This window comes from Phyllobates terribilis, unplaced genomic scaffold (genome assembly GCF_046119375.1).
Source record: "Phyllobates terribilis strain yellow unplaced genomic scaffold, ASM4611937v1 Scaffold_2__4_contigs__length_985480577, whole genome shotgun sequence".
In the NCBI taxonomy this organism is placed as follows: domain Eukaryota; kingdom Metazoa; phylum Chordata; class Amphibia; order Anura; family Dendrobatidae; genus Phyllobates; species Phyllobates terribilis.
Window position 1 is genome coordinate 617742131 of NW_027362762.1, and position 72089 is coordinate 617814219.

Sequence of the window (72089 nt, forward strand, 5' to 3'; positions counted from 1 at the left end):
GTTGGAAGACGCTGAAAAGTTTAGGAAAGTTGCACATGAGATTTGTTGAAATAGAGGAGGAGATGAAGCCTGGTTATTTCAATTATCTTTATGTCAAGAAGGGAAAATTATCCCTGTAACAAAGACTGGCTGTTTTGTGCTACAAAATGAAGCTGATGGGTAAAAGGAAGAGGAGGAAGTAGATTCCTCTTCCCAACTTATGTGTCCACAAATAGAATCTGAAGCCCCTAAAGAAGCATCCCCTACCCCCACAAATGTAGCCGTACCCCAGCCCCTGAATCCAGAAACTGAGCAATTTATATCTAAGGAGATTAAATACCCTGCACTTCCCACTGGTGGCCAGCCACCACCATATAACCCAAATGGCTGGCTCTGTAATGTGTGTTGGGCCACTAATCCGGGATGGTGCGAAACGTGCTATAATTGTGGAGCACGCAGACCCAGTGCTGCAGCACCAGCCTTCCCATTACTTAATGCTGACAGCGGGTATTGTAAACCATTGCTCCCACCTGCTCCCGCCATGGCCACACTCCATTCGGGGAGACCCAGGGTCCTCCGAACTCTACCCTCCCCCGAACTAGGGAAATAGAACATGGACACGAGTACCAGGAGGTGGCGTCTGTTTTACTGAATGGTCCTTCGGAATTTTCCACTATACTGAGAATAGGCATGGGGAGTATACAGCAACAGCAAGTTGAGATCATTGTAAACGCAGCAAATGCAAAACTGCAGCATGGGTGGGGGGGCTAGCTGCAGAAATATGTCGTCTTGGGGGACCTACAATACAAACTGCATCCAACGATCACATCCGTGACCACGGTCCGTTAAGAGAAGGGAGAGTCGGCTGAGAAGTTTTATGGGCGCCTTATGCAGGTCTATAAAGACCTTGGGTTCTCCTTGCATACTAAAACTCATTGCCAGCTGTAGTGTCCGCCTTTATCCAGGGTCTCCCAGTCCAATTTTCTAACGACCATCTACCGCAGCCTGGTTTACAGTAATTGATCTAGCAAATGCCTTTTTCAGCATTCCACTACACAAAGACTGTCAGTTTCTGTTTGCATTTACATATCAGGGCAGGCAATTGACTTGGACGGTGATGCCGCAGTGAGCGCAGAATAGCCCTAATCAGTTTGCAAAGAACATGTCTAGCTGTCTGCTGCCATGGCAGCTGGACAACTCTGAGGTAGTACTATTACTATACGTGGATGATCTTCACTTGTGTGCCCCCACGAAGCAAATGTCCATCAGGGCCAGTGTTAGCCTCCTCAAGCATCTAGCAAAACTGAATTGTCGAGTCTCAGCCTCGAAACTTCAGTTTTGCCTCGGTCAAGTGGTTTTCTTAGGCCACTGCCAGACATCTCACAGAAGAAAGAAAGACGGCCATCTACCTACTACCATTCTCAAAAGATCCCATAGAGCTGCAACGGTTCCTCAGACTATGTACATATTGCAGACAATGTATCCCAGACGCCTCATGTCTGATGCAACCCTTATATGATGCGCTAAAAGAAGACATTCTGGCTGATGTAAACATCAAGGACCACCAAGAACAGCTGGAACAAGCCTTTGAGCAACTAAAATCAAGGATAATGACAGCCCCGGCCTTTGGAAACCCGGATTATGCTCAACCTTTCCATTTGTATGTCTCCGAGACAGGAGGGCATGCAGCCGGGGTACTCACACAGAGACACTGTACAAAGCAGCGCCCAGTCGGTTATTACTCAGCGCATCTGGACCCGGTAGCTAGGGCCTCCCCCAGCTGTCTACGAGCGGTTCACGCCACACAGCAGTTACTTGAGATGATGGTGGACATCATCCTTGGACATGAGACTCACATTTATGCTCCACACGATATTGCGGCTGTTTTGGCTTTACAGCAACCTAAACATCTGTCCACACAGAGACACCTGCGGCTGCAGTGTTCGTTGATTTTGACAGAAAATGTGAAATTACATCAGTGCACCAGCATCAACCCGGCCACCCTGCTACCGGCACCTGTAGGAGAGGGGAAAGAGGCTCCACCACATGACTGTCTGGAACAGATTACTACGGAGTCAACTCCACTTGTTTTAGGGGTTCTTGGATGATCCAGAACTTACGTTATAAATGGATGGATCAAGATATGCTGACACCTCTGGCATGTTTCATACCGGATATGCTGTCACAACTGAAGATACATTGGTAGAGGCTGTAGCCTTACCTCCCAGTATGTCAGCACAGGAAGCAGAGCTCAAAGCTCTGATTGCTGCTTGTCAACAGGCAAAAGGAAAACATGTGAATATATTTACTGACTCAAGATACGCCTTCGGGACTGCACATGACTTTGGGGAGATCTGGGCAAGGAGAGGCTTTGTCACGACTGCAGGTTCTCCTGTGAAAAATGCTGAAAGCGTCAGACAATTGATGGAAGCGGTACAACTACCAAGACAGTTGGCTGTTGTAAAGGTAAAAGCTCATACCCGACAAGATGCCCCTGAGGCAAGAGGTAATGCACTTGCTGATCTCCATGCTAAGCAAGCAGCTCTTCTTCCATCCATGTCCATGGCTGTTACGCGGCAGCAGACCAAACAGCTAAATTCTGTGCCAACCCAGGATCAACCTGCAGAAATTCATCAACCGGTCCCCCCAATCACAAAACTACGCTCCACACAGCAGAAAGTCTCTAAAGAGGAATGCCAGTCATGGAAGGAAGCAGGTGCTAAATTGATAGGTGGCCTATGGAAAAACTAACAACTATATTGTTTGCGTCGAATCCTATATCCTGCCGTCGCAGCCTGGGCCCATGTACCGGTGCAACGAGGGAAGAATCAAGCTTTGCTACTGGTACAGAAACTCTATTGGGCCCCAGGAATTTCCACCGTGTTGAGCGCACAGAACAAAGGTTGCACAATATGCCAAACCTGCAACCCAGGCAGATTACAAAATGTACCGACAAAAACACCTTGCTAAACCAGATTATCCGTTCCAACGATTGCAATTTCTTATCACTCTCCCTAAAGTAGGACAATATGAATACTGCTTAGTGGTAGTGGATATGTTTTCCAGCTGACCAGAAGCATTCGCCGTTCCAAACATGACTGCCAAGACTACTGCCAAGAAACTGGTCTCTGAAGTTGTTTGCTGGTATGGAGTCCCAGAAGTTATCGAAAGTGATCAAGGACCAGCCTTTTCCTCATACGTATATCAAGAAATACTTACCATGATCGGAACAACAGTGGCCTTACATACTCCTTACCATCCACAGTCAAGTGGCAAGGTGGAGACATTGAATGACACACTGAAAAGGCAATTGACCAAAATGATGCAGGAGACTACGGCCCAGTGGCCTGAGTGCCTTCCCATTGCACTATATCACATACGCACCACCCCCATAGGGAAACATAAACAGTCACCCTATGAGATACTATTTGGGTCGCAACCAGCTATAGCTCGATTTACCCCACAGCAATTATCAGAAGAAACAGATTATGTTGTGCAGTATGTGATTCAGCTTGCCAAAGCCTTAACTAACACCCATGCGTTAGTGTAGTGCCGGCGTCCCTGCCCTCTGCTAGGCAGGGACGCTGCTCCTCTCACCGCTCTGCTCCGTGCCCGGCGTCCTCCCCCCGCTCTGCTCTCGGCGCGCGCTCCTTCCCGGCCCCTGTGCTTAGGGCGCGCGCGCGCTCCCCTCCTCTTAAAGGGGCCGCGCGCGCCGCCCTAAAGAGTCCCCGGCCAATGGCCGGAGGACTTCATCATATATAAGGCACCTCCTCCAAAATGGAGGTGCCCGAGCATTGTTGTTTGCACCTGTGTCTCACCTGTGCTTCAGCCCTCAGGTCCCGTTGCCAGTTACCTGCCAGTTACCTGCCAGTTACCTGCCTGATTCCTGCCAGTTACCTGCCTGATTCCTGCCTGAATACTTGTTACCTGTCTGCCAGTCTGAGGTCCGACGGTCTGCCTTACTACTCCTGTCAGTCTGTCTAAGGACCAGCCTGCCCGCTCACCTGGGAGCGCATATCAGCTACCTGCCTGCTTGCCTGAGGTCCGACGGTCTGCCTTACTACTCCGGTCAGTCTGTCTATGGACCAGCTTGCCCGCTCACCTGGGAGCGCTTCTCCGTTACCTGCCTGCTTGCCAGCCCGGTGGCTCCGTTGTCACGTGCTGTGACCACCAGCTATCTCAGAGACTCTTGCCCGCTCACCTGGGAGCGCATCTCCGTTACCTGCCTGCTTGCCAGCCCGGAGGTCCCGTTGTCACGTGCGGTGACCACCAGCTATTCCAGAGACTCTCGCTGGCTCACCTGGGAGCACCCATCTACCATCTGCCTGCTAGCCTACCCGGAGGCTCTGCCATCACAGGTCGTACCTACCCCTTACCCAGAGACTGCCCTGATCACTTGCCGTATCTCCCTGTCCGTTCACCCAGAGACTGCCCTGATCACTTGCCGTATCTCCCTGTCCGTTCACCCAGAGACTGCCCTGATCACTTGCCGTATCTCCCTGTCCGTTCACCCAGAGACTGCCCTGATCACTTGCCGTATCTCCCTGTCCGTTCATCCAGAGACTGCCACCCGCTCCCTTACAAGGGCCGCCCCCTTGTATAGTAGCTCAGAGGTTCCGCCTCCCGGACCCGTTACAGTTAGTATCATCTTCTATTCCAGATCCAGCTGATGCAGAAGGTTGTCATACCCTCAAGCCCGGAGATTGTGTGCATGTGAAGAGGCATGTTCGAAAACACGGACTAGAACCATTGTATGACGGACCATACCAAGTGCTCCTTACAAACCCAACTGTTAGAACCCTCCTGTTTGTTTTTTCTATCTTGTGTTTTGCGGTCACGTGACCATCTGCCTTTATATTCCAGCTCCGCCCTTCTGGCTGTGCTGGACTTCAGTGTTTGACTGTTTCTCTAGCCTGGTGCTTCGGTGCTTTTCTCTGTCAAGTTTGCTTGGTCCTCTTGGACCTTTAGTACATTTTTTTCAGTTTGTCTTTTTGTGTTCTGCAACAACTTCTCTGTTTAGGAGGTGTCCCATTTTTGTACCAGTCCTTAGTTCTTTTAGGGACCCCTCCCTTAATTCTATAGGTCTTCGTTCAGACTAGCCGAGGACTAAGGCGGGTCTGTTCACTAGGAACAGGCAGCCCGCTACATTGTAGGTATTCAGCTTAGTCTTACTGTAGGGACATCTTTCCCCTATCTTTCCTTAGTACATGTTGCAGATCATAACAGTAAGTCCAGCCCAAAAAAAACTAAGGGGAGAGAAATTCGGGGATCAGTATGGTTTCCGTCCAGGATTTGGCTCAACGCCTGCAGGCATTGTTTCTGGAGGTGGCTGAGCTTCAGCAACACGTGAGTAGCTGTTCTGGAGCGTATTTTATGGAATCCAAAGTAGGACTGCCTGATGTTTTTTATGGTAAACAGCAAGATTTTTTTTCCTTTAAAAATGCTTGTTTGTTATATTTTCGTTTGAGACCAAGATCCTCTGGGAATGAATCACAGCGCATTGGTTTTATTATGTCACTTTTGCGCAATGAACCACAGGGGTGGGCCTTTTCTCTCCAGCCTAATGATCCATGTTTAAGGTCTGTTGAAGAATTTTTTTTTGCTATGGGGCTATTATATAACGATCCTGATCGAATCTCATCTGCTAAATCAGAAATTAGACGTTTGAATCAGGGGTCAGATGATGTTGAAAATTATTGCACACACTTCAGGAGATGGGCTTCAGAAGTTAAGTGGAATTATCCTGCTCTGAAATGTTTATTTCTTGCTGGTCTGAGTGAAAGGGTTAAGGATTTGCTAATTGCATTCCCTGCACCTGAGACTCTGCAGGATGCTATGCAGTTAGCTGTTCGTATAGACTGGAGACTGAGGTGCAGGCTCAATGAGGTAAAGACTCCTGTAATGTCAGTTCCTAGTCCCCAGAAAATCTGCTCTGACGGCGGAGAACTGATGGAGGTTGGGGCGATGTCGCTCCGCTCTCAGGAAAGAGACCGGAGGTTCGCCGAGGGATTGTGTCTTTATTGTGGTAAAGCTGACCATTTGATTAAGTATTGTGAGCGTCGTTTAAGTAAAGAAAAAAAAAGGGTCAGTTATAGCTTGTTTACGCTCTGCAGGAGTATTTCTTTCTGGGAGTACTACTCTGCAGGGAGATTTGATTGAATTTCAGGTATTTGTGGATTGTGGTTCAACACTTAATGTGATTGATAAAGGGTTTTTGGAAAACCTTAAATTGAAATCCAAACCTTTGTCATCACCTATTTCTGTGGTTGCAATTGATAACACTCCTTTGAAATGTATTACTCACAAGACTGCTGCATTTCCTCTCACTATCAATGGAGTTCACCAAGAAATTTTGGACTTGGTTGTTTTGGATAATTTGCCCTCTCCAGTTGTTCTAGGATTGCCTTGGTTAAAACTGCACAATCCTTTACTGGACTGGTCTACTAATGTGATCAAGTCTTGGAGTCCGAAGTTCTATGATAAATGTTGTAATGGTTGCATTGCGGCTGTGGAAAAAGGGGAATTACCTGTACCTATTCAAGATTTTTGGAGGGTTTTTTCAGAGGAGGAGTCGCAATTTTTACCTCCTCATAGGGATTATGATTGCGCCATTGAGTTTGTTCCGGGTGCTACTCTTCCCAAAAGTCGCTTCTTTAATCTGACTATCCCTGAAAGAAAGGCCTTGGAGGAGTACATAGAGATTAGCCTGGCTGCTGGTCACATTAGACCTTCTAAGTCGCCTGTGGCAGTTGGATTCTTCTTTGTTAAAAAAAAGGACGGGGGTTTACGTCCATGTCTGGATTTTCGTGAAATTAATAAGATTACCGTACGCAATTCCTACCCATTGCTGTTAATTCCTGACTTGTTTAACCAGTTAGTGGAAGCCAAGTGGTTCTCCAAAATTGATCTCCGGGGGGCATACAATTTGTTACGAGTGAAGGAGGATGATGAATGGAAAACTGCTTTTAACACTCCGGTAGGTCATTTTGAGAATCTGGTGATGCCTTTTGGTCTTACTAATGCACCTGCATTTTTTCAGAACCTTATTAATGACATCCTGAGACCTTTGATTGGTAAGAATGTGGTTGTATATTTGGATGACATTTTGATTTATTCACCAGATCTAGAGTCCCATTGGCAGAGTGTACGTGAAGTTTTGCAGTTATTGAGTGATAATTCACTCTTTGCTAAGCTGGAGAAATGTGAGTTCGCTGTGCAGAAAATTAGTTTTTTGGGCTACATTGTCTCCAGCGAGGGCTTTGAGATGGACCCTGTGAAGGTTCAGGCTGTGCAGGAATGGCCTAGGCCTATTGGTTTGAAATCTATACAGAGATTTTGGGTTTTGCCAATTATTACAGGAAATTCATTAAGAATTTTTCTGTAATTATTAAACCTCTAACCGATCTCACCAGGAAAGGTGCGAATACGGCCCAGTGGACTACTGAGGCCATTGAAGCGTTTGAGTATCTCAAAGAGAGGTTCAGTTCTGCCCCTATCCTTATGCAGCCTGATGAGACCAAGCCTTTTTTGGTTGAGGTCGATGCTTCATCGGTGGGGGTCGGAGCAGTTTTGTCTCAGGAGAACAAGGGTCGAGTACATCCTTGTGCCTTCTTTTCGAAAAAAATTTCGGAAACCGAACTGAATTATGATGTTGGAAATCGGGAGTTGCTGGCTATTAAACTTGCGTTTAGACATTGGCGTCATTTTTTGGAAGGTGCTAGATTTCCTATTCAGGTTTTCACAGATCATAAGAATTTGATCTATCTGGATGCTGCCAAGCGCTTGAATGCCCATCAAGCTAGGTGGTCACTTTTTTTTTCTCGGTTTCATTTTTCTGTTACCTATATCCCTGGTACTAAGAATGTTAAAGCCGATGCTTTATCTCGCAGCTTCTCTCCTTCGGTCGGAGCCGAGGAGGAGGAGAGCATTTTACAGAAAGGAGTTGTGGTGGCAGCTTTGGACTCCGTTTTGGAGAATGGGATTCTAAAAGCTCAAGATGATGCTCCATCTAACACTCCCCATGGGAGGTTGTTCGTGCCTAGAGCCTTTAGGAGAGATTTGTTTGTGGAGTGTCATGAGTCTCGGTTGGCAGGTCATCAAGGAATTTCGGAGACTAAGAGACTTATCAGTCGCAGTTTTTGGTGGCCTGGATGGCAGAAGAAAGTCATCAAGTGGGTGCGTCAGTGTACTGTGTGTGCTAGGTCAAAGGCTTCACATACTCCTGCTGCGGGGTTGATTTGCCCTCTGGAGGTTCCTAGTGCACCTTGGACGCATCTCACAATGGATTTTATTACTGATCTTCCTGTGTCCGAGGGTTTTACTGTCATCTGGGTGGTCGTGGACCGTTTTAGTAAGATGTGTCATTTGGTTCCATTCATTAAGTTGCCCTGCGCCAAGACACTCGCTAAGGCATTTGTTAAGGAGATTGTCAAGCTCCATGGCGTCCCCACGGATATTGTTTCTGATAGAGGACCTCAGTTTGTGGCTCGCTTTAGGCGTGCTTTTTGTGACAGGTTGGGAGTCCATTTGTCATTTTCGTCTGGTTATCATCCTGAGTCTAATGGACAGACTGAAAGAAAGAACCAGGATGTTGAACAGTTTTTGCGTTGTTTTGTGGCGGACAATCAAGAGGTGTGGTCTGAGTTTCTGCCTCTCGCAGAATTTGCTCTTAACAATCATACATCCTCCTCTGCTGGGTGTTCTTTTTGTTGTTGTACTGGGAGACATCCGTCTTTTGGTTCGTTCTCCAAATTGGGGTCGGCAGTGCCGGAGGAGGAGAATTTTTCCGGTGATTTGGAGAGAGTTTGGACTAATGTACGTTGCAACTTTCAAGAGGCTAACAAGAAGTCCAAGAAGCATTTTGACAGTAAACTTAAAGAGGTTTTGTTTACTGTGGGTGACATGGTTTGGTTGTCCTCGAAGAACCTGCGGTTGAGAATTCCCTCTAAAAAACTGGGTCCTAAGTTTGTGGGTCCATTTAAAGTGCTTCAGGTTGTTAACCCGTCTGCTGTTAGGTTGGATATCCCTACTTCCTGGAAGATTAATCCTGTGTTTCATGTTTCCTTGTTGAAAAAGGCTGACGTTGATAGGGACGCCACTGTCACAGTTCCTCCTGTGGTGGAAGATGGCGAATATGAAATTTCTGGTATTTTGAATTCTAGATGGCATAGAGGGAGATTACAATATCTTGTCTCCTGGAAGGGTTTCGGTCCCAAAGACAACTTCTGGGTAAGGATGGATGATGTCTCTGCTCCTAGGCTTGTTAAAGCTTTCCACAGGAGGCTTCCGGATAGGCCTGGAGGATCCTCATAAAAGAGGGGGTACTGTTAGAACCCTCCTGTTTGTTTTTTCTATCTTGTGTTTTGCGGTCACGTGACCATCTGCCTTTATATTCCAGCTCCACCCTTCTGGCTGTGCTGGACTTCAGTGTTTGACTGTTTCTCTAGCCTGGTGCTTCGGTGCCTTTCTCTGTCAAGTTCGCTTGGTCCTCTGGGACCTTTAGTACATTTTTTTCAGTTTGTCTTTTTGTGTTCTGAAACAACTTCTCTGTTTAGGAGGTGTCCCATTTTTGTCCCAGTCCTAAGTTCTTTTAGGGACCTCTCCCTTAATTCTATAGGTCATCGTTCAGACTAGCCGAGGACTAAGGCGGGTCTGTTCAATAGGAACAGGCAGCCCGCTACATCGTAGGGATTCAGCTTAGTCTTACTGTAGGGACAGCTTTCCCCTATCTTTCCTTAGTACATGTTGCAGATCATAACACCACCAGCAGTAAAACTTGAAGGGAAGTCAACATGGATCCATGCTTCACACTGCAAACGTCAACCATCCTGAGATGTTTTATGATAATATGTATGGTTAGACTAGTCAATACCTGGAATAGCCTACAGCAGAGTACTGACCCTTTTAATAACAAGTTCATTACTCATCACCAGATTTTGGTACAAGAATTGAGTCAGTTAGAGAACAACCAGATCAGTGACTGTTGGATATGTACTCACTCACCAGTTTCAGCCACTAGTATGCCTTTTCTGGCGGTCCCAATCACTCTGGAAGAATTACTAAACTGGCCCAATTGTAGTGACGCCCTTGCTAATAACGCTACTAAGTTTAGTAGATTATGGAACACCACTATAGGTATACCAGTAGTTGGGTGGGTGGATCTCCCCTGGTGGCAAGGAAATCTTACTGCCACTAGTAAACACCTAAAATTTCTTGCCCTTAACGGAAACAAGTGGGTGCCCAGAAACAAGTCTTCCTTGACTAATTTAGGCTTCATACCAACTGAAGGTCTACAAATCCATTTTAATGCTACCTCTAGTATGGCAGATGCTTTTAAACCGTCATTGTTGGAAATATACATTCATAATCATGCATGGGTACATGCAAATCTGTTTATAAAAGGCACCAATGACACATGTTATAAAATATCTGGTAACATCCCTTGCAATGAATTTTCTGAATATGAGCCTAGTGATCCAACATGTTGCAATCCGGATGTTGAATATTGTAGCCCCCTGGGACAAATGCCTTCATGATGTATCAAATAACACCATTTTTATTGATTTGGTACATAAATTAGTATTACAGCACTCTGCTTTATGGGATCTGCCATCAGCCACATATTGGGTCTGTGGGAATAATGTGTACAAATGGCTCCCAGTCGGAGTAGGGGGGACTTGTACGTTGGCTCGGCTAACTCCAGCCACAAGATAGCCAGTACCGTCTTCCTCTACCCTATGGTAACACAAATGTGGGACAAATTAGTGGAAGTCACTGACTACTTAGATGACCAGATTTGGAGTGTATTGGAAGTAATTAATACTACTGTTGCAGTGCAGAATCAACTTATTATAGTGGCCAATCAACATACTTTAGTGCTGGACTATTTGACAGCAGCTCAAGGAGGGATGTGTCAGGTTATAGGCCCAGCCTGTTGTCACTATATTGACCCTGACTCTACCATACGTTTAAAGACTAAAATGGAAGACATTAGGAAACTCAGGGAAGAATATAACAAACATAACGAAATGACCAAAGACAATTGGTGGTCTGATACGTTTTCCTTTTTAAATCCTGCTAATTGGTTTAAAGGGATTGGTGGATGGATTGCTGGAATATTACAAGGAGTGTTGCATATTGCTGTTTGCATTTTGCTAATATATGTCTTACTAAAACTAGTCTTTTATTGTATCCCAATTTGCATGAGGAAAACCTGCCAATCATCAGAGAGCAAGGAGAACGCTGTCAACCAACATCCAGTGCTACTATACACAGACCTCCCAGATGTAACCAGCATTGAGGACCTGGACGACAAGGGAATGATGACCTTTACCCGCTTGCCTCGACCAACCTCACGTCTGAATATCAGAGCTTTATGATTATATCAACGGACAAGGGGGGATGGACATGCCGCGACGGCCTCAATTGGTAACAAGGGCACTAATTGAGTGAAGACCAATGTCCCTCAGGCTCAAAGCATGACCCTGGCAAAGTACCTCTATTGTTGATACTAACATCATTTTTAGGGGGGAAATGTAAAGGACATATTGATATTCATGCTATAGCTACTCCATTTTTGCAGCTTGCTCCTAAAATCATGTTATTATTACTATATACATTCTTTCATTCTTTTATCTTGCTTCACACGCAATTTTCTCACAAGAACTTTTTCTCTCAAGAACATTCTATGAGACACCCTGCTCCTGTTATCTAACTAGTCTGAGCCGGGATGTGTAACCTTGTAACTTTCCATCATGCACCGAACTAACGATAATATGACCATATGTGTGTTTCCATAATAATTGTACTAACATTGGTTCAAGCCTGTAGTTTGGCTGTAGGTGATTGGCTATTGATATACTCAAAACAATATATAATGCTAAGTAGAAATAAACGGTGTTAGAGATTCTCAAATCCTCCCATACAGAGCTTTGCCTCCGTCTGGTTTCTTGATTGCAATCAACCTTGTAACATAATAATTTGACGCTCACTTGGTCAACCGTGAAGGGTCATTGCTGCCCTCCCTCAACAATAATTGCCAATAATTTCCATCTATTGTCTATTCCATTTGCACAACAGCATGTGAAATTGATTGTCAATCAGTGTTGCTTCCTAAGTGGACAGTTTGATTTCACAGAAGTTTGATTTACTTGGAGTTATATTCTGTTGTTAAAGTGTTCCCTTTATTTTTTTGAGTAGTTTATATCAGAGCTAGGCAGGCAGGCAGTGTATGTGGCAGACTGCAGTGTATAATACAGCACAAGAGGCTCCATTCCAGTTCTGTCTGCTGCTGCTGTTACAGATATTTCTACAAATACCAGGTATCAGGGGCCAGGGATAATTATTGTTCTTATCTTAATCCTGATTATTTGGTTAAAAAGCAATTCAAAGAACACTGTTTTTCTGCTCCATTTACTTGCTGCCACAGCAGAATACAGCCAGATTCTTTCCTTATTAGAGCAATAAAAGTCCAGAAATTTGTAGTGAACGTGGAAAATATTGGCCTCCATTTAAATTTTTTTGCAGTGTGCCAGTGCAGTTATTGACACCAGGTCGCTGTGAAAAATAGTAACCTACAGGCCAGCTATTTAAAACTGTTAAAACTGTGGTTTTCCGTCACTCGTATCACATATAAGTTCATTCCATATTCAGCCATTTCTGGCCTCCATGTAAATTTTGTTGCAGTGTGCTAGTAAAGTTATTGACACCAGGTCGCTCTGAAAAATAGAAACCTACAGGCCAGTTATTTAAAACTATGTTATTCCGTCACACGTATCACATATAAGTTCACTCCATATTCAGCCATTTCTGGCCTCCAAGTAAAAACGTAGTGAACGTGGAAAATATTGTCCTCCATTTAAAATGGGAAGGCACATGGCAAAGGACGGGGTATTGGACATGATGGTGATGATGGTGCATGCAGAGGATGAGGCCGAGGCCGTGGGCAAGCTGAAATTGTGCCACAACAAACACCCACATCTTCTCGCTCGACCTTCCTGTCCCAATTAATTGGGGACCGCAGAACACCACTATTGAACACAGAGCAGTGTGAAAAGGTTATTGGATGGATAGCAGATAATGCTTCCAGTCACTTAGCCACCACCACCACCCTGTCTTCCACACGGTCAAGTCTCAGTAGCCGTGGGTCTGGACTGCATATTCCTCACCCTAATCCTCCTTCCTCCCACCATGCCGAGTGCCCGGAGACAACTGATCCCACACTTGGACACTCCAAAGAGCTGTTCACTTTTCCATTTATAGATTCGGGCCTCTCGCCTGGTCCACTTGAAGCGGGGCAAGAGGAGATCGCATGCAGCGATGCCCAAATATTTGAGCAGCCACGGTCACACGAAGGCGACGGTGGGAAACTATCACAAGAGGTGGATGATGATGAGACACAATTGCCAGAAAATCAGGGGGAGGAACAGGGTGCGGAAGTGGAAGATGAAGTGGTGGACGATGAAGTCACTGACCCAACCTGGCAGGTGACATGCAGAGCTAAGACAGCAGCACACAGGGGGAGGGAGGCATAGCATCACAACAGGCAAGAACAAGCAGTGTGGTGGCAGCAGACAGAAGGCGGGAAACCGTACCCCATAACATCAATACGACGGAAGGTGCCAGTACAACTGTTAGTTCTTCCCGAGTCTGTTTTTTTTTTTTTAAAGACTCTGCCAATAACCCCAAAAAGGCCATTTGCACCACCTGCCAGGTCAACATCAGCAGGGGTAGCAAAACTAGCGGCCTGGCCATCACCAGCATGATCAGGCACATGGCAGCAAAGCACCCGACTAAGTGGGCCGAACCCCAGGGTTCAGCAACAGTGTCTACGGGTGACACCACTGCTTGTTCCGCTGTTGTGCGTGCACAACAATCCCCTGTCCATGGCACATGCCAAGATGTCTCCCTCCCTGCACATGTCATTGAACACTCTCAACTAGCACCATCAGCAAGCACGTCCACGTCCTTGTCCCAACGCAGCATTCAGTTGTCCCTACCCCAGTCCTTGGAACGCAAGTGCAAATATGCAGCTAACGCCCCACAGGCCACACTACTAAATTCACACATTTCGCGAATGCTTGCGCTCGAAATGTTGCCTTTTAGGCTTGTGAAGATGGAAGCTTTCCACAACCTGATGGCGGCGGCCATCCCTCGGTACTTGGGCCCCACTATTTCTCCCCGTGTGCCATCCCCGCATTACACAAGCACATGTCCCACAACATTAGCTGTGCCCTCAACAGCGCTGTTGTGATTACCGGGAACTAAACCAAAAGTCAGTACCTGATCTACACCCAATACCAAAGAGCCAAGATACGCTGGATAGCCTATCAGGAAGCACCTGGTTCTCTGTCCTCGATCAGGGAAAGGCATACCACCAAGGGTAGACCCTTGACAGCATTCATCACACCGTGGGGATTATATGAGTGGATCCACATACCGTTTGGGCTCAGTTCAGCTCCAGCAGAATTCCAGAGGAGCATGGAGACATGTTTAGAAGGATTGAGGGGCGATATCTGACAGCCGTACTTGGATGACAATGTGGTACACAGCAAAACCTTCCGAGAGCAGGTTGAACACGTGAGGACAGTATTACAACGGTATCAACAACACGGAGTTAAGTTAACCCCAAAGAAGTGTGAACTGTTCATAAGGCTAGTCCGATTTCTAGGGAAAATTGTGTCCAGAGAAGGATATACCATGGACCTAGCAGAAATCGCTCTTGTACTGGCCTTAAAAGACAAGTGGCCCTCTACCATCGAGGAGTTGAGGCCGATATTAGGATTCCTCTCCTATCGTACTTACGTTCGGAACTTCTCCAGGATTGCCACCCCACTATACCTCCTCTTGGGGGGGACGACAGAGACAACAACCCCCATGGAGAAAAAGAAGAACGCGGGTAGGACCGGGCTTAAAAGAAACAATGATGTTTCGTCCCAACAGCCCATTCTCTGGACAGCAAACCACCATGAGGTATTGGAAGAACTAGTAGACTACCTGGTAAAACCACCCATCTTGGGATATCCTGATTTCAATTTACCATTTGTTCTTCATTGTGACGCTTCTCAAGTTGGACTGGGAGCTTCCTTGTATCAGCATCAAGATGGAAAAATGAGAGTCATTGGTTACGGTTCTAGAACGTTGACAGACACTGAGAAGAATTACCATCTACATTCTGGAAAATTGGAGTTCCTGGCATTGAAATGGGGTATCTGTGAACGATTTAGAGATTATCTTAACTCAGTAGCGTAGCTAACGGAGGGGCAGAGGGGGCGGTCGCCCCAGGCCCTGCGCTCTGAGGGGGCCCACTCGGAGCTACACTATTGTAACTGTAGTGGCGTGAGCAGCACGCTGCTACAGTTACACTCCGGGCAGAGCAGGGAGACTCGATGTCCCTGCACTGCCTGGTGGCCCCTCCCTCTCCCATCAGTCCCCATAGCGTCCTTTGTGTCTGTCAACCGGCCCGCTGTGCTGAAGATGTGGGCGGGTCGGGCGCTCAGGGCAGAGGGGGAACCAGGAGGAGAGAGATGAGTATTGTGTTTATTTATTTATTTTTTCTTATGGGTGGGGGATTATTCTACAGACTGTCTATGGGGGTGGGGGATTATGCTACAGACTGCCCTTTTTATGCTACAGATTGCCTATGGGGGTGGGGGGATTATGCTACAGATTGCCTATAGGGCGGTGGGTGGATTATTCTACAGACAGCCTATGGGGGGTGAGGGGGATTATGCTACAGACTGCCTATGGGGGGTTGTGGGAGATTATGCTACACACTGCCTATGGGGGGGTGGGGGGATTATGCTACAGACTGCCTGTGGGGGGATTTATGCTACAGACTGCCTATGGGGGTATTATGCTACAGACTGCCTATGGGGGGTGGGGGGATTATGCTACAGACTGCCTATGGGGGGTGGGGGGGATTATGCTACAGACTGCCTATGGGGGGTGGGGGGATTATGCTACAGACTGCCCTTTTTATGCTACAGATTGCCTATGGGGGGTGGGGGGATTATGCTACATATTGCCTATAGGGCGGTGGGGGGATTATTCTACAGACTGCCTATGGGGGGTGGGGGGATTATGCTACAGACTGCCTATGGGGGGATTATGCTACAGACTGCCTATGGGGGGTGGGGGGAATTTGCTACAGACTGCCTATGGGGGGGTGGGGGGTATTATGCTACAGACTGCCTATGGGGAGTGCATTATACTATATTGAGGACTATCTGGAGCATTATACTATATGGAGGTTATTTATACAGTGTGGGGATTACAGTTAGGGTCATATAGTGTGGGAGATTATGTGGGGTCTTTGTATATTGTGGAGGCCATCATACAGTGTGGAAGATAATGTGGGGTCTTTGTATAGTGTGGGGGCCATCATACAATGTGGGAGATAGTGTGGGGTCTTTTTGCAGTGTGGGGGCCATCATATAGTGTGGGAGATAATGTAGGGTCTTTGCACAGTGTGGGGATCATCATACAGTGTGGGAGATAATGTTGGGTCTTTGCACAGTGTGGGGGCCATCATACAGTGTGGGAGATAATGTGGGGTCTTTGCAAAGTGTGGGGTCCATTATTCAGTGTTGGAGACATTAGTTTGGAGGCTACTAAGGGGTCACAATACTGTGTGTTGAGTACTATACAGTGTGGGGGCATTATACTGTGTATAGGAGAGCATCATACTGTATATAGGGGAGCTGTACATGGGGGGAGACTCAGGACATTATTAAATGTTAAGTGGGCACTTATCGTTATGGGGGAACTCAGGTTATTGTGACTGTCAAAGAGGCAAACAGAGGGCATTATTATTTTCTAGGGAGCAAAATGTGGTCACTGTTTTCTGGGCACTTGCACACAGCATTACTATATTCTAGAGGGTTGTTTTACCATCTTGAGAGCACACAGCAGGTGCAGTAATATGGACACGTACAGCAACAGAGGCTCAGTATTGGGTTATCAGCAGGAAGAGGTGTTTGTGCAGGTTGGAAATATATGGGGACGGGGTCTGAAATGTAAGGAGTCAAATGTGTCTTTGTTGTGATCTCTGCAGACCTGGGACTCTGAGTCCTGGATGGAGAAGTCGTTGTGTCGGTCTGGGCCAGATGGAAAAGACAGGAAAAGTGAACAATTTAATCAGAAAGAATGTCAGCTGTAAGTTATTATATATAACTGTGCTGTGATCTCTTATATATTCTGCAGGACTGGTATCTAGCAATATGTCACCATAGGGTGGTAATAGCAGTGCTGGTCTTTGTATAGAGATTATTTTCAGTAACAGCGCTGTCATCTGCTGAGGTTCTCCTACATCCACTATCTGGGTGCCCCACTATTTTTGTAATCAGGGTTATCTGGTTAGGGGCCCACTCAGAAGTTTTGCCCCCCCTGAACCAAAACCCTAACTACGCCTCTGTCTCTACTGCAAAAAGTTTGAGGTATACACTGACAACAACCCATTGATCTATGTCCTTACTACAGCCAAACTGAATTCAACGGGTCAGAGTTGGGTCGCTGCGCTGAACTAGCTGACTTCAATTTCAGCATCAAGTACAGGCCAGGAAAATGCAATCCGGATGCTGACGGATTGTCAAGAATGCTACTAGAGCCTGAGGATTTCATGCAAGAATGCTTGGAGGAAGTCAGTCTGGAAGCTATTGAGAGCACTACCCAAGCAGTACAAGCTTATCAGGAGGAAGACACACCATTGTGGTGTCCATTGACGGTGGAAACTACCATATAAGAGAGAACAAGATCACCTCCGGTCTATTCAACAGCTACCAAAAGGGAAAATCCGTAGAGCACAACAGGAAGATCAGATAATTGGTAGAATACTACTTTAATCGGTTTCCAAGTAAACGGGAGAGAGACTGAGTCACCAGCAGTATCTGTTTTAGTTAAAGAATGGACGAAGCTCTACCTCAGTGAAGACGGTATCCTGTATCATAAAGGAGGACAAAACCGGCAGTTGGTACAACCCAGAGTATTCCGTAGGTTGGTCTTCAAAAAACTCCATGAAAACATGGGACACCTGGGAGTGGAAAGGACAACAAATTTGATCCGTGAATGTTTCTTCTGGCTGTACATGCAGAGAGATATTGAGAGGTACGTGACCAGAGAGTGTGGGTGTCGGAAAGATAAACATCCCAACACATCAACCCAGGCAGATATGGGCAACATCCAAACCACGTATCCATTTGAGATGGTCTCAATAGACTTTCTACATCTCCAGACGTGCAAGGGTGGTTACGAATACATCTTGGTGGTGATGGACCATTTCACTCTATTTGCTCAAGCATATGCCACCACCAATAAATCGGGTCGAACAGCAGCAGAGATCTTCAATGATTTTGCTTTGAGGTTTGGGTTCCCTACGAGGTTACACCATGACCAAGGAAGAGAATTTGAGAACCAGCTCTTTGCCAAGCTAGGAAAGTACTGTAGAATTCAGAGATCCCACACAACGCCCTATCACCCAGAGGGTAATGGACAAGTGGAACGTTTTAACCACATTATTGTCGATGTTGCGCACTTTAACAGCTGATGACTAGAAAGACTGGAAGATTTCTCTGTCAAAAGTGGTACATGCCTATAACTGTACAAAGAGCGATGCAACGGGTTACTCACCCTTTTTCATATTGTATGAACGATCGGCAAGACTGCTAATCGACATCATGTTCGATACTCTGGTGTCAGAGACCTACAGAACGTATCTGCAGTACGTTTGGAAATGGAAGGAATGGATGGCAGAGGCATAGAACATAGCATCCAAAGTGGTTACGAAAGGACAGAGCAAGAGTATGGAGTACTATGATCGAAAATGTTATGGAGCAGAATTGGCCCTGGGTAGCCGGGTGCTAGTCAAGAAAGTAGAGAAAGTAGAGAAAGTAGGTCCAGGAAAACTTTGTTTGCACTGGGAAGACAAGGTATATGTGGTCGTAAGGAGGAAAGTTGATGACAGCCCAGTGTATGAAATCCGATTGTAAACGGGAGACAAGAAATCCAGAATAGTCCATAGGAATTTACTGCTACCCTGTCATTATCTCCCACCACAACAAGACTTCCCAGAAGTAGACCGACTTCATCCGAGATCGACTAAGGGACCACCACAGACTGAAGCTCAGGAGGTGATTAGTGACCTTGAAAGTTCCGATGTAGAAGAACATACTGTTGTATTTCTCGGACCGGCAAGGAGAGGGATGTACCATCCTCAGGAGAGTGAACTAAGTCCTGAGGCTCCAGAGTTCGTACCAAGGAGTACAGACGAAGTCCAATTCAGATCTGATGATCGAACACCGGCCCCTAAAGAGACCGATAGACACTCTGGAGGAGCGGAATTACCAGACTGTGCGGAAACAAGTGACTCAGGAGAAGTACAGGAACTTACAGAGGCAGCTCCAAGAAACTTCTGTGCCTGTAGAACCTGTGGTCTCTGAGGAACAACCCACCAGGAGGATATCGACTCGAGAAGTGAGAAGGCCCGTGATGCTGACGTATGAGACACTTGATGAACTGAGTCAAGTGCCACGAACTGTCGACTGGAAGCAAGTATCTCTGCCTGCGGACCAGGTAAGCCCACTTGAGTGGTATTCACCACTGAGAGGCAGTATGGAAGATGTTGCCTGGTGGAAAGACTTGTTTTCATGCTTTGATTTTCTTTAAAACACTTTGCAGAAACAAAGAACTGTTAAAGCATAGAGAGAGAGAGCTGGTTGAAGACGTAAGAGAAGTTCCAGCTGAAGAGATGCTGATTGTTTTAATTATGTTAATTGTTTATTTCTTACGGGCATCCTACAAGAAAAAGGTTGTAAGATTAGGTTGTTATCAATGTTTATGAACGTTATACCAATTTCACAATGCCAATTTGTATATAAAGTTATCCAACTTTCAACACTGTCTCAGAATTGGTCAGATTGCCAATTAAGGTGAATGTCGATGACGACATTCAAAAAGGAGGGAAGAGTGTGACATGCAGAAGTAGTGCTGTTGCTTTAAAAGCATTCAACTACTATTAGAAGTAACACAAGCACATGAGGCAGGAAGTGTTGTGCTCCAGAAGCATTCAGCAACTAGAGGGGTTAACACAGTCACAGGAGAAGGGGAGTGTTTTAGCAGAGCCCCAGGGGGATTGTGGGGAATTTGCTTACTGTCTGGCTGGAGCCAAAGAGAAAGGTGGTGTGTGTGTTCTGTATCTCAGAGAAGCTCCCCTGCAAGTGAAAAGGATTCAAGTCAGGAGTGATGCTAAGCACATGTCAGGTAGAGTTCCTGAACTAGCAGTGCAGAGTATTGTCAGACAGAAAGATAAGGACTGAAAGAAATGGTGTCACAGTGATCATCTCCCTCAGCAAACCCTCCCCCCTTCCTCCATCTCACTGTGCTGTTAAGAACGCTGTGTTCATTAATGAACCTTTGCATTAGAACTGTGCTGTCCTGTACTACTGGGAAGACTATGAACTGCTGGGCTGCTAAGGAAACTGTACTGTTTGTCAGTGGAGCCTGTTGCACATAAGACTTAACTTGCACTGGCTGTACGGCTTCTTATTAAATGCTACTGTTCTACCGTTTATGAGGACTCTTGTCAAGTGTGTCTGGTCAGCAAGTGAAACAACCTACGTGTCTGTGCCTGAGGGTCAATACCCCTGTGTGCCAGAGAGAAGCTTCAGCACATGGTCTATGGTCGCCCCGAGTAACGGTTCCCCCAGGATTCCAAAGAATTCATATAACCTTTCTCGCCCCTATCTGAACCTAGGGGCGTGCGTGTAACATTTACCATATCAACATAGCTACGTCTCTTGCAAGGGGCATTGGAGTTCCTCAAAATTTTTGGCAGCAGTTGTTTCACTGCATAGGCAAACACTATGGGAGACCCACTTCCTAATAATGGGAACATTGTTTTTAGGAGGCCCTCCGACCTCTATGTCTCTTGCAAGGGGCCTTTGAGTTCCACCAAATTTTTGACAGCCATTGCAATCACTGCATAGGCAAATAGTATGGGAGACCCTATCCTTTCTAATGTCGTTACTGTGGTCCATCTCTATGTGTCTTTAAATTGTTAGGGTTTTTCCTAAATTTTGGCAGCCGTTGCACTCACTGCATACCCTATAACTGAATAGCAGACCCTCTCCTTTCTAATGGGAACATGTCGTTACTGTAGCCCAGCTCTATGTGTCTTTAAATTGTTAGTAGGGTTTTTCCTACATTTTGGCAGCCGTTGCACTCACTGCATACTCTATAACTGAATAGCAGACCCTCTCCTTTCTAATTGTAACATGTTATACTCATTACTGTGGCCCAGCTCTATGTGTCTTTAAATTGTTAGCGGGGTTTTTCCCAAATTATGGCAGCCCTTGCAGTCACAGCATGGGCAGTACCACTATAGGAGACCCGCTCTTTTATAATGGGAACATTTTTTTTTACTGAGACCCTCCTCCATGTCTCTTCAAAGGACAATTGGGTTGCGTCCAAATTTTTGACAGCCCATGCATATTCAATAGGAGACCCAGTCGTTAATAATGGGAACAACAAAGCATAGCCAGCTGATGGCTCTCTAATAGTGTTGAGCGAGCACTAAAATGCTGGGGTGCTCAAAGCTCGGGCCGAACTCACCGTGATACTAGGGTGCTCGACCCGAGCAACGAGCCCAATGTTAGTCTATGGGAGACTCGAGCATTTTTGCGGCGGCACCCCCGGCAGTCTGTAGAAAGCCTAAAAAGTGCCCAAAATGATAGTGACAGTGCTCAAATGACATGGGGATAGCATGGGGATCGCCCCAGGAAGCATTTCTGACCCCCAGGTCACTGCTGTCAACAACGTGGTCAGAGGTATTAAGCCACTTTTACGGGCTCACAATAAAACGTTCAAAAACGAAACTGAAACTGCTTTCCTGTGAAATATGTTAAGGAACATCCTTTCCAGGGTAAAGACTTGTGTATGAGGTAAAATAAATAACCAAAAACATAAATAATCCTCCACACCTTGGGCTATGTTCACAAGTAGCATTTTTTATGCATTTTTGCACTTTTGTATTGCTTTCAACAGTGACAAATGCATTCAACGGGAAATGTCAGTTTAACATTTTACAACCTTATCTGGCCATGTGCTGTGTGACACATGCATACAGTGCTGAAACGACATGGGAACAGCATGGGGAAGACCCCTGTAAGCATCTCTGACACCCAGGTCACTGCCTAAAAGTGTGCCCATCAGAAGTGATTCTTGCCGCATCAGACTTGCAAGTCCTTTTCCCAGGGCAGTGTTCAATTGTACCTCCCCCATTCCTTGCAATGCAAGCGCAAGTATGCAGCCTGCCACCCACCCACCCCCAGGCTGCAATCCCATACTACTTGCTTGCTTGCACTTGTGATTGGGCCTTTTAGGCATGTGGAGGCGGAATCTGGCCACCACATCATGGCTGCGTCGGCAGCCTGGTATCCATACTCAGTCCCCAGCCGCCCGGCGGCCGGGTGTCCACGCTTGGTCCCCAGCCGCCAGGGGGCGGCCGGGTGTCCATAAACGGTCCCCAGCCACCCTTATTTGTCCCGGTAATCTTTCCCAAACTTTTCTTAGCCTGGCCTGCTTTAGGGCAGCATTGGCCGAGCCCACCAGACAACCAGACTCCTTCGGTGGGCCCTCGCTTATCCATCAGGGGAGTTGAGAGTGCCAAGGTGAGGAGCATGATGATGATGATGATAGTGGTTAGCATCTGCTTTGTTTTCTTGGAATGCAAGCGTAAGTGTGCAGCCTGCCACCCACCCACCCCCAGGCTTCAATACCATACTGCTAGCTTGCTTGCACTTGAAACTGGGCCTTTTAGGCATGTGGAGGCGGAATCTGGCCACCACGTCATGGCTGCGTCGGCGGCCTGGTATCCATACTCAGTCCCCAGCTGCCAGGCGGCAGCCGGGTATCCATACTCAGTCCCCAGCCGCCAGGTGGCCGGGTGTCCACGCTTGGTCCCCAGCCGCCAGGGGGCAGCCCTGTGTCCATACTTGGTCCCCAGCTGCCCCGCTGCCGGGTGTCCACACTTGGTCCCCAGCCACCAAGGGGCCGGGTGTACACGCTTGGTCCCCAGCCGCCAGGCGGCGGCCGGGTGTCCATAAACGGTCCCCAGCCGCCCCTATTTGAAGGACAGCCTAACCACAAACATGTGGACAAGTGAATGTGGCCAGGGATGGTCCATCTCACTGACGCCTTCACACTGGGTCAATATTGTGGAAGACGGGACACAGTTGGACACTGGGATGCAACACGTCATCCAGACAAAGAGGATTGCGGGTCCTGGGTCAATCAGGCTTCAACAAAAAGTTCAGAAGGTAGACAACAGCAGTGGTCGGCCTCCTACACAAAGAGTAAATTATTCATGATCATGAGACCATCCATCTCCTTAGCTTTCTGTTCCTTGGAATGCAAGCGCATGTATGTAGCAGCAGTTAGGCCTGAGGTGGTCAGCATTTTGGCGCATATCCTACCTCCTCCGAGGATTGCTGGATGTTTTCCTGCTACTATCCCAGTTCTATGACACCCGTTAAAACAAAGCTTCAAGGGGTTGAATGATGGATGAGGTGGTGGCAAAGGAGAAAGAGCAGGAGGAACAGGGACCATTGTATGATATGTTTCTGTGCCAAAAGGATTGGTTCGGCTACACAGTTATAGGGCATACAGTGAGTGCAATGCCTACCAAAAATTTCGAGGCACTCCAATTCCTTGGAAGTGACATGGAGGTCAGAGGGCATTAACTAGCAACTGGTTCTCCTGTACACTGTTGGCCTAAGCAGTGAATGGAAGGCTTTCCAAAAATTATGAGGAACTGCAATGCCCCTTGAAACAGATGTGGATTACAGCATACTAAAAACCTTCTACCCATTACTGGGGAGTGGGTCTCCTTTTGTGTTTGCCTATGCATTGAAAAGCAAAAGCTGACTAAAATTAGGAGTAAATGCAATGCCCGTTGGAAGAGTCGTGGAGGTTAGAGTTAATTAAAAACAACACTTCAATGCCCGTTGGAAGAGCTGTGGAGTTCAGAGTAGTTTAACAAAACGGTTTTAATGCCCCTTGGTAGAGCGGTGGAGGTCGCAGTAGCTTAACAAGACGGTTTTAATGCCTCTTGGAAGAGTGGTGGAGGTCGCAGTAGCTTAACAAGACGGTTTTAATGCCCCTTGGAAGAGTGGTGGAGGTCGCAGTAGCTTAACAAAATGGTTTTAATGCCCCTTGGAAGAGTGGTGGAGGTCGCAGTAGCTTAACAAGACGGTTTTAATGCCCCTTGAAAGAGCGGTGGAGGTCGCAGTAGCTTAACAAGACAGTTTTAATGCCCGTTGGAAAAGTGGTGGAGGTCGCAGGGGAATAAAAAGACAATATCAATGCCCCTTGGAAGAGTGGTGGAGGTCGCAGTAGCTTAACAAGATGGTTTTAATGCCCCTTGGGAGAGTGGTGGAGGACGCAGTAGCTTAACAAGACGGTTTTAATGCCCCTTGGAAGAGCGGTGGAGGTCGCAGTAGCTTAACAAGACGGTTTTAATGCCCCTTGGAAAAGTGGTGGAGGTCGCAGTGGAATAAAAAGACAATATCAATGCCCCTTGGAAGAGTGGTGGAGTTCGCAGTAGCTTAACAAGACTGTTTTAATGCCCCTTGGAAAAATGGTGGAGGTCGCAGTGGAATAAAAAGACAATATCAATGCCCCTTGGAAGAGTGGTGGAGGACGCAGTAGCTTAACAAGACGGTTTTAATGCCCCTTGGAAAAGTGGTGGAGGTCGCAGTGGAATAAAAAGACAATATCAATGCCCCTTGGAAGAGTGGTGGAGGTCGCAGTAGCTTAACAAGACGGTTTTAATGCCCCTTGGAAAAGTGGTGGAGGTCGCAGTGGAATAAAAAGACAATATCAATGCCCCTTGGAAGAGTGGTGGAGTTCGCAGTAGCTTAACAAGACTGTTTTAATGCCCCTTGGAAAAGTGGTGTAAAGGTCGCAGTGGAATAAAAAGACAATATCAATGCCCCTTGGAAGAGTGGTGGAGGTCGCAGTAGCTTAACAAGACGGTTTTAATGCTCATTGGAAGAGTTGTGGAGGTCGCAGTCGCTTAACAAGACTGTTTTAATGCCCCTTGAAAAAGTGGTGGAGGTCGCAGTGGAATAAAAAAACAATATCAATGCCCCTAGGAAGAGTGGTGGAGGTCGCAGTAGCTTAACAAGACAATTTTATTGCCCCTTACAAGAGCCATGCAGTACAGCATATTAAAAACATTATTCCCATTATTGGGGAGTGGGTCTCCCATAGTCTTTGCCTATGCCTTCGAAGCAAAAGCTGCCAAAAATTAGGAAGGAGGAACTTGCAATGCCCCTTACAAGAGCCATGCAGTACAGCATATTAAAACATTATTCCCATTATTGGGGAGTGGGTCTCCCATAGTCTTTGCCTATGCTTTCCAAGCAAAAGCTGCCAAAAATTAGGACAGAGGAACTTGCAATGCTGGCAACACGGACCACAGTCACCCTGGTGGTATAGTGGTGGTGGAGGCTGAGGATAAGGAGAAGAGCAAAAAACAGCCAAAATGAGGAAGCGTATACCCATGTGTGGGTGTGAAGCAGTGCATGGGAATACACCTCCCGAAATAACACAGTGGATTTGACTTTATGTTACTCTGCTGTCATTTGGTGGTGATGAGAAGTCTGGCCCAATCCAGCCCTTGTTCATTTTGATAAGGGTCAGCTTGTCAGCATTGTCAGTTGACAGGCGAGTGCGCTTATCAGTTATAATTCCCCCAGTGGCACTAAAAACACGCTCTGATAACACGCTAGCGGCAGGGCAGGCCAGGACCTCCAAGGTGTACAGAGAGAGTTCATTCCAAGTGTCCAGCTTGGATACCTAATAATTAAAAGGCACAGAGGAATCACGGAGGACGCTGGTACGGTCGGCAAGGTACTCCCTCACCATCTTTTGAAACTTTCCACTCCTTGTGAGAGTACCCCTCGCCTCAGGGCCTGTAAGCTGGGCGGGTCTCAGAAAACTGTTCCAGAATGTTGACAGTGTTCCCCTGCTTCTGATGGATTGGAGTTGTGTCTCTCTCGCCTGTACACCTTAGTTGGTCAACGAACTTTGACCTCTGCCGCTAGCGTGTTCAGATGGGAATTTTTTTAACAGTTCTGCAGCAAGGGCCTTCTGGTACTGCCACATTTTTGTGGACCTCTCCACCTCAGAAATAAGAGAGTGAAAGTTCTCCTTGTCTAAAAGTGTCACCAACCAGTAATGACTGTCACCCAACATTTTGACAACGTGAGGATCACGGTTAAGGCAGCATAACATAAAGTCAGCCATTCGTGCCAGACTGGTAATGGGCAAGACTTCCGTGTCCTCACCAAGATGACGACTGACCATGCTCTCATCCTCCCCCTCCTCCTCCTCCCCCCTGTCCTCAGGCCACCCACGCTGAACCGACGATATGACAGTTGTACAGGTACTACCGTCTACAGCGCATGATACCAGCTCCTGTTCTTCCTCCTCCTCCTCCTCTCCTTCATTGTCCCCCAATGCACGTTGGGATGAGATGAGGCTGGGCTGTGTGTAATCGCCCGTTACGGCTTCTTGATCCATCTCATCATACTCTGGTTGCAATGCCTCCTCTTTAATTCCCTGCAGAGAGCATTGCAAAAGACAGACAAATGGGATGCTGACGCTAATGATGGCGTCATCGCCACCCACCATCTTGGTGAACTCCTCAAAGTTTGTCAGGATGGTACATATGTCAGACATCCAGGTCCACTCCTGAGGTCTTATGTGTGGAGCCTGACCTGAATATCGACGGCCTTGTTGCATCTGGTACTCCACAACTGCTCTCTTCTGCTCACAAATCCTTTGCAACATGTGGAGGGTAGAGTTCCAACGTGTGGGGACATCACACACCAGTCGGTGTGCCGGAAGCTACAAACGCTGCTGCAACACAGCAAGGGCGGCGGAAGCTGTAGCCGACTTCCGAAAATGAGCTGACAGGCGGCGTACTTTGACGAGCAGATCTGGCAACTCGGGGTACGATTTAAGAAACCGCTGAACCACGAGGTTAAGCACATGAGCCAGGCATGGTACGTGTGTGATCTCGCCTCGCCTCAGAGCTGCCACCAGGTTACGGCAATTTTCACACACGACCGTGCCTGGATGTAGGTTCAGCGGTCTCAGCCACAGATTTGCCTGCTTTTTCACAGCTGTCCACAACTCACAAGCAGTGTGAGGTTTATCACCTAAGCTTATGAGTTTCAGCATAGCCTGTTGCCGCTTGGCTGAGGCAGTACGGCAGTGCTTCCAGCTTGTAACTGATGAGGTGATATCTGAGATGGAGGCTGAACATGAGGAGGAGGACGATGTGCAGGAGCTGTACACTGTGGGGGCAACTCTGACTGACATAGGGCCCGCAATCCTCGGTGTGGGGAGGATGTATTCTGTCCCAAGGTCTGACTGGGTCCCGGCTTCCACTGTGTTTACCCAGTGTGCCATCAGGGAGATGTACCGTCCCTGGCCACAAGCACTTGTGCACGTGTCCGTTGTCAGGTGGACTCTCCCACTAACTGCGTTGTTGAGGGCAAGGCAGATGTTTTGGGACACGTGCTTGTGTAGTGTAAGGATGGCACACCGGGCAAAATAGTGTCGGCTGGGGACTGAGTACCGAGGGACGGCCACCGCCATAAGGTTGCGGAAGGATTCCGTCTCCACCAGCATAAAAGGCAGCATTTCCAACGCAAGCAGTCATGAAATATGCGAATTTAGGACTGTGGCCTGTGGGGCGTTGGCTGCAAATTTGCGATTTCCTTCAAAGGTCTTGGATATGGACAATTGAACGCTGCGGTGGGACATGGACTTGGACGTTGATGCTGTTTCTTGAGAAACTGCCATAACAAGTGAAGACTGAGAGGAGGGGCATCTTTGCATGCAGTATGGACAGGTGATTGCCTTGCATGGACAAAAGGGGGTTCTCTTACATGTAAAACAGCGGAAGAAGCAGTGGTGACACCCGCTGACACTGGTCGTGGACCCTGGGGTTCGCCCCACAAAGTCGGGTGCTTTGGTGACATGTGCCTGATCATGCTGGTGGTGGTCAGGCTGGTAGTTTTGTCACCCCTGCTGATGCTGGTATGGCAGGTGGTACAAATGGCCTTTTTGGGGTTATCAGCAGAGCCTTTAAAAAAATTCCAGACTCTGGAAGACCTACTGGTCGTACTGGCAACGTCCCTCGTGTTGGTGTTATGGGGAACTGTTGCCCGCCTTCTGTGTGCGGCCACCACACTGCTTCTTCCTGCCTGTTGGGGTACTCTGCATCCCTCTCCCTGTGTGCTGCTGGCCTCGCTCTGCATGTCCTCCTGCCACGTTGGGTCAGTTACTAGATCATCCACCACCTCCTCCGCTTCCACTTCCGCACCACGATCCTCCTCCTCACTTCGTGTCTCGTCATCGTCCACCTCTTGTGACAAATTGCCAGCGTCGACTTCCTCTGGCCGTGGCTGTTCAAATATTTGGGCATCGCTACATGGGATCTCCTCTTCCACTTCAAGCGGAGCAGGGGAGGGGCACAAATATGGAAATGGACCAGTGAACAGCTCTTCAGAGTGTCCAACTGTGGGATCAGTTGATGTCTGACGACACTCGGCATGGTGGGAGGAAGGAGCATCAGGGTGAGGAGGAGCATGCGGTCGAGACTGACGGCTACTAAAACTTGACCATGTGGAAGACAGACCGAAGGTGGTGGTGCCCAGGTAACAGGAAGTATTATCTGCTATCCAATTAATAACCTGTTCACACTGATCAGTTCGCAATACTGGTGTTGTAGTGTGCTTCTCTAGTAATTCGGTCAAGAAGTGGGAGCGAGAAGATGTGGCTGTTGGTTGTGGCACACTTTCACCTTGGCCACGGCCCTGTCCTCTACACGCACCATCACCAGAAAGGCCAGTTCCACGTCCCTTGCCATGCGCATTGCCCAATGAAGTAAAATAGCTTACACTCGCACTATCAATGGAAAAAGGGTAATAAAAAGGAGACTAGAACCGTGGAAGAGGAAAACCACAGTTCTATTTCTCTGGCATACACCAGAATCTTTTAAATAGATATATTTGTGTCTGAACAGTCAGGGAGACACTATTACTGTTTTTTTTTATGTAAAAAAAGGCCAAAAGCTGGATAATACAGAGATTTGAACTGTGGAACTGCAAAACCAAACTTCTAGTTATCTGGCCTACACCAGAATATTTTAAACAGATATATTTGTGTCTGAACAGTCAGGGAGACACTATTACTGTTTTTTGATGTAAAAAAGGCCAAAAGCTGGATAATACTGAGATTTGAACCGTGGAACTGCAAAACCAAACTTGAAGTTTTCTGGCCTACACCAGAATATTTTAAACAGATATATTTGTGTCTGAACAGTCAGGGAGACACTATTACTGTTTTTTTATGTAAAAAAGGCCAAAAGCTGGATAATACAGAGATTTGAACCGTGGAACTGCAAAGCCAAACTTCTAGTTATCCGGCCTACAGCAGAATATTTTAAACAGATATATTTGTGTCTGAACTGTCAGGGAAACACTATTACTGTTTTTTTTTTATGTAAAAAAGGCCAAAAGCTGGATAATACTGAGATTTGAACCGTGGAAATGCAAAACCAAACTTCTAGTTATCTGGCCTACACCAGAATATTTTAAACAGATATATTTGTGTCTGAACAGTCAGGGAGACACTATTACTGTTTTTTTTATGCAAAAAAGGCCAAATCTGGTGTTATGCTCGCGCCCCCCGGACTGAATGGCGTGAGCGTGACTAGTGATCCCACTGTACCATGAACCGAGGAGTGCCTGGAGGGGCGTAACTAAGTATCAACTCGGTCCGACCAAGGTCACACGGCGGCTCAGTCGACTCCGTGAACCAGGGAGGAACAGAGCAGAGGGACCAGGTGCTACTCCAGGTCAGACCCTGGTCATAGCTGTTGACCCACACCGGGGAATGCCGGAACAGGCAGGTTAGGCTGGTATATAGACAGGTGGGTACTGGCTGGCACGGCTGGTATGAAGACAGGTGGGTATTGGCAGGCATGGCTGGTATGCAGACAGGAGAGGACTGGCAGGCTCGGCTGGCATGCAGACAGGGGGGCACTGGCAGGCATGGCTTGTATGCAGACTGGCGGGTACTGGCAGGTAGGAATGCAGGTAGGATAGGGAGCAGTTCAGACTGGGACACAGGAACGGAGCCGCAGATGCGGTGAACAAGCAGAGCAGAACCGCCGGAGCGGTGAGCAAACAGAGCAGGGCGAAACCGCAGGTGCGGTGAACAAGCAGAGCGGAGCAGAACCGCAGGTGCGGGAAACAAGCGAAGCAGAGTGGAACCTCCGGAGCGGTAAAGAAGCAGAGCAGAATAGAACCGCAAGTGCGGTAAACAAGCGGAGCAGAGCGGAACCGCCGTAGCGGTGAACAAGCAAAGCGGAGCAAAACCGCAGGCGCGGTGAACAAGCAAAGTGGAGCAAAACTGCAGGCGCGGAGAACAAGCAGAGAGGAGCAAAACCGCCGGAGCGGTGAACAAGCAGAGCGGAGCAGAACCGCAGGTGTGGTAAACAAGCGAAGCAGAGCGGAACCGCCGGAGCGGTGAACAAGCAGAGCAGAATAGAACCGCAGGTGCGGTAACCAAGCGGAGCAGAGCAGAACTGCGGAAGCGGTGATCAAGCAGAGCAGAACAGGGCAGAAGGTGAAGGCAGACAGGACAGGGCTCTGTTCACATGGAACAGACTGGAAAATACAGGAAGATGGTTAGAACATAGGAGGTAGATACGGAGGAAGGGAAAGGGGACAAGCAGAACCAGATACACACAAGGTACTTACAATGAAGTAGCGAGTGGACACAAAACTCACAAACAGAAGTACAGAGACAACGAGTTGGAGTTAGGTGCAGGTTCAGACACTGCAGGAAAAGGGAAGATTCAGACATAGAGACAAACAGGTAACAGACTAGGACACTGTTCAGACAGGAACTGAACCGGGAACAAGATACAGGAGCGAGCCTGGGAACTCAGCCCCCAGGGTGGCGGAAACAGACTAGAAGTCAGCGATACAGGTAGCGGCCCTGGGTACTCGGCCACCAGGGTGGCGGAAACAGACTAGAAGTAACAGGTACAGGTAGAGGCCCTTGGTACGCAGCCCCCAGGGTCACGGACAGACTAGAGTCAGGACAGGACCTGCCAACTAACAGTTGCACAGAGCACAGACTGTAAGAAAGTGTTGCTCAGGCACCTCCCACTGGGTGGAGGTGGTTTAAGTATCCAGTGACTCACAGCAATAGGCTGGGGATGCATAAGGACTGTGCACACAGTAGCTATAAGAAACAAGCAGAAAACCGCGCCGACGCCCTAAGCAATCAGACAAGAGACATGGACAGAGAAGGTACTGGAGCAAAGAGTGTAGCATGGACTGACAGGTAAGATTGCGGTCTTGCATGGTGGGAGGTGGTGCACTATGCAAGCATGCCACCAGGGATGTTACAGTACCCCCCCTTTACGCCTCCTCTTCCTCTAGCCAGCAAGGATTTTCTGGAGAGAATTTGGAGGCCGATCCTTGTCCTCAAGAAGATTTCCTCTTCTGTCCACTAGAGGGAACAAAGCTGGTCTCATCATCTTGGTAACTAGGATGCTTCCTTCCATCGGGCCATCCTCAGCAACAGATGAAGTTGGTAAGGTACCAGGAACAGGACACAGGAAAGTCTCTCTCCACTTATCAATATCGGGTAGCACCCAAAAAGATTCACGGGACAACTGGAAGTCCTCCGCCTGGTTGGAGGGGTGCAGAGACTCGGGGGTAACCCCAGCCTTGACGTACACTTTGCCAAGCTTACTGGATGAAGTGGGCGAAGTACCAGGTACAGGGTGCAGAAAAGTCTCTCTCCATTTATCAGGAAGCACCCCGGGGGATTCAGGAGACAAATGGAAGTCCTCCGCCTGGTTGGAGGGGTGCAGAGACTCGGGTGAAACCACTACCTTGACGTACACTTTGCCAAGCTTACTGAATGAAGTGGGCGAAGTACCAGGTACAGGGTGCAGAAAAGTCTCTCTCCATTTGTTATCAGATAGCACCCAGGAGGATTCAGGCGGCAACTGGAGGTCCTCCACCTAGTTGGAGGGGTGCAGAGACTTGGAGGTAGCCACTGTCTTGATGGACTTATTGCCAGATTTGTTAGAGATGGAGGATCCTTGATTAGGGATCAACTTCAGTCTGGTTTCTGAGATGACATGTCTGCGAGGCGGGGCGGTGCCTAAAGCCAGATCATTGGTACAATCGTCGAGACTGTGTGGGAACAATGCCTCCATTTCCCTTCCTTCAGAGACTTCAACGCACGGCGAGTTAGCGACTAGCAGATCTGGTGAAGAAGAAGAAGAAACTGCTGACTGTCCTGAAGATATGGGGACTGGACACCTCATGCACCTCAGGAAACACCATACAGGATCTCCAGACCTGAGCGGGCACTAGATCTCTCGGCTCTGGACGACCTGTGAGTAAACCAGACAGCACCTGGAATGTGAACTTCTTCATGTGTAATGCTCCAATCTGGAGCTTAATTTGTACAGACATATTTTGACTGTTTCTAAGTAGGGCTCGTCCTTCCACTGACAATGCCCAAACCGGCTTCTGGAGTTGTCGGACGGGAATCAGACACGACTCTTCAAGGCTTTAAGCCCGAAACTTCCGGTAAATCCGAGGCCTTCGCTTGCCACGGAGACAGTCATGGTCATCTGTGGAGAGGAAACACTAACGCCAAGTGTAGCCTCTCCTACAGGCCTAATGTCTTGGGATTCTCCAACCTTCGCTGGACAAAGACCATCAGGTGGTCCCCAACAACCGCAGCGGGACCGCAATCCGATTTTGTGACTGAGTTCTGGCCTCTGCTTTGCCTGACGAACATAGTCATCCTTCATGGATTCTGTGCGGAGAGCTGCCTCTACAGGCTGGGGAACAGGAGGTCTTTGGGAGGACAGAACTTGGTGTGATGGTTTACCTCTACGCCTTTCACATCTGGACTGCCTCTTGAGGTTGGGAAGGAAAGTATTCTGTGGAGCATTGTCATCCTGTGTGGGTTCTGTGTGGGCAGCATTCTCTTCAGGCTGGAGAACTAGTAGGCTACCTACACACATCACCCATCGGGGCTGCTCCGGGATACTGAGAAGGGAAGCTTTAGCAGAAGCCTCAGGGTTAGGATCATTGAAGACCATTAGAAAGGCCACCAGGAAGGCCTGCAGGTCAGAGACGATAGGATCCCATGCTTCCCATAGGGGGGTGATCCATTTCAAGGCAACACCCGCTAGGTAGGACATCATGAATGCTACTTTAACCCGATCAGTAGGAAAATAGTGAGCATAGAATTTGAAATGCAGCATGCATTGCTCCACAAATGCACGGCTTCGTTTTGGATCCCCATAGTACCGTGGTGAATCCACAGGAACGAGTGCTGATAGATCCATTTGGGCTGGTGCGTAAATCGCCTGGGCCACAGCTTGAGAAAAAAAAAGTTTTTCTTGGTGCACGTATTCGCCAGACAAGGATTCAAAATGTCTCTGAGAGCGAAGGGCCGTGGGGCTCAACGGGAACCATGGCCTGAGCAAACTGTTACGCTCGCGCCCGGACTGACTGGCGTGAGCGTGATTAGTGATCCCACTGTACCATGAACCGAGGAGTGCCTGGAGGGGCGTAACTAAGTATCAACTCGGTCCGACCAAAGTCACACGGCGGCTCAGTCGACTCCGTGAACCAGGGAGGAACCGAGCAGAGGGACCAGGTGCTACTCCAGGTCATACCCCAGTCACAGCTGTTGACCCCAATTTTTGGAAATGTGGAGAATCCTGATTGGGTCTTCGTCTACTGGGTTGGCTGTAGTGGAAGAGTTGTCGGTCCCCATTATACTAGTTCTACTCTAGTGAAATTAATTCTTTGGTGCAGATATTGTTGTCACAGGGGTACACATGATATAATAGAAATCAGCTTTTGTACTACCGTGGTATATAAAGCAGGCTATATTTCATCTTTTAATTCTTTGGTGCAAATATTGTTCTCCACACAAGGGAAAAAATTCTTTCTTCTGTTACTAACGTGATACAGTAGGGGACATCTCAGTTTGAAATAGTTTGGAGCATATCTGCTATGTTATACAGGCCTCATCCACACTAAAAAAAATTCTTTCTTCTGTTACTAACATCATATAGCAGGCCAGATGTCAGTTTCAAATTTTTGGGTGCTGATATTGTTCTCCCCACAAGGGTACATATGAATAAATTGAAATTGGTTTTCTTACTGCTGTCGTATATAAAGCAGGCTACATCTCATCTTTTAATTCTTTTGTGCAGATATTGTTCTCCATACAGGGATACACATTAGTGATGAGTGAGCACTTAATGTGATTAACTTAGTCGTTCAGCGGTTTCTCAAAACCTCCCAGATCTGACACACCTGCTTGTGAAAGTCCAACGCTTGTGTGCCCATTTCAGAAAATTAACTACAGCTCCCGCCACCCTGGCCGTGCTTCAGCAGTGTTTGCAGCTTCCAGCTCACCGACTGCTGTGCGATGTGACCATGCGTTGGAAATCAATGACGCGCCCCCTGGGCCGTGGGGTACTCAGCAGCCGGGCCTCTGGCTGCTGGGGGATATCACGGTGGCTGGCCCGGTCCGTGACCCAGGGCGGTCGGTCAGAAGGGGAAATATATATAGGGGATTTGGGGAAAGTCCGTGACGCCACCTGTGGAATGCGGCTAAGCGGTGCCGCTGCTGCGGAGCAGTCCTCTGAGGCAGATGGTAGGGCAGCTTGTGATGGAATGGCTCCCCACAGGTGGAGCAGACCTCAGGGCAGCGTGGGGTGTAGTGGATGGCGGTGCAGGGGAGAGATGGCAGGACGGTCCCGGAGGAAAGACGGACACTCACACGGGGGTAAGCTTCAGTACCTTTACTGGTGGTGTTGCAGGCATGGTCCAGGGTACTACAGGTGATGGGCACACTTTTGGACTCTCCCCAGTGAGCGGGTATAGGGCCTCCTGATCCGTTGCTTTATTCTCTAAGCTTCTGACCTGCCTGGAGCTAGGCCTAGCTTGGTTACTGTCTCTCTTTGCACCTGCTGACCTGGTGGTAGGGCCTTCTCTTTGGAGATCACTCTCCCTGGACGCTGGGGCCTCCGTGACTCCTAACCCTGGTACTGCAATCAGCGTTTGGTGAACCTGGGACCTCTAGTCCTCGAGGGGTTCCGGTGGTTCCTACTGGGTGTAAAGGGATGCCTGTAGGCGCGGACCCGGTGTCCGGTATATATATCGGGGTGAGCCTGGTATGCTCCTCTGCCCCCTTGCTACTTCTTCGTTCTCCTCTCGCCTTCGGCCCACTCTAGGCCCTCACTAGGCTTTCACACATGCTGTAGGCCTTGACTCGCCTAAGCACTGCAGCCAGCTTGCTGCTCTTCACTGCTCTCTGAGCGTCAGCACGCTCTCTGCTCAACTCTGAGCTGTGTTCCTCTCTGTCTCTGAACAGAACACTGACTGAGTACTCACTGAGCTGCCTAGCTCCACCCTCCCTATATATGTCCCTAACGGGCTCCCTCTGGTGGTCTGAGGTGGTAGGGTGGAGGTGTGTGAATGTGTGAGGGCCTCTTGTGGAGAAGTCCATCCATGCACCCTTCTGGGTTCTATGGCACCAGTGCGTAGCAGGGCGCCACATCAACATTGTAGATGTTAGGAAGGATTTGTGACAGCAGAGGACAGTTTTTGAGTACCAGCCTCAACATGCCCATTGGAATTCAGGTCAGCCTCCACACATAACAGCTGATGAGTGGTCATGGATGTATGACATCTGTGACGTCCTCCAAAATTTTGAGGACTCCACCAAGATGGTTTATGGCGATGACACCATAATTAGCGTCACTGTCCCTCTTCTCTGTCTACTGAAACACTCGCTGCTCAAAATTAAAGAGGAGGCATTGCAGGCAGAGCAAGGAACTATACAGGGTGATGCTACACAGCCCAGCCTCACCTCATCTCAATGCGGATTGGGTGACAATGAAGAAGAGGATGAGGAGACGAACATGAACAGTCATTCTGTTGGTGAGGACAGGGAAGTCTTGGCTGTCTTGGAAGTCTTGATACCCCTCTTTCAGTCTATTGTAAAGCTGTATGAGTTTCGCTGATGATGTCCTTCAGTGGCCTAAACCGTGGCTTTGCTTATGCACGTTATTTCTCAAAATGCATTGCAGATCAGGCCATTGCTCAACTCTGTAGTCATGAAATTCAAGGCGCAAAGAAAGATCTTTGTGTGTCGAAGCACCACCAAGAAGTGTGAGCTGATGTTGGATGGGCTGTGATTGCTTATAGAACAAGCTGCATTAGAGGACTTTCCTGGGAGAAATGACAGCCAGAGTAGATACAGTTTCCCACTATGCCAGTTCTTTCACTGAGCTAAAGAATACGGCTGTGGTGAAATACAAGTGTCACCGAGAAGCAGTGTCAGACTGAAGAACATTGGACCCACCAGAGGATTTGATTCTGAGAGCCCACCTTTCTTCCTCGCTCAAGAGCCCCATAGCAGCAGCAAGGTTTGCGCTATGAACGCTCCTGAAGGAGAAGCCAGGGCCCACCGGAGGAGTCTCTGGTTCTCTGGTGGGCCCGTACAGCCCTGCCGAGAAGCAGCTCTGGCTAAGAAAAGTCTGTGTGAAGGTTTTCAGACACTCTATGGCTGATTTTTTACTGTTGACTGGCTCCAGCAATCTATAAGATTGCAATCCATAAGATCCCTTCACTGGCTCCCAATTGCCCAGCGTATCCAGTTAAAACTACTAACACTGACCTACAAAGCCATCCTTAACCTTTCTGCTCCGTACATCTCTGAACTAATCTCCCGATATATTTCCTTATGTAATCTGCGGTCTAACATGCTAGGGAAACTTGCACCTACTACCACTCAGTATCTTTAGCTCTTTTGTGGGAAACTAATGTTTGGGAAGTCACTCAGTCTACCAAATAAAATTCCTGAGAAGGAAATTGTTGATGGCTTCGCTTCTGGTACTGGGTGCACTGCTAATACCATGGTGTGCCATAATTCACTAGAAATATTCCAGGCTGGTTGGACACAAGCTCATTCCCACAGAAAAGTACCAGCTGCAAGCTAAGGAGATGTTGGCCTCTATCATCATGAAGGAGTTAGCTCGTTGCCTAGTAGTCTGGTTTTTATACTAAAGATCCTGCTCATTTTTATAGCTTTAAGTGAACACACAGAGACCGTGGTTTCTGCAGAAGAGCATCCAGGCCAAGATAGTGGCAGAGAAATTGCTGTACCATCAGGTTGAGGATGCGAGCCATGCAAGGCACGTGTGTGAGGTTGACCCGGCGTAGGGCCGCCACCAGGTTTGCACCGTTATCGCACACGGCCTTCACTTGCTCCAGGTTCAGTGGAGACAGTCATTGCTCAAACTCGGCCTGGAAAGCTGTCCATAACTCTTCAGCTGTATGACTGCGATCTCCCAGGCATATTAATTTTAACACTGCCTGATTGTGGTGAGCCCTGGCTGCGCAGTACAGAGGTGGGGAAGATTCTATCTGCACTCTTGGAAAATGTAAAAAACGGCACACCGAAAAGGACATGAATTCAAAAACATCACAGAAAAGAAGCAGGCCTTACCAACACCAGTTCAGATTACCAATGCACAAGCAGAATGCAGCAGACCTCATTGATAAAGGTGGGGGCAAGCGCAGGTGCAAAATACTGATGCGACTGCTACCCCCTCCATGAATTGGAAGATATGTGAGAGGCTGTGTAGTACTACAATTGCACACAGATGGGGCTTGCATAGTACGCCAGTCACACAGATAGGTGTGATTCACAGTGTCTGGCTTACAGCCTATTAATGACTAGTGATGAGCGAATATGTTCAAAATCGAATCTCAAATGTTAAGTTCTACACGAATGTGGCATATTCGGATTCGTGATCGGAAAGGCGAGCAAAATTTGTTAAATTTGGGAAAATCGGTTAAGTGATTGCGGGGCAACGACTGCGTTTTTTACAGTTTTGCTACCATAGTGCTTGCGTATGATGAGTGGGGAGACATGGCAGATGAATGGGGGGGCTGGTGAAAGCTCAGAGCAGGTCAGATCAGTGGCGCGCTTTTTTTTTTCTTCCTGTAGGCTGTAACTTTAAGTCAGGAAAGCTAGCCAATCAGAGCGCAGGAAGCATCCACAGTTTCCCAGACACAAGGGCTTCTGCAATTGGCTGCTGAAATCACATGTCCTCTCCATAAAAAAACTGGCCCATGTTCCCTCAGTGCCATATTATGCATGTCAATGATGTCACTGAAGGAGATAGACGCTGCTCAGTGTGCTCTGTCCTGCGTAATGAGAGATATTAGCTAGATAGATGGGCGCTTCTGTGGAAGTCAGATAGTGTAGATAAGTCCTGTGCTGTGTCCCTGTTCAACCGACCTTGCAGCCTTTTTTTTGTTTTTGTGCAATTACTAAGATTCTCACAGTAAGAGCAGGGCCTATGGCACAGAACAGTGCTGTGCATCAGTTGTACTGTGCTCCATGCAGACCTTAAATCTATTTTTGCACTTGCTAATGTGATAAATGCAAGCAAGCTCTTGTAGGCCACTATTTGTTTTTTTGGGGTTGAAATTCAGCTATCTGCAGACCTTGTCAGTGCAGAGCTTCTGAGTACAGAGCACAAAAAAAACTTTTTTTTTCATTTGCTAATATGATAGTGCAAGCTGTGTTAGCCCAGTTTGTCATTTTTTTGTGGATGAACTTCAGCTTTATGCACAGTAACACAAATATTTTTTTCTGTTTCTAGCCACAGAAACAGAAAAAAATTATTGGGAGTGCTGCGTTTTTTTCTGCAATGATAATCCGCAGCGGAAATTTCCGCAGCATGCTCACAGCACATGCGGATTATCATTGGGGAACATGGCAGGCCTTCTACCATGCGTTTTTAAGCGTTTTTGCCGCTGCGGAAACGCTTAAAAAATGCATCGTGGGAACACAGCCTTACTGTACCCTGACCTACTGTATCCTCATAAGGATAAAGCAACCTCATCCTCACCTTTCCGACGTGAGGAACATCCATGTGTCCCACGATGGCTCCAGCTCTGCTACATTTAGATGGCAGGCTGGATTGTAGCTGGACGCGACCATCCAGCCTGCCATCCTGCAGAGACACTGAGGAGCGCAAGCATACTTGCACACCTCAATGACTCGCTGTGATGACATCAAGATGAGCTGAGTTCATGTCAAATGAACTCAGTTCACCTCATTGACGTCACTGTGAGCGTGGGAGAATTCTCACCGAGCATGCGATGACGTCATTTGTCGGCACGGCGAGCGCGAGGATTCTCTATAAAAAAAAAATTATAGAAATAAAAATGCCAAACCGTCCAGCAAAAAACAAACCCTAATATGGTTCATTCCGCAAAAAATTACAAAAATTACAGCTTTCAGAATATGGTGATGCAAAAACAAATTCATTTTTGTAAAATATTGTTTTTAGTCTGTAAAAATAGCAAAGCATAAATAAAGAATAAAAATCTGATATCGCTGTAATCGTATCAACCCAATGAACAATTCGGTTTTATCACGGTGAATGGCGCAAAAGATAAAAAATAAAAACAATAACTGAATAGCTGTTTTTTGTTCATTCTGTGTCTAAAAATCAGAATAAAAAGTGATCAAAAATGACTATGTGCCCCAAAATTGTACCAAAGAAAATCTGCAACTCATCCTGCAAAAAATAAGCCTTCATACAGCCATGTTTGCCAAAAAATGAAAAAGTTACAGCTCTCAGAATATGCTGACGAAAAACCGACTATTTATAAAAAAGCATTTTTACTGTGTGATAACAGCAAAGCCTAAAAAAAAAACATATAAAAATGGTATGGCACCAATCCAAAGAATAAATCCGCCTCATCACTTGGACCGTATGGTGAATGTCGCAAAAATAAAAATAAGGACTTTTCTTGTACTGCTGTCTATTTGTTCATTCTGCCTCCAAAAAATCGGAACAAAACTAGGCTCACATTTATTCTGCGGTTTCCCTGTAAATTCCCCAAAACCGCAATTCAGACAAAAGACCGGACGGAACCACACACTTATGAGGCAGATGGAGGCATTTTGTACTGGTCTCTGTTTCGGCGGCGTCACATAATTTTAGGCTTTTTTTAGCGCACAAGTGTGGGTAACCACAGATCTGCGCACACCTTAAGAGATGGAGACCACTGGAGCAGACATCAAATGGAGTACGAAGTGTCTCCATCTGCCTCATTATAGTGGGTGGTTCTGTAGGGGGTTTCGTCTGAATCGCATTTTTGTGGGATTTACACAGAAACCCCAATGTAAGTACTCAGCATAGACTGGCAATCCAATCTTATTCTGGAAGCAATCAAAAATTATGTACCCAAAATGTTACCAATAAAACCCCTAATTTATCCCACACAAAACCAGCCCCCAGTCAGGTCATCTGTCACTGGAATTATAGGGGGTCCCACGTTACTGGTAGAACAAAGACTCTTAAAAAGTGACAGCTCCTACCCCCTCAAATAAAATCCAGTGAATTCTATGCTCCCAATTCCAAATGCCCCCTCCTTCTGAGCTTTTCTGATCCTAAACTGCAGTAAGCGGCCACATGTTTGGCATTATTGTAGTGGGGAGAGTGCACTTAACAATTTACGGGGTGTGTGTCACCAGAAGAAATGTATAGGGGTGCTACAATATATGGGGGCACTACACTTTATGGGGGCACAATGTATGGGCACTAAACTGGCATCTTTGCAATTCTCCAGAATAAAGCCTGGCGTGGATGTTACTTAATAGTCACTGCAGCCGTAGATGAATTCATTGAGATGTGTAATTTCTACAATGGGTCACTTTAGGGGTTTTTCTGCTGTTCTTACACCTTTGGGGCTCCGCAAATGTCACCCACAAACTAATCTACCAAAATCTATGCTCCAAATAGCCAAATAGAGTTTCTTCCTTCTCAGCCCTTACGTGTGGCCTAACAGTAATTTCTGATGACATATGGGGCATTGTTATGTTCGGGAGAAATTGCTTAACAAATTATGGGGTCTGTTTATTTATTTTCATGGCTTTACGTTATAAACGTCTGTGAAGCACCTGGGGTTTCATGGTGTACACGACACATCTAGATAGATTCCTTGAGGGGTCTAGTTTCCAAAATGGTGTCACTTGTGGGGGATTTCTACTGTTTAGGCACATCAGGGGCTCTCCAAATGCAAAATAATGTTCGGTCTCGATTCGAGCCAATCTTGCGTTCAAAAAGTCAAACGGTGCTCCTTCCCTTCCGAGCTCTGCCGTGCACCCAAACAGTGTTTTTCACCCACATATAGGGTATCAGCATGCTCAGGATAAATTGCACAACACATTTTCTGGTCCATTTTCTCTCATTACTCTTGTGAAAATAAAAAAATTTGGGTCTGAATTAAGCATTTTGTGAAAAAAAGTTGATGTACAATACAAAATTATATATTGTGGTACCGTGTTAGCCAGAAAAATCAATGTAAATACTTTTATGCCAAAAATGACAAAAGTATTCTCGGAGTGATACCTTTATTGGCTAACCAGAAAAAAAAAAATACAACCCCTGGCAAAAATTATGGAATCACCGGGCTCAGAGGAAGTTCATTCAGTTGTTTAATGTTGATGAGACAGTGGGGTGCAGTCCTCAGAGTTTACTCACAGTTGTTAAGTTCCTCAGGTTGCACTGTACAGATTACAGCCTCCCACGTCGCGCTGCGTTCACAAGGCAGGGGTTCAGCAATCCCTCAGATAATTCAAGAGTGCCTGACAGGACCCCGTTCTATGTGCCTTTCTGAGTCGTCTTCCTGCGCTGGCTCTCACACTACTGCCCTGCGCCTCACAATCAGTGTCCCAATCCGGTAGCCTCGGGTCTTGCCGGGCGACCTGCAGTCCCCTGGACCCTCTGTGACCACCTTCTCAGCGATGTAATTGTGGCTGTGGCAACTACACCTTGCAAGTACAGAAGCCTCCGGTTTTTAGCTGAGCCTTGTAGTTCTCCACTAGTTTAGGGGCCTGTCCCCTCTGTGGCTTGATCCTTCCATACCAGGTATATTCGGGCATACGGTTGGCCTCCAGCACTGCCCGTATCCCTAGGATCCCCTCGTTCCTCCTGGAGCCTTCCTTCCTCCTGGCCTCTCTGCTAGGCCCACTCTGGAGCAGAGCTCGTGCAGAGCCCCTGCTCCCTCCACTCCTCCTCTCAGACTGGCTTGTCTGACTGACCTCACTCTCTCAAAATGGCTCCCTCTTTTATACACCTCCTTCACCAGTGCTCCCCTGATATATGTCCTCCACCCACACCCACTACATGGTTCCCCCTCACTTGGTTCCTCTCCACTCCATCCAGGGACCAGGGACTGTGCTCTCCCTTAGGCGCAATCTTGCCCTGCCCTACTGAAGTGGATGTGTTGGATGCAGGTGTTAGGGTCCCGGGCAGCACTCTATCCTTACCTGAGAGTGGGATACCACACCTCTGGGTGAGATGCAGTACCTCTGTGGCGACTGAACCCGCAGGGGTGCCACATACCCCCTTGGTAAAACACAGCACGTCCGCGGGCTGGAACAGAGTAAAAACAGGGTATTTTAAAGACATGCAAATTTTAGATGCATCACATAGAAGATCATAAACATAAAATTTCTTCCCTTTATGGGAGGCACTTTTCCTTGAACGTTACTGGTTACGTTTTTATCAAAACATTATAAGACTTTTTAAAGAACATTTTTCTTCATACATATAAAATGTAACATCCCTGGCGGCGTGCTTGCATAGTGCACAACCTCCCACTATGCAAGACCGCAATCTTACCTGTCAGTCCAGCCCGCAAACCGTGCTCCAGTTCATGCTGTGTGCATGTCTCTTGACTGACTGCTTAGGGCGGCGGCCCGGTTATTTCTTGATTCTTATAGCTGCTGTGGGCCTATTGCTGTGAGTCACTGGATATTTAAACCCCCTCCACCCTGTAGGAGGGGCCTGAGCAACACTAACATTCAGTGTGCTCCTTGACTCTGAAGTTGCCAGGTCCAGTTCTGCTTCTTGCCTGTTTCTGCCATCTCTGGGGGCTGCATACCCAGACCTGTTATCTGTGACTTCTTGTCCGTTCCCGCCATCTCTGGGGGCTGTATACCAAGGCATGTTATCTCTGACTTCTAGTCTGTCCCACCACTCTGGGGGCTGTATACCCAGGCTCGTTCTTGTATCTCATTGCAGTAGCAGTTCCTGTCTGAACTGTATCCTAGCCTGTTACCTGTTTGTCTCTATGTCCGTACCTTCCCTTTTCCTGCAGTATCTGAACCTGCACCTAACTCCAACTCATTATCTCTGTACTTCTGTTTGTGAGTTTTGTGTCCACTCGCTACTTCATAGGGAGTACCTTGTGTGTATCTGGTTCTGCTTGTCCCTTTTCCCTTCCTCCGTATCTTCCTGTATTTTCTAGTCTGTTCCATGTGAACAGAGCCCTGTCCTCTCTGCCTGGTCGACCGCACCTGCGGTTTCGCTCTGCTCTGTCTTGCCCACCGCTCCAGCGGTTTCCCTCTGCTCTGCCTTACCCACCACTCTGGCGGCTTCTCTCTGCTCTGACTTGCCCACCGCTCCGGCGGCTTCTCTCTGCTCTGCCTTGCTCACCACACCAGCGGTTTCTCTCTGCTCTGACTTGCCCACCGCTCCGGCGGCTTCTTTGTGCTCTGCCTTGCCCACCGCTCCGGCAGCTTCTCTCTGCTCTGCCTTGCTCACCGCACCAGCGGCTTCTTTCTGCTCTGACTTGCCCACCGCTCTGGCGGCTTCTCTCTGCTCTGCCTTGCCCACTGCTCCGGTGGTTCCGCTCTGCTCTGCCTTGTCCACCGCACCTGCGGTTTCTCTCTGCTCTGCCTTTTCCACTGCTCCGGCGGTTCCGCTCTGCTCTGCCTTGCCCACTGCACCTGCAGTTTTCGCTCCACTCTGCTTGCTCACTGCACCAGCAGTTCCTCTCTGCTCTGCCTTGTCCTCCACTCTGGCGGTTTCGCTTCACTCTGCTTGTCTAAAGCATCTGCGGCTCTGTACCTGTCTCCCAGTCTGTACTGGACCCTATCCAGCTTGCGCTCCAACCTGCTAGCACCTCCCGGTCTGCACTCCAGCCGTGCTTGCCAGTATCTCCCTGTTTGCATACCAGCCGTGCTTGCCAGTGCCCACCAGTCTGCATACCAGCCGTGCTTGATAGTGCCCACCTGTCTGCATACCAGCCGTACTTGCCAGTACCCACCTGTCTGCATACCAGCCGTACTTGCCAATACCCACCTGCTTGTATGCCAGTCTAACCTGCCTGTTCCTGCATTCCCTGGTGTGGGTCAACAACTGTGACCGGGGTCTGACCTGGAGTCGCACCTGGTCCCTCTGCTCGGTTCCTCCTTGGTCCGATCGGGTTGATACTTAGTTACTCCCCTCCAGGCACTCCTCCGTTCATGGTACAGTGGGATCACTAATCACGCTCATGCCAGTCAGTCCGGGCGCGAGCGGAACAGTTTGCTCAGGCCATGGTTCCCTTTGAGCCCCATGGCCTTTTGCTCTCAGAGACATTTTGAATCCTTGTCTGGCGAATACGTGCACCAAGAAAATTTTTTTTCTCAAGCTATGGCCCAGGCGATTTATGCACCAGCCCATATGGATCTATCAGCACTCGTTCCTGCGGATCCACCACGGTACTATGGGGATCCAAAACGAAGCTGTGCATTTGTGGAGCAATGCATGCTGCATTTCAAGTTCTATGCTCACTATTTTCCTACTGATCGGGTTAAAGTAGCATTCATGATGTCCTACCTAGCGGGTGATGCCTTGAAATGGATCACCCCCCTATGGGAAGCATGGGATCCTATCATCTTTGACCTGCAGGCCTTCCTGGTGGCTTTTCTAATGGTCTTCAATGACCCTCATCCTGAAGCCTCTGCTAAAGCTTCCCTTCCCAATATCCCGGAGCAGCCCCGATGGGTAATGTGTGTAGGTAGCCTACCAGTCCTCCAGCCCGAAGAGACTGCTGCCCACCTAGAATCCACACAGGATGACTATGCTCCACAGAATACTTCTCTTCCCAACCTAAAGAGGCAGTCCAGACGTGCAAGGCGTAGAAGTAAACAGTCACGCCAGGTTCTGTCCTCCCAAAGACCTCCTGTTCCCCAGCCTGTAGAGGCAGCTCTCCGCACAGAATCCATGAAGAATGACTATGCTCATCAGGCAAAGCAGAAACCAGAACTCAGTCACAAAATCGGATTGCGGTCCTGCTGCGGTGGTCTGGGACCCCCTGACGGTCTTTGTCCAGCGAAAGTTGGAGAATCCCAAGACATTAGGCCTGTAGGAGAGGCTGCCCTTGGTGTTAGTGTTTTCTCTCCACAGATGACCATGACTATCTCCGTGGCAAGAGAAGGCCTCGGATTAACCCGAAGTTTCGGGTTTAAGACTTGAAGAGTCGGTGTCTGATTCCCGTCCGACAACTCCAGAAGCTGGTTTGGGCATTGTCAGCAGAAGGACGAGCCCTACTCAGAAACAGTCAAAATATGTCTGTACAAATTAAGCTCCAGATTGGAGCATTACACATGAAGAAGTTCACATTCCAGGTGCTGACTGGCTTACCCACAGGTCGTCCAGAGCCGAGAGATCTAGTGCCCGCTCAGGTCTGGAGATCCTGCATGGGGTATCCTGGGGGACTGCTAAGGTACAAGGGGTGTCCAGTCCCCATATCTTCAGGACAGTCAGCAGTTTCTTCTTCATCTTCACCAGATCTGCTAGTCGATGACTCGCTGTGCGCTAAAGTCTCCGAAGGAAGAGAAGCGGAGGCGATGTCCCCACACAGTCTCGACGATTGTACCAATGATCTGGCTTCAGGTACCGTCCCGAATAACAGACATGTCATCTCTGAAACCAGTCTGAAGATGGTCCTAAAGCAAGGACCCTCCGTCTCTAATAAATCTGGTCTTACGTCCATCAAGGCGGTGTTTACCCCCGAGTCTCTGCACCCCTCCAACCAGGCGGAGGACCTCCAGTTGTCTCCTGAATCCTCCGGGGTGCTACCTGATAACAAAGGGAGAGAGACTTTCCTATACCCTGCACCTGGTACTTCGCCCACTTCATCCTGTAAGCCTGGCAAAGTGTACTTAGAAGCAGTTGTTACCCCCGAGTCTCTGCACCCCTCCAACCAGGCGGAGGACCTCCTGTTGTCTCCTGAATCCTCCGGGGTGCTACCTTATATCAAATGGAGAGAGACTTTTCTGCACCCTGTACCTGGTACTTTGCCCACTTCTTCCAGTAAGCCTGGCAAAGTGTACTTCAAAGCAGTGAGTACCCCCGAGTCTCTGCACCCCTCCAACCAGGCGGAGGACCTCCAGTTGTCTCCTGAATTCCCCGGGGTGCTACCTGTTAAACGGAGAGAGACTTTCCTACACCTGGTACCTGGTACGCCGCCCACTTCATCCAGTAAGCTTGGCAAAGTGTACGTCAAGGCGGTGGTTACCCCCGAGTCTCTGCACCCCTCCAACCAGGCGGAAGACCTCCAGTTGTCTCCTGAATCCACCAGGGTGCTACCTGATAAAAAACGGAAAGAGACTTTCCTGTGTGCTGTTCCTGGTACTTAACCCACTACATCTGTTGCTGAGGATGGCTTGATAGGAGGAAGCATTCTAGTCACCAAGATGATGAGATCAGTTTCGTTTCCTCTAATGTACAGAAGAGGTAATGCTCTTGAAGAGAAGGATTGGCCTCCAAATTCTCTGCAGAAGACCCTTGCAGGCTTGAAGAAGAGGAGGCGTAAAGGGGGGGTACTGTAACATCCCTGGCAGCATGCTTGCTCCCACTATGCAAGACCGCAATCTTACCTGTCAGTCCAGCCTGCAAACCGTGCTCCAGTTCATGCTGTGTGCATGTCTCTTGACAGACTGCTTAGGGCGGCGGCCTGGTTACTTCCTGATTCTTATAGCTGCTGTGGGCACACCCCTAATGCGTCTCCAGCCTATTGCTGTGAGTCACTGGATATTTAAACCCCCTCCACCCTGTAGGAGGGGCCTGAGCAACACTAACATTCAGTGTGCTCCTTGGCTCTGAAGTTGCCATGTCCAGTTCTGCTTCTTGTCTGTTTCCGCCATCTCTGGGGGCTGCATACCCAGACCTGTTATCTGTGACTTCTTGTCCGTTTCCGCCATCTCTGGGGGCTGTATACCAAGGCATGTTATCTCTGACTTCTAGTCTGTCCCACCACTCTGGGGGCTGTATACCCAGGCTCGTTCTTGTATCTCATTGCAGCAGCAGTTCCTGTCTGAACTGTATCCTAGCCTGTTACCTGTTTGTCTCTATGTCCGTACCTTCCCTTTTCCTGCAGTATCTGAACCTGCACCTAACTCCAACTCGTTGTGTCCGTACTTCTGTTTGTGAGTTTTGTGTCCACTCGCTACTTCATAGGAAGTACCTTGTGTGTATCTGGTTCTGCTTGTCCCTTTTCCCTTTCTCCGTATCTTCCTGTATTTTCTAGTCTGTTCCTTGTGAACCGAGCCCTGTCCTCTCTGCCTGGTCGACCGCACCTGCGGTTTCGCTCTGCTCTGTCTTGCCCACCCCTCCGGCGGTTTCTCTCTGCTCTGACATGCCCACCGCTCCGGCGGTTTCCCTCTGCTCTGCCTTACCCAGCGCTCCGGCGGTTTCTCTCTTCTCTGACTTGCCCACTGCTCTGGCGGCTTCTTTCTGCTCTGCCTTATCCACCGCTCCAGCGGTTTCTCTCTGCTCTGACTTGCCCACCGCTCTGGTGGCTTCTCTCTGCTCTGCCTTGCTCACCGCACCAGCGGTTTCTCTCTGCTCTGACTTGCCCACCACTCCGGCGGCTTCTCTCTGCTCTACCTTGCCCACTGCTCCGGCGGCTTCTCTCTGCTCTGTCTTGCTCACCGCACCAGCGGCTTCTCTCTGCTCTGACTTGCCCACCGCTCCGGCGGCTTCTTTCTGCTCTGCCTTGCCCACCACTCCGGCGGTTCCGCTCTGGCGGTTCCGCTCTGCTCTGCCTTGTCCACCGCACCTGCGGTTTCTCTCTGCTCTGCCTTGTCCACCGCTCCGGCAATTCCCCTCTGCTCTGCCTTGCCCACCGCACCATCAGTTCCTCTCTGCTCTGCCTTGTCCTCCGCTCCGACGGTTTCGCTTTACTCTGCTTGTCTACTGCATCTGCGGCTCTGTACCTGTCTCCCAGTCTGTACTGGACCCTATCCAGCCTGCGCTCCCTGTCTGCATACCAGCCGTGCTTGCCAGTGCCCACCTGCCTGCATACCAGCCGTGCTTGATAGTGCCCACCTGTCTGCATACCAGCCGTACTTGCCAGTACCCACCTGTCTGCATACCAGCCGTACTTGCCAATACCCACCTGCCTGTATGCCAGTCTAACCTGCCTGTTCCTGCATTCCCCTGTGTGGGTCAACAACTGTGACCGGGGTCTGACCTGGAGTCGCACCTGGTCCCTCTGCTCGGTTCCTCCTTGGTCCACGGAGTCGACTAAGCCGCCGTGCGACCTTGGTGAGATCGGGTTGATACTTAGTTACGCCCCTCCAGGCACTCCTCGGTTCATGATACAGTGAGATCACTAATCACGCTCACGCCAGTCAGTCCGAGCGCGAGCGTAGCATAAAACATTTCTCACATAAAACATTTTTAGCAGGTTACAGTACGATCTGCAACCAGGTGTCCATTCTCTTCAACAAGGTGCAGACTAGCAAACATGAGCATGAGGGACCCGTCCGAAAACCCTCAACATAGGCCCTGGGCGTGGCTGCAGGGCATAAGTGATCCAGGTGTTGGACCACGTCTTCGGCCACGCCGAACTGGTTTTTGTTCTGAGGTCATCTTTGTTGCATAAAACGAATAAGGGGCACTTTAAGAAGTGAAACTATTTACAAAGTCAGATCTTGGCTGCTCACAGTCCTCAGCCTGTCAGTCTTTGGTACCCTTACCGGGTAACTATGAAAATACACTCATAACGTTTTCCAGTTCACACCAACATTGCTGTACCCTTCAGGGTCACTATATACAGTACAGTTCCACCTACTGATCAGTAGTGGTGCTTCCTCTGGGGAAAGAACTCCTGTCCACTATAGGCTGGCCCAGCCGGGTCTTCAGCTTCAAATGGCGAGGGTATACTCTCCTCCACCACCCTGTGGACGTTCAGGGCATACTAGCCCCTCTCACCCCTATGCCTGGTGTAGGTGACGTGATCACCAGGGTATAGATTCCGATCTGGATGCACTTCCTTCGGGTGGTACTCCACGTCCCTCCTGTTGACGAAGAGATCCGTCTCGGTATATGGATCCCGGATGAATCTGGTGTCCTCCAGAGACAACTTGGCTAGCATCCCCTCCACGGTGAGAGGTTCTGCCGCGGGCTGCAGACCACAAGCTGGAGCTTCAGACTGACCTCCTTCCATCTTGCCTGCCGGGTGTGGTCTGTCTAGACTGCTCGAGACCACAACCTGTCTCCCAGTTTTCTTTTTTTCCTCTCCCCTTTCTGGGGCGGTCCCATGGCTGCTTGCTGTCGGTCACACCTGGGGGCAGCTCCCCCACCTTGATGGACACATCTACATACATGGTCATTGCTGCTTGGGGCGTGCTCCGCTTTTGGCGCCATTCTGGGACCTGGTCCACGATGGGAGGTTCTATGTTGTCCTTGATAATGCACATAATGGTGCCCATTCTTCTGGGGCGGGCGCCACATTCAGTATAGAACACAGTCTCTAGGCGCACAATACCCGGTGATAACGGGTGGGTTCATATCCTGTTCGTGACGCCAAAGATGATGCGCCCCCTGGACCGTGGGGTACTCAGTGCCGGGCCGGTCGTTGCTAAGGGTGAAGTCACAGTGGCGGTGACCCGGTCCGTGACCCAAGGCGGTCAATCAAAAGGGGAATTATTTACAGGGGATTTATAGTTTTTATATAAAGTTTGTGATGCCACCTGTGGTATGCGGCTATGTGGAGCCGCCGCTGCGGTGCAGATCCTCTGGAGCTGATGTAAACACAGCAGGGTTGGTTTAGCTCTCCACAGGTAGAGCTTAGCTCCAGGGCTGGGTAGAAGTAGTAGATGTTGCTGGGCGTTGTAGTGCAGTGTAGTGCAGGGAGTGATGGCGCAGCAGTAATTCACAGAGACAGTGGGGTGCAGTCCTCAGAGTTTACTCACAGTTGTAAAGTTCCTCAGGTAGCACTGTACAGATTACAGCCTCCCACGTCGCGCTGCGTACACCAGGCAGGGGTTCAGCAATCCCTCAGATAATTCAAGAGTGCCTGACAGGACCCCGTTCTATGTGCCTTTCTCAGTCGTCTTCCTGCGCTGGCTCTCACCCTCCTGCCCTGCGCCTCACAATCAGTGTCCCAATCTGGTAGCCTGGGGTCTTGTCGGGCGACCTGCAGTCCCCTGGACCCTCTGTGACCACCTTCTCGGCGATGTAATTGTGGCTGTGGCAACTGCACTTTGCAAGTACAGAAGCCTCCGGTTTCTAGCTGAGCCTTGTAGTTCTCCACTAGTTTAGGGGCCTGTCCTCTCTGCGGCTTGATCCTTCCACACCAGGTAGATTCGGGCGTACGGTTGGCCTCCAGCACTGCCCGTACCCCTAGGATCCCCTCGTTCCTCCTGGAGCCTTCCTTCCTCCTGGCCTCTCTGCTAGGCCCACTCTGGAGCAGAGCTCGTGCAGAGCCCCTGCTCCCTCCACTCCTCCTCTCAGACTGGCTTGTCTGACTGACCTTACTCTCTCAAGATGGCTCCCTCTTTTATACACCTCCTTCACCAGTGCTCCCCTGATATATGTCCTCCACCCACACCCACTACATGGTTCCCCCTCACTTGGTTCCCCTCCACTCCAGCCAGGGACCAGGGACTGTGCTCTCCCTTAGGAGCAATCTCGTCCTGTCCTACTGAAGTGGATGTGTTGGATGCAGGTGTTAGGGTCCCGGGCAGCACTCTATCCTTACCTGAGAGTGGGATACCACACCTCCGGGTGAGATGTAGTACCTCTGTGGCGACTGAACCCGCAGGGGCGCCACAGATACCATCCACTGGTAATAGATGGTAATTGATGTCCACCTAGTAAAGAAGTTGCTGACACAAGCTGACTCGCACTCGGATCCAGATGCTCCACAGGAGACCTAACAGTTGTGGAAGGAGAAGGGCAAGCTGTTCATCTATGAGGGAAAGCTTTGTCGAAGAAGCATCAACTCCCAGACACACGAACTGGTCTGGCAGGTGGAAGTCCCGAGGCGGGATGCGCCAATGGTCTTAGAAGCATACCACGATGGAGCAGGACACTTCAGGTAGAAGAAGTTGGAAGTTCTGCTACGTGAGCGATTCTACTGGGCTGGCATGAGGAAAGCAATCGAGAGATGGTGTTGAGAACGTGGTCCATGTAACCTGAGACGGAAAGACTGTGACAGCCAGAGTACTCCCCTGCAGCCCATAATCACTAAGAAACCACTTGACCTGGTAGCCTTGGACCACGTGAAGCTTGCCCCAAGCTGGTAAGGCTATGTCTACGCTCTCACCATAGTAGACCACTACTCCCGCTTCTTGGTAGTAGTGCCAGTGAAAGATCAGACGGCTCAGACGGCAGCCAAAGCGTTTCAACAACACTTTTGTCGCCCGCATGGTTACCCTGAACGAGTGCTTACCGACCAAGGCCCAGCCTTTGAAATGGAAGTGTTACAGGGATTCTGTAACCAGTATGGCTGCGAGAAAATAAGGACGATGCCGTATCATCCCCAGACCAACGGGTTGTGCAAGAAGATAAACCAGGTGGTAATAGACCTGTTGAAGACGTTGCCCCTTGAAGAACGTGGCCTGTGACCAGAGAAGTTACCGGATTTGGTGGACCTATATAACCACATCCCAGTGAACTCCACCAACTGTACACCCGCCTACCTGATGAGAGTAAGACCTGACAAGCTACCCATTGACTTAGACATGGGAGTTTTAACACCTGAGACGACATCACCAGATGCAGACTGGGATACGGAGCGGCAGCAACAATACCGCAAGGTGCAAGAATGTGTGGAGAGAAGTTTGTCCCAGGCAAGACAGGCAGGAGAAAACTTACAATCAGCACGCACCTGCAGTTTCCTTGTCACCTGGAGAACAGGTACTCAAAAGGAACAGATGAGTCCACAAATTAGATGACCAGTGGAAGGTTGAGCCATACACCGTCTTACCTTCAAATTTCGATAACACCAAGGTGTGCCTCATCAGTAAAAATGGAGGGGAAACTTCAGCAGCAGTCTCAAGAGACCACTTGAACATATATGCCCTGATCAGTTGAAACAAAAAGAAGAAGTTCAAGACAACCCCCAGCACAAAGGAAAGGTGGAAGAAACAGTCCAAACTATCCTTGGAGAACTTCCCCGGTCTTGGACGGAGATGAACCAAGCAATCGTGGTACCTGTCCTGACCTTTCTCCAAGCGGCCTCACCGGCAGCTACAGAGGCTCCAGAGCAGCAGAGAGACCAGTCGGCCCCCGAAACAGATGCTTCATCAGCAGCAGATCAGGAGAATCTACCCTCTGCTAGCAGTGAATCTGTCATACCCATGGTGAGTCAAAGAGTTCGTAGAAGACTACAAAGTCTACCAGTGTTACCTCAGACTAACCGTAGTGTAGTCCACACTGAGCCCACCACACCAGCGGTAGACACTAGAGACCAGGGTAGGTCAGTGACAACAAATGTACTGTGTAGATCAACTCGTAGTACTAAAGGTCAGCTCCCTGCCCATTATAGGAACTAAAGTGTAATAAAATAAAAATGTAAAGTATATAGTTGTTAAATTTATGGACAAATGGACCACAGGACTAGGTGTGGTTGTTAGAACTCTCCTGTTAGTTTTTTTTTTAGTTTGCTGGTCACATGACCATTTTTGCCTATTTAATCCGGCTCCGCCCTCCTGGTCTTGCTGGACTTCATTGTATTTACTACTCTTGAGCTAGCTTGGTGCTCTGTTGCCGTTCTCTGTTAGTTTTGCTAGGTCTTCTGACCTCTATGCTTTTTGTTGTGTGTTTGTCTTTGACTGCTACTATTTCTGCTAGGAGGTGTCCAACTTATCCCAGTCCCTAGTTCTTGTAGGGATCCCTCCCTCACATCTATAGGTCTTCGTACAGACTAGCCGAGGACTTTAGCGGGTCTGATCGCAGGATCAGGTTCCCCGTTACATCGTAGGGATCTAGTTTAGTTCTATTGTAGGGACAGATCTCCTGTCTTTCCTTAGTCCCTGTAGCAGATCATAACAGTAAGTCCAGCCCTAAAAGAAAAAAAAAAAAAATTTTCTCTAAGGAAAGACCTCCAGTTTTCCATCATGGTCTCGGTTCAAGATTTGGCTCAACGCTTGCAGGGACTCTCTCTGGAGGTGGCCGAGCTCCAACAACACGTGAGTAGCTGTTCTGGAGCGCATTTTGTAGAACCAAAGGTATGTCTGCCTGATCTATTTTTGGCGAACAACAAGATTTTTTTTCTTTTAAAAATGCTTGTTTATTTTATTTTCGTTTGAGACCCGGATCCTCTGGTGATGAATCACAGCGCATAGGGTTCATAATGTCACTTTTGCGCAAAGATCCTCAGGGATGGGCCTTCTCTCTCCAACCTAGTGATCCGTGCTTTAGATCAGTGGATAGTTTTTTTTCTGCTTTGGGTTTGTTGTATGATGATCCTGATCGTGTCTCATCTGCTGAGTCTGAATTGAGACGTTTGAGGCAGGGATCAGGTAATGTGGAAAAATATTGTTCTCACTTCCGTCGGTGGTCTGCCCAGGTGGGGTGGAACGATTCAGCTTTGAAAAGCTTGTTTCTTGCAGGGCTAGGTGAAAGGGTTAAGGATTTACTGATTGCTTATCCCACACCTGGAAACTTGCAGGAGGCTATGCAATTAGCTATACGGGTGGACAGGAGACTGCGTGCAAGGGTTAATGAGAGCAAATCCTCTGCTATGTCAGCTCCGAGTCTTGAGAGGGTCTGTGCTGACAACGGAGAGCCGATGGAGATTGGGGCGATGGCACCCCGCTCTCAGGAAAAAGATCGCAGGCTTTCTGAAGGCTTGTGCTTCTATTGCGGAAATTCTGGTCATTTTATTAAGAATTGTGTGCTTCGTATGAAGAAAGAAAAAAAAATGGTCAGTTATGCCCGTATTGCCTGTTTAAATTCTAAGGGAGTATTCCTATCTGCCACTACTGCTGCTCAGGATGAATTAATTGAATTTCGGGTATTTGTGGATTGTGGTTCTACTCTGAATGTGATTGATGGGGGATTCTTGGAAAAACTTAGATTAGAACCTAAAACTTTGTCATCCCCTATTGCTGTGGTTTCTGTTGATGGCTCTCCCTTGAAGAGTGTTACTCATAAGGTCTGTGAATTTCCCCTCACTATTAATGGTATTCACCAAGAAAATTTGGATTTGGTGGTATTGGATAATTTGCCTTCTCCAGTAATATTGGGGTTACCCCTGGTTAAAATTGCACAATCCTGTACTGGATTGGTCTACCAATGAAATTAAGTCCTGGAGCCCTAAGTGTTATGACAAGTGTTGTAACGGACGTATTGCTGCTGTGGATAAAGGGGAATTGCCTGTACCTATTCAGGATTTTTGGAGAGTTTTTTCTGAGGAGGAGTCACAAATTTTGCCTCCCCATAGAGACTATGATTGTACCATTGAATTTGTCCCTGGAGCGACTCTTCCTAAAAGTCGTTTATTTAATCTTACTATTCCTGAGAGAAAGGCTTTGGAGGAATACATACAGACAAGCTTGGCCACCGGTCACATTAGGCCTTCCAAGTCTCCTGTGGCTGTTGGATTTTTTTTTGTAAAAAAAAAAGATGGCGGTTTACGTCCTTGTCTGGACTTTCGTGAGATTAATAAAATTACTGTACGCAATCCTTACCCACTGCCATTGATTCCTGATTTATTTAACCAGTTAGTGGGGGCCAAGTGGTTCTCTAAAATTGATCTCCGGGGGGCATACAATTTGTTGCGCATGAAGGAGGGTGATGAATGGAAGACTGCTTTTAACACTCCTGTGGGTCATTTTGAGAATCTGGTTATGCCTTTTGGTCTTACCAATGCTCCAGCATTTTTTCAGAATCTTATTAATGACATCCTTAGACCTTTAATCGGCAAAAATGTGGTTGTGTATTTGGATGACATTCTGATTTATTCGCCTGATCTGGAGTCTCATTGGCGGAGCGTACGTGAGGTATTACAGTTATTAATGGACAATTCGCTTTTTGCTAAGCTGGAGAAATGTGAGTTCGCTGTACAGAGAATTAGTTTTTTGGGCTACATTATCTCCAGTGAAGGTTTTGAGATGGACCCGGTTAAAGTTCAAGCTGTGCAGGAATGGCCTAGGCCTATTGGTTTGAAATCGATACAGAGGTTTTTGGGTTTCGCCAATTATTACAGAAAATTCATAAAAAAAATTTCTATTATTGTCAAACCGCTGACCGATCTCACCAGGAAAGGTGCTAATGCGGTTCAGTGGACTTCTGAGGCCATTGAAGCTTTTGTATTTCTAAAGGAGAGGTTCACCTCTGCTCCCATCCTTATGCAGCCTGATGTGACTAAGCCGTTTTTGGTTGAGGTTGATGCTTCTTCGGTGGGGGTCGGTGCGGTGTTGTCTCAGGAAAACAAGGATGGAGTACATCCCTGTGCCTTTTTTCAAAAAAATTTTCTGAGACTGAACTTAATTACGATATTGGTAATCGGGAATTGCTGGCGATTAAACTCGCATTTGAACACTGGCGTCATCTCTTGGAAGGTGCTGAATTTCCCATTCAGGTTTTCACTGATCATAAAAATCTGATCTATCTTGATGCTGCCAAGCGCTTGAATGCCCATCAGGCTAGGTGGGCACTTTTTTTCTCGCGGTTTAATTTTTCCGTTACTTACATCCCGGGTACCAAGAATGTTAAAGCGGATGCTTTGTCTCGCAGCTTTTCTCCCATGGTCGGTGTTGAGGAGGAAGAGGAGAGCATTTTACAAGAAGGTGTTGTGATTGCTGCTTTGGACTCCGTTTTGGAGGATGAGATTCTTAAAGCTCAGGAGAATGCCCCATCTAACACTCCCCATGGGAGGTTGTTTGTGCCTAGGACCTTTAGGAGAGATTTGTTTGTTGAGTGTCATGAGTCTCGGTTGGCAGGTCATCCAGGAATTTCTGAGACCAAGAGACTTGTGGGTCGCAGTTTTTGGTGGCCTGGATGGCAGAAGGAAGTCATTAAGTGGGTGCGTCAATGTACTGTGTGTGCTAGATCCAAGTCTTCGCATGCTCCTGCTGCGGGGTTGCTTTGCCCTCTGGAGGTTCCTAGTGCACCTTGGACACATCTGGCTATGGACTTTATTACTGACCTTCCCCCCTCTGAAGGTTTCACGGTCATCTGGGTGGTCGTGGACCGTTTTAGCAAGATGTGTCACTTGGTTCCCTTCATCAAACTGCCTTGCGCTAAGACACTCGCTAAGGCCTTTGTCAAGGAAATTGTCAGACTACATGGTGTTCCTACTGACATTGTTTCTGATAGGGGACCTCAGTTCGTGGCTCGTTTTTGGCGTGCCTTTTGTGACAGGTTGGGAGTTCATTTGTCGTTTTCATCTGGATATCATCCTGAGTCTAATGGCCAGACAGAAAGGAAGAACCAGGATGTTGAGCAGTTCTTGCGCTGTTTTGTGGCAGACAATCAAGAGGGGTGGTCTGAGTTTCTGCCACTTGCTGAATTTGCTCTTAACAACCATACATCCTCTTCTGCTGGGTGTTCGCCTTTTTTTTGTTGTTCTGGGAGACATCCGTCTTTTGGGTCATTCTCCAAATTGGTTTCGGCTGTGCCTGAGAAGGAGAGTTTTTCCGGTGATTTGGAGAGAGTTTGGACGGATGTGCGTGGTAATCTTCAGGAGGCTAACAAAAAATCTAAGAGGTACTTTGATAGGAAACGGCAAGAGGTTTTGTTTGCTGTTGGTGACATGGTTTGGTTGTCCTCTAAGAATCTGCGATTGAGGATTCCTTCTAAAAAATTGGGTCCCAAGTTCATAGGGCCCTTTAAGGTGCTTCAGATAGTTAACCAATCTGCTGTTAGGTTGGAGGTTCCTACGTCCTGGAAGATTAACCCGGTGTTTCATGTTTCTCTGTTGAAAAAAGATGATGTGTCGGATGGTGACGCCTCTGCCACTGTTCCTCTGGTGGTGGAGGACGGGGAATATGAAATTTCCCGCATCCTAAATTCTAGACGGTATAGAGGGAGTTTGCAGTATCTCGTCGCTTGGAAGGGTTTCGGACCTGAGGGTAACTCATGGGTGAGGGCGGATGATGTTTCTGCTTCCAGACTTGTCAGAGCGTTTCACAGGAGGTTTCCTGGTAAGCCTGGGCCTAGGGGATCCGGAGGATCCTCTTAGAAGAGGGGGTACTGTTAGAACTCTCCTGTTAGTTTTTTTTTTAGTTTGCTGGTCACATGACCATTTTTGCCTATTTAATCCGGCTCCGCCCTCCTGGTCTTGCTGGACTTCATTGTATTTACTACTCTTGAGCTAGCTTGGTGCTCTGTTGCCGTTCTCTGTTAGTTTTGGTAGGTCTTCTGACCTCTACGCTTTTTGTTGTGTGTTTGTCTTTGACTGCTACTATTTCTGCTAGGAGGTGTCCAACTTATCCCAGTCCCTAGTTCTTGTAGGGATCCCTCCCTCACACCTATAGGTCTTCGTACAGACTAGCCGAGGACTTTAGCGGGTCTGATCGCAGGATCAGGTTCCCCGTTACATCGTAGGGATCTAGTTTAGTTCTATTGTAGGGACAGATCTCCTGTCTTTCCTTAGTCTCTGTAGCAGATCATAACAGTGGTCAGGACAATGTTGAATAAAGTTAATTGTTGGCCTTGAAAATAAACCGCAGGCGTGGCCGAAAACCAGGCCCACCGACAGAGTGCCCTGAAGCCATGCCCAGGGACCATACACGAAGTGGGTTGAGGCGGTTCCCACCAACCAAACTTCAGTTATCCTGAAAAAGACAATTCCTGGATAGCGGTGTAAAGACTAAGCGCCGCAGTGACTGCTTCCAATTTTTGTTGGGTTTTTGTGATTTTTGCCTTTTTGAGACTTTGTAAGTTTTTGGTAATGTGAATTGTTATTGTTGTTAATTGTTTAATTCTAAAGGTGTCCTCAGTCCGGGAGTACTGAATTTAACTAGGGGGGAGTGTGGCACCCCAGGAGTCCGGTTGCCACAGTGACATTGCCCCCTCATAAGGGGTGATGCCATGCCTGTTAGAACCCTCCTGTTAGTTTTTGCTATCTTGTGTTTTGCGGTCACGCCTATATATTCCAGCTCCGCCCTTCTGGCTTTGCTGGACTTCAGTGTTTTTTGCCTGTCTCTCTAGCCAGGTGCTTCGGTGCCTATCTCTGTCTAGTTTGCTTGGTCCTCTGGGACATCTAGTACTTTTTGTCAGTTTGTCTTTTTGCTCTGCAACAACTTCTATTAGGAGGTGTCCCATTTTTGTTCAAGTCCTTAGTTCTTTTAGGGACCCCTCCCTTTATTCTATAGGTCTCCGTTCAGACTAGCCGAGGATGAAGGCGGGTCTGTTCACAAGGAACAGGCTGCCCGCTACATCGTAGGGATTCAGCTTAGTCTTACTGTAGGGACAGCTTTTCCCATTCTTTCCTTAGTTTATGTTGCAGATCATAACAATGCCTGGAAGCAAGGAAGGGTCTCCTAATCAGGTTTACCAGCATACAACACTTTCCTGGCTCCAGACCAGAAAGGGGAGCTCCTCCCCTTAGCAACTGGAATCGGGAGGCAGGGTTAGTAAAAGTTAGTTGAGAGGAGTTGAAGACAGGACAGGGATGAGGAAGGACCTGGGGAGTGGAGCTGTAAGCCAGCTCACCCCAGAGAGAAGCGAGAAGAACCGGACACCGAAGTCCGAGGTTGTGGGGCACTGAAGGCTCAGCAGCAGAAACCGGAGGGTTGGAGACTGCAGGTCTCCTGGCTCCATCAGACGCCCGGAGGCTCAGCAGCACCCCAGGGTCCAGCACCGCCACGTGGGAGCGACACATAAGGAAGGCCTGAGCTACCTGCCATACGGGTGAGGAACAGATGTTTTACTCAGGGTCGAGGGCCGCAGCATAGCTACAAGCAGCAGGGCCAAAGAGATTAGTGCAGAGGGAAGGTCTACAACTTCACCTGGTGAGGTGGATTCCCAACTTGCTTCCAGGCCGCCCGGATTTCTACTACCAGCTAGTACCCGTGCCCCAGTCTGCTTAACAACTGCAAGTAAAGATAAGAGGAAACTGCCATTAAGCTGTGGACTTGTCATTATCTGCGCCATCACCTGCACAACAAAGCACCAACAACATCTACCCTATAGTATCACTATATCCTGCCCTGGAGCTAAGCTCTGCCTGTGGAGAGCTGAACCAACTCTGCTGCATCACCATCAGCTCCAGATGGAAGCAAAAAACACTGCACAGCTGTTTAAAGTGGTGCACGAGTAGGGGCCGAACCCGTACTGTACTGAAAGTAACCTCGGCACTCAATGGATATGAAAGAATATGATATTTTATTATAATATGCAGTCCAAAAGAAAATAATCAATAAACGTTTCGGTCCCAATTGACCTTCATCAGTATTGCTGCAAAATACAAGTGATGCAGTACAAAGATTAAATTATTAAAAAACATACATTTGATTATAATGTGCACGCGTCTTCTTGTGCAAAGTGGCTTCGGAGAGAAGTGGCAGTTATTTCAGAGGCAGTTAGTCGGGGCAGGAGTCAGGTAACAAACACTTTGACCACTTACTCTCCATTAACTATGTTTCTGTTAGCTCTCACTTTTTCCTCTATAGTCCTCCACTTTCTAATAACCCCTCAAATCCCTACACCAAGTAAGAAACTCTTCATCTCTCCCTCTATTCTCCCCATTCATCTCACCTCCTCCTCCAAATTATTCCTCAGCATTCAATCCTGGATCTCCAAACACAGACAACCACCTCATGCTCTCTCTTGCTCCCACCTGCTAACACTTTCTCTGCTCCTCCTCACTGCTGGAGATATCTCTCCAAATCCTGGTCCTCCTCGCCATATCCCCACAGTCACTTCTACCTCCTATCCACGACCTTCCTCAAACTGTCGCAACCCTTCTAACCTCATACCCATCCAACTAATACCCACCTCCTCAGCTATACTAACAGGAGCTCTATGGAACGCTCGCTCTGTCTGCAACAAACTTTCCTTCATCCACGATCTTTTCATTACAAACAAACTCTCCTTCCTCGCCATCACTGAAACCTGGCTCACCCCCTCTGACACAGCCTCCCCAGCTGCCCTTTCATATGGCGGATTCCACCTTTCCCACACCCCCCGCCCCAATGGCAAACATGGTGGAGGCGTAGGTTTCCTCCTATCGGAACTCTGCGCTTTCACCAAAATCCCACTGCCACCCTCCGTTACACTCCCCTCTTTTGAGGTGCACTGTGTGCGCATCTATTCCCCCTCCAACCTCCAACTGGCCGTCGTTTACCGACCCCCAGGGCAAGCCACCACCTTCTTAGACCATTTCACTACCTGGCTGCTTCACTTCCTTTCCACTGACATCCCCACTATCATAATGGGTGACTTCAACATCCCCATTGACACTCCCCACTCGTCTGTCTCTAAGCTCCTATCCCTCACCTCCTCCTTTGGACTCACTCAATGGTCTTCCACACCCACCCACAAAGATGGCCACACACTGGACCTCATCTTCACCCGCCTCTGTTCCCTATCTAACCTCTCTAACTCACCACTCCCTCTCTCTGACCATAACCTCCTCACATTCTCTACCCTCTCCTCTCCGGGTGCACAATCCCCACTCCACAAACTCACACACCCTCGCAGAAATCTCAAACACCTTGACCTACACTCTCTCTCTGAATCCCTCCTTCCTCTCACAGACATAAATTCCTTGCACGATGCAGACGTTGCTGCTGCTTCATATAACACCACAATAGCTGCAGCTTTAGACTCGATCGCCCCTCTCACACACACCACACCTCGCACATTCAACAGGCAACCCTGGCACACTAAACTTACCAAAGAACTGCGCCGGGCCTCCAGGGTTGCGGAGCGGAGATGGAAAAGGTCTCACTCCATCGAGCACTTCATGGCATTCAAGCAATCCCTCACTAATTTCAAGTCCGCACTCACTACAGCAAAACAAACCTACTTCTCATCTCTCATATCCTCCCTATCTCACAACCCTAAACAGCTATTTAACACTTTCAACTCTCTCCTTCGTCCCCCAGCACCTCCTCCCTCTTCTCTCATCTCAGCCGACGACTTTGCCTCATTCTTCAAACAGAAGATTGACACCATCAGACAAAACTTTGGCCTAAAGTCCACACAACCCCTCCTCATATCTACTCAACCATCCTCCTCCAAACCCCACTTCTCCACCATTACAGAAGGTCAAGTCTCCTCTTTACTCTCCAAATCACACCTCACCACCTGCGAACTTGACCCAATCCCATCCCACCTCATCACTAACCTCACCTCAGTCTTCATCCCAACCCTAACCCACCTCTTCAATCTATCACTAACAACCGGAGTCTTCCCCTCATGTTTCAAACATGCCGCAATCACACCCATCCTCAAAAAGCCCTCCCTTGACCCTTCCTCTCTGACCAGCTACCGCCCCATATCACTTCTCCCCTTTGCCTCAAAACTTCTAGAACAACATGTCCACCTTGAACTGTCCTCCCACCTCTCCTCCTGCTCCCTCTTCGACCGTCTACAATCTGGCTTCCGACCGCATCACTCGACTGAAACTGCCCTGACCAAAGTCACAAACGACCTACTAAATGCCAAATCCAAGCGACACTACTCCATCCTCCTCCTTCTGGACCTGTCATCTGCCTTTGACACAGTGGACCATTCCCTCTTACTCCAGATTCTCTCATCTCTTGGCATCACGGACTTGGCTCTATCTTGGATCTCCTCATACTTAACAGACAGGACATTCAGCGTCTCCCACTCACGCACCACCTCCTCATCTCGCCCCCTATCTGTCGGTGTCCCCCAAGGTTCAGTTCTAGGACCCCTGCTCTTCTCCATCTACACCTTCGGCCTGGGACAGCTCATAGAGTCTCACGGCTTTCAGTATCACCTCTATGCTGACGACACACAGATCTACCTCTCTGGACCCGATATCTCCTCCCTACTAACCAGAATCCCACAATGTCTGTCCGCCATCTCATCCTTCTTCTCCGACAGGTTTCTAAAACTCAACATGGATAAAACAGAGTTCATCATCTTTCCACCCTCTCATTCACATCCCCCATCTGACCTATCCATCAACATCAATGGCTGTTCACTCTCCCCAGTCCCACAAGCTCGCTGCCTTGGGGTAACCCTGGACTCTGATCTCTCCTTCAAACCACATATTCAAGCCCTTTCCACCTCCTGCCGACTCCAACTCAAAAACATCTCCCGGATCCGTGCATTCCTCAGCAAAGACTCTGCAAAAACACTAGTGCATGCCCTCATCATATCCCGCCTCGACTACTGCAACCTCCTGCTCCGTGGCATCCCTTCCAACACTCTTGCACCTCTCCAATCTATCCTAAACTCTGCTGCTCGACTAATCCACCTGTCCCCCCGCTATTCCCCGGCCTCTCCTCTCTGTCAATCCCTTCACTGGCTCCCTATTGCCCAGAGAATTCAGTTCAAAACTCTAACCATGGCATACAAAGCCATCCACAACCTGTCTCCCCCATACATCTGTGACCTAGTCTCCCGGTACTTACCTGCACGCAACCTCCGATCCTCACAAGATCTCCTGCTCTACTCTCCTCTTATCTCCTCCTCCCACACTCGTATACAAGATTTCTCCCGTGCTTCCCCCCTACTCTGGAACTCTCTACCCCAACATATCAGACTCTCGCCGACCGTGGAAACCTTCAAAAGGAACCTGAAGACCCACCTCTTCCGACAAGCCTACAACCTGCAGTAAACACCACTGCACGACCAGCTCTACCCTCACCTACTGTATCCTCACCCATCCCACGTAGACTGTGAGCCCTCGCGGGCAGGGTCCTCGCTCCTCCTGTACCAGTCGCTGACTCGTTTTGTTAAGATTATGTAAATGCTTTTGTTATGTATATCCCTATCACATGTAAAGCGCCATGGAATAAATGGCGCTATAATAATAAATAATAATAATAATAATAATAATAAATCGAGCTAGATGGGATAAAGGGACAAAGAGGGAAGGAAAAAAAGGGGGATGGGAGAAGGTATGGGGTGCTGCCTATAATCGCGGAGGCAAAGTAACAAGCAACTAGGGGGGACCTACCAGACTGCCAGTGAAAGTGTGCGTGGCTGAACGGCCCGGACAATGAGTCTCTAAGGCTGCCTAGAAGTATACAAATGCCAAGGTGAGAGGTTGGTAGTACTAAAGTGTCAGAGAGAGAGAGAGACAGGGAGTACTATACCTGAATGGTGACTTGTGTATGGCCTGGACTACGCGGTATCCCCTGCTAGTAGAGAGCGCTGCCATATGGTATGGAGGGCATGTTTATATATGAGGCAAAACTAATTGAATGGGACGCTGCAGAGCGCGCCGGCGCGGAAGCGGAAGTGACGTCACCGGATGTGACGATGTGGATGATGCGTGCGGTCCAGAGGCTTGCGTTCCACGCTATAGGAAGTAACTTATCTATGGAAGCCAGGTGATCTGGGCGTGCGTTGCCACTGTGGAAACGGAGGAGGGGCTGGATAGGAGGGCAGGAACAGAGGGCAGGGATATCTATGAGGGAAAGAAACAGAGAATAAATAAATGCATACCAATCTCATTGCAAATTGTAAACAGAGTACAGTGATGTTAACATAAGATAATACAGGGAAAATACAGCATTTGTGCAACACTTTATGCAGGTTAAGACAGCAATCGTGGAGCATTATGATAGGGCGTTCCCAATTTGTGATCATAATACCTGGATAAACCCCAAGGGGACTGTATATAAGGATATAATGATGTGTGAAAAAAGGATACTATGCCTAGTGGGTGCAGTCTTATATAAAAGCCGATAAATCGTATTCCCTATTAAGGCCTTTAGGGGTTCTGGATTCCAGCTCGTGGATCCAGAAAGCTTCTCTCTGTTTGAGGAGTGTGATGCGATCGCCACCTCTACGTGGTGGTGGTACCTGTTCCAGAACTTGGAACCTTAATTGTGATATATTGTGTCCTTTTGTGATAAAATGGTGGGGAATGGGTAGTAGCATATTTTTACATCTTATGGTAGATTTGAGTTTAGAGATACGATCTTTTACCGATTGCGTAGTTTCGCCAATGTAGATCATGCCGCACGGGCATTTGATGAGATAGACCACAAATGAACTGTCGCACGTAAAATAGTCTTTGATGCTGTATCTCTTGCCTGTCTGAGGATGGGAAACGGAATTGCCTTTAAGGATATTATTGCACTGGTGGCATTGAAGGCACGGGAATGTGCCCATTTTTGGATTCTGGAGGAAACGTTGCGTATGCCCTGTTCTACTAGTACCAATATCCGCGCGTACTAGTGCGTCTTTAATGTTAGGAGCTCTTTTGAAGCAGGGCATTAAGGGTTGTTTGAATGAGGGTATGGTAGGATACGCTTCTTGTAGTAAGTTCCAATGTTTTTTGATGGCTTTATGTAGAAGATAGGCATATGGATGGAACATATGGACAAAGGGAACTCGTTCCTTTTTGTCCGTAGTTGCACCCCCAGTAGGGTCCCTAATTCTGGTTTGGAGAGCGGAGGATGGGTAGCCCCGTTCTCTAAATTTAGACTGCATCTCCTGGAGTCTTAGGGCTCTAGTGTCTGGATCTGTGACAATGCGTTCAACCCTTTTGAACTGGGACCTGGGGATGGATGTTATCATGGGTTTGGGATGATTGCTGGTGAAGTGTAGTAAACCATTTCGATCCGTGGGTTTCCGAAAGAGGTCTGTACTTAGGCGCCCCTCGGTGTCTTTCAACACCAAGGTGTCCAGAAAACTGATCTTAAATTGGTCCTGGGTCATAGTGAAACCAAGATCAGGCCAAGCAGAATTGAGGAAATTGTGGAACAGCTTGAGGGACTCCAATGGGCCATCCCAAATGCAAAAAATATCGTCAATGAATCTTTTCCATATGACAGAATGTGCCTGAAACAAATGGTGTGTGTAAACCATCCGGTTTTCAAAGGTAGCCATATAACAGTTTGCATAAGGGGGGGCCACATTGGAGCCCATTGCGGTGCCCTTGATCTGAAGATAGTAGGAGTCTTTGAACAGAAAGTAGTTTTTGGTGAGAACTAACGTGAGTAACTCAATGGAAAGGTCTATTACTCGGGGATCTGTCAATGAGTCAGTCATGAGTGTTTTGACTGTTTCTATGCCGGAGTCATGAGGTATAGACGTGTACAGGTTTCTGACGTCAAATGTGACTAACAGTGCATCAGAGGGCACTTGTCCCACATCTTTAAGTGCCGTTAGAAAGTCCCCAGTGTCCAGAAGAAAAGCCGGGCTTTTCTGGGTGAGGGGAGTTAAGATTTTCTCCAAGAAAATGGCCAATGGGGAGAGGAGAGAATCAGTGGAGGCCACGATCAGTCGGCCCGGTGGGCTCCAGATGATCTGCACCGCAGCGGCGGCCCCATACAGCCGCATACCACAGGTGGCATCACAAACATTATCTATAAAAACTTTATTCCCCTTTTATTTTCCCCTTTTATTGACCGCCCTCGGTCACAGAGCGGGTCACTGCCACTGTGACATCCCCCAGCACCGACCGGCCCGACTACCGAGTACCCCACGGACCAGGGGGCGCGTCATATGTAGGCAGGCAGGCAGTGTATATAGCAGACTGCAGTGCATATAGCACAAGAGGCTCCATTCCAGTTTTGTCTGCTGCTGCTAGATATTTCTAGAAATAGGCCCAGGTCTCAGGTGCCAGGAATATTTTTTTTTTGGATCTTAATCCTCATTATTTGCTTAAAAAGCAATCCAGAGACCCTCTCCTTTCTAATGGGAACATGTCGTACATGTTACTGTGGCCCTGCTCTATGTGTCTTTAAATTCTTAGTGGGGTTTTTCCTAAATTTGGTCAGCCGTTGGACTCACTGCATACCCTATAACTGTATAGCAAACCCTCTCCTTTCTAATAGGAACATGTCGTACTCATTACTGTGGCCCTGCTCTGTGTCTTTAAATTGTTAGTGGGGTTTTTCCCAAATTTTGGCAGCCCTTGCAGTCACAGCATGGGCATTACCACTATAGGAGACCCGCTCCCTTAAAATGGGAACATTTTTTTTTACTGAGACCCTCCTCTATGTCTCTTCAAATGGGTATTGGGTTGCGTCCGAAATTTTGGCAGCCCTTGCAGTCACTGCATACGCAATAACAGTATAGGAGACCCACTCGTTAATAATGGGATCAGCAAAGCATAGCCGGCTGATGGCTCTCTAACAATAGCGAGGCCCGACCGCTGGACTTTTAAGAATAGTAAGGGCCACCTGATGGCCCTATAAAAATAGGCTTTGTGACTTTCAGAGTCCCTCCATCATAAATGAAACATGATGTGTCTGATGATGTGTCACACGTCACATTGCCAGATAAGTAAAATGTTAAAATGACTTTTCCCGGTGAATGCATTTGTCTTAAAGAATAACGTAAAAAACAAACAAACAGTAGAATCTTTCTTTATTATAAAAAACAGAGTCGCCAATGTAACCTCAATGTAATCACATTGTTCCGCTCCTGCACCTCCTCCTCCATCTCCGAAATGACCACATCAGTCACAAGCTGAAAGCACTGCAGCACTGCCTTGGCCAAGTGACAACAGGCTGTGCTGAAGATAACATGCTTAATGCTTAGGTGACAAACTGCCCAGCCCTACAGAGTTGTTGAAAGCTGTAACACAGCAGCCTGATCTGTGGCTTTCACCGCTGAACATACAGCCAGGCATGGTCATGTGTGACAATGGGCGGAACCTGGTGATGGAGAAATGACATCTGGAGTAGATACGGTTTCCCTCTATGCCAGTCCTTTCACCGAGCTAAAGAATATGGCTGTGGTGAAATACAACTCTCACTGAGAAGCTGTTTCAGATTGAAAAACATTGTGCCCACCAGAGAATTTGATTCTGAGGGCTCACCTTTCTCACCCGCTCAAGAGCCCCATAGCAGCTGCAAAGTTAGCGCTATCATGAACTCTCCTGATGTAGAAGCCAGTGCACACCAGAGGATTCTCTGGTGGGACTGTCTAACCCTGCCGAGAAGCAGCCCTGGCTAAGAAAAGTATGGGGAAGGTTCCCGGACACTCTATGGCTGCTTTATTAATGTGGATTGGACGTGCTTATGCATGTTATTTCTCAAACCGCATTGCAGATCAGGCCATTGCCCAACTCTGTAGTCATGAAATTAAATGCGCAAAGAAAGATGTTTGTGTGTCAAAGCACCACCGACAAGTGCGAATTGATGTTGGACGGGCTGCCATTGCTTCTGCAACAAGCTGCATTAGAGGACTTCCTGGGAGAAATGACACCCAGAGTAGATAAGGTTTCCCTCTATGCCAGTCCTTTCACAAAGCCAAATACAACTCAGCAAAAAAAGCTGTGGACTGGCTCCGTAACGTCCCTGGCCACATTCACCTGTCCACGTGTTTGTGGTTAGGCGGTCCTTCCCAGTAAGTGCACTGGGGAGGGCACGGGTAATGTTGTGGGACCCGTGCTTGTGGAAGGCGGAGACGATACCGGGAGAAATAGTGGCGGCTGGGGACTGAGTATGGACAACCGGCCGCCTCCGGCATGAGGTTATGAAAAGCTTCCGCCTCCACGAGCCTGAAAGGCCACATTTCAAGTGAAAGCAGCTTTAGAGGACTTCCTGGAAGAAATGACAGCTGGGTAGATTTGGTTTCCGAAGTCCTTTCACCAAGCTAAAGAATATGGCTGTGGTGAAATACAACTCAGGAGAAAAAGTTGAGGACTGGCTCCGTATCGTCCCTGGCCACATTCACTTGACCACGTGTTTGTGGATAGGCGGTCCTTCCCAGTAAGTGCACTGGGGAGAGCATGGGTAATGTTGTGGGACCCGTGCTTGTGGAAGGCGGAGACGACAACGAGACAAATACACTGTGTGCCGAATTATTAGGCAAATGAGTATTTTGATCACATGATACTTTTTATACATGTTGTCCTACTCCAAGCTGCATAGGCTTGAGAGCCAACTACCAATTAAGTAAATCTGGTGATGTGCATCTCTGTAATGAGGAGGAGTGTTGACTAATGACATCAACACGCTATATAAGGTGTGCTTAATTATTAGGCAACTTCCTTTCCTTTGGCAAAATGGGTCAGAAGAGAGATTTGACGGGCTCTGAAAAGTTCAAAATTGTGAGATGTCTTGCAGAGGGATGCAGCAGTCTTGAAATTTCCAAACGTTTGAAGCGTGATCACCGAACAATCAAGCGTTTCATGGCAAATAGCCAACAGGGTCGCAAGAAGTGTGTTGGCCAAAAAAGGTACAAAATAACTGCCCATGAATTGAGGAAAATCAAGCGTGAAGCTGCCAAGATGCCATTCGCGACCAGTTTTGCCATATTTCAGAGTTGCAACGTTACTGGAGTATCAAAAAGTACAAGGTGTGCGATACTCAGGGACATGGCCAAGGTAAGGAAGGCTGAAAAACGACCACCTTTGAACAAGAAACATAAGATAAAACGTCAAGAATGGGCCAAGAAATATCTTAAGACTGATTTTTCAAAGGTTTTATGGACTGATGAAATAAGAGTGACTCTTGATGGGCCAGATGGATGGACCAGAGGCTGGATCAGTAAATTGCAGAGCTCCACTCCGACTCAGACACCAGCAAGGTGGAGGTGGGGTACTGGTATGGGCTGGTATCATCAAAGAGGAACTTGTGGGACCTTTTCGGGTTGAGGATGGAGTGAGGCTCAACTCCCAGACCTACTGCCAGTTTCTGGAAGACAACTTCTTCAAGCAGTGGTACAGGAAGAAGTCCGTATCGTTCAAGAAAAACATGATTTTCATGCAGGACAATGCTCCATCACATGCATCCAACTACTCCACAGCGTGGCTGGCTAGTAAAGGTCTAAAAGAAGAAAAAATAATGACATGGCCCCCTAGTTCATCTGATCTGAACCCCATAGAGAACCTGTGGTCCATTATAAAATGTGAGATCTACAGGGAGGGAAAACAGTACACCTCTCGGAACAGTGTCTGGGAGGCTGTGGTGGCTGCTGCACGCAATGTTGATCGAAAACAGATCAAGCAACTGACAGAATCTATGGATGGAAGGCTGTTGAGTGTCATCATAAAGAAAGGTGGCTATATTGATCACAAATTTTTGGGGTTTTTGTTTTTGAATGTCAGAAATGTTTATTTCTAAATTTTGGCAACTGATATTGGTTTACCTGGTGAAAATAAACAAGTGAGATAGGATTAAATTTGGTTTTTATTAAGTTGCCTAATAATTCGACACAGTAATAGTTACCTGCACAAACAGATATCCTCCTAAGATAGCCAAATCTAAAAAAAAACACTCCAACTTCCAAAAATATTAAGCTTGGATATTTATGAGTCTTTTGGGTTGATTGAGAACATAGTTGTTGATCAATAATAAAAATAATCCTCTAAAATACAACTTGCCTAATAATTCTGCACATAGTGTAGTGGCGGCTGGGAACTGAGTATGGATTCCCGGTCGCCACCACCATAAGATTGTGGACAGCTTCCGCCTCCACGAGCCTAAAAGGCCACATTTCAAGTGCAAGCAGCTATCAAAATTTGGCAGTATAGTATTGCAGCCTGTGGGTGGGTGGGTGGCTGGCTGCATACTTGCGCTTACATTCCAAGGAATGGGGTAGGGACAACCTGCAGACCGCTGCGGAGAGCCACCTGAAAAATGCTCGAGTTTCCCATAGACTTACATTGGGCTCGTTACTCGGGTCGAGTCCCCGAGTATTCCAATTTGCTCGACCCGAGCATCGAGTACCCAAGCATTTTATTGCTCGCTCATCACTAACAGTGATACCTCATTTATATATTTTTTTTATATTTTGCTGCTTTTGCAAAAAAAATCACTTTTTAATTAAATACGTTCATATTTTCATTCACAGAGGGCTTTTTTATAATTTTTTTTTGTATTCAGCAACAAGCTGTAGCTTTTATTGGCCATAGCAAACCACTGGCTTCCCGCAATCAGCTTTCCCTCTGTCAAACTCCTCATGTGCTGTTTTCACTATTAACAGAAGCATACGAGAGGTTAAATTACTAGGATTGGTGAGGGTATTGATTCTAGCAGTTACACTACAGTGATAATAAACACATTGATGTCATAGTACATAGATAATAAGCACAGTGATATTACAGTACATGGATATGGGGCTCTCAAATTGCATTTTGCCACCCGTTCATTGGTCCCCTCAGGGCTTATGTCCGAACCCTCCAGCAAAACAGGAATCGGGCGCATGCACCGACAGGACCATAGAGTTTAATGGTACCGACAGAGTGAATGTGCGCTCTGCCATGCATAGTTTTCGGGGGTATACGCTGCAAGATGGACACCGGACAGGTCCTTGAGGGGAGATATGTATCACAGAGGTAGGAAGCTTCGGTGATGCAAATCCAGGAAAAGCATGCTCCAGCATATGTAGTGCTGAGAGGTGTAACGGGTCCGGGAGGCGGAACCTCTGAGCTACTATACAAGGGGGCGGCCCTTGTAAGGGAGCGGGTGGCAGTCTCTAGGTAAGGGGTAGGTACGACCTGTGATGGCAGAGCCTCCGGGTAGGCTAGCAGGCAGATGGTAGATGTGTGCTCCCAGGTGAGCAAGCGAGAGTCTCTGGAATAGCAGGTGGTCACGGCACGTGACGGCGGAACCTCCGGGCTGGCAGGCAGGTAGGTAACGGAGAAGCGCTCCCAGGTGAGCGGGCAAGAGTCTCTGGAATAGCTGGTGGTCACCGCACGTGACAACGGGACCTCCGGGCTGGCAAGCAGGCAGGTAACGGAGATGCGCTCCCAGGTGAGCGGGCAAGAGTCTCTGAGATAGCTGGTGGTCACAGCACGTGACAACGGAGCCTCCGGGCTGGCAAGCAGGCAGATAACGGAGAAGCGCTCCCAGGTGAGCGGGCAAGCTGGTCCATAGACAGACTGACCGGAGTAGTAAGGCAGACCGTCGGACCTCAGGCAAGCAGGCAGGTAGCTGATATGCGCTCCCAGGTGAGCGGGCAGGCTGGTCCTTTAGACAGACTGACAGGAGTAGTAAGGCAGACCGTTGGACCTCAGACTGGCAGACAGGTAACAAGTATTCAGGCAGGAATCAGGCAGGTAACTAGCAGGAAACTGGCAGGAAACTGGCAGGTAACTGGCAGGTAACTGGCAACGGGACCTGAGGGCTGAAGCACAGGTGAGACACAGGTGCAAACAACATTGCTCGGGCACCTCCATTTTGGAGGAGGTGCCTTATATATGATGAAGTCCTCCGGCCATTGGCCGGGGACTCCTTAGGACGGCGCGCGCGGCCCCTTTAAGAGGAGGGGAGCGCGCGCGCGCGCGCCCTAAGCACAGGGGCCGGGAAGGAGCGCGCGCTGAGAGCAGAGCGGGAGGAGGACGCCGGGAAGGAGCGCGCGCTGACAGCAGAGCGGGGAGAGGACGCCGGGCACGGAGCAGAGCGGTGAGGGGAGCAGCGTCCCTGCCTAGCAGAGGGCAGGGACGCCAGCGCTACAGTACCCCCCCCTTTAGGCCCCCCCTTTTTTAGGCCAGACAGAAATTTAGCTAGGATGAGAGGGGCATGGATGTTCTCCCGGGGCTCCCACGTTCTCTCCTCAGGACCAAACCCCTTCCAATCTACCAGAAAAAAGGTCTTTCCTCTTACCCTTTTGGTGGCAAGAATGTTCTCTACCTCAAACTCGTCCTCAGCAGAAACCGGAGCAGGAGGCGTACCTGTAGACTTGGAAAAAGAGTTAAGCACCACAGGTTTGAGGAGAGACACATGGAAGGAGTTAGGGATCCGTAAGTTGGCCGGGAGTTTCAATTTATAGGCCACCGGGTTGATCTGACTGATGACCTCCAGTGGGCCGATGAACCGAGGCC